Source organism: Watersipora subatra, chromosome 8 (genome assembly GCF_963576615.1).
Source record: "Watersipora subatra chromosome 8, tzWatSuba1.1, whole genome shotgun sequence".
In the NCBI taxonomy this organism is placed as follows: domain Eukaryota; kingdom Metazoa; phylum Bryozoa; class Gymnolaemata; order Cheilostomatida; family Watersiporidae; genus Watersipora; species Watersipora subatra.
This window is the reverse complement of record NC_088715.1, coordinates 53,942,788-54,003,259: the sequence shown is the minus strand read 5'-3', so window position 1 is coordinate 54,003,259 and position 60,472 is coordinate 53,942,788. Positions and strand designations below refer to the sequence as shown.

The following is a 60,472-nucleotide window of genomic DNA, read 5'->3' as shown; positions in this document are numbered from 1 at the left end:
TACAATTAATATACTACATTTCTTTTGAAATATAGATAAATTTTGAAAACTCTAGAAAGATTGTTGAATAAAAACAATAACAACCTAAAAAGCTAAAGAATTTTTTGCAAATTTTTAGACAGAAGGAATGTAACGAAATATTTAGAGAAACCAAACAGCTTAAGCTGTTTGGTTTTTCTAAACATTTCGTTACATTTCTTTTGTCTAAAAATTTGCAAAAAATTCTTTAGCTTTTTAGGTTGTTATTGTTTTTATTCAACAATCTTTCCAGAGTTTTCAAAATTTATCTATATTTCAAAAGAAATGTAGTATATTCAGCTTAAACCTTTATGTGGAAAAATTACTTTGAAGGCTAAATAATCAGACCATCCTACAACAACAAAGAAACTAGCTAACCTATTTCTACTTCCAAAATAAACTAAACAACCTGCAATTCTGTTGTCTACAAATAGAAGGTTATACAACCTATTTAAATTTGTGAGCACATTGCCTACAGAAACTAAGCTCTCCCTCAGTTTATGTATGGCTAGATTTCTATTTATTCCATAAAATATATAGAGTTTTGTTATACTATGTAATTTCCCAAATAATTAAATTAAACCTTTATAACCTTGGAGTATATTCTAAAAATAATATGTTGCACGACCTGATATTGCTGTAAATCAAAACAAAAAATTAACTTTACTGGGTACACAAGCTGTTAGAATAGGTGGTGGGCCAGCCAATTTCTCTGGCTGATAATGTGGGAGTGAAATAGGCTGTTCAACAGCTTTTTATAGAAAGGTGGTCAAACAGACGATCTACAGAACACAAAATAGACTGTCTTGCCACCTTATGTTATGAATAGGCTGTGTGATAGACCATTTTTCCATCAAATACTGATGTATAGTCGCAAGTTGAAACAGTTCTACTATGGTAACAGTTCTACAAGAGAACGTGATTTGAGATGATATCAGTTACTTAGCCACAACTAAACATTTCAATCACTCGTGACCCACTGATTATTACATGATATACTTTCTTAGGAGCTGGCAACTGATAAAATTGCTCACAAGTTTGCCTACTGTAAACTAAACTTGAAGTATGATACCGTATCAATTGTATCTTATGATTTGTGTAAGGATATACAAAGGCCTGGCATGATGTGTATATACGTACACTTTGATCAGGTTCACAAGAGAGATTGTTTACCAACTTGATGAGATGCAGACTTTAAAGTGTCAGTTTGCAGTTTTAAAAATAGAAAGGCCAGTTATAGAATTCTATGAAGTTGCGCGTCTAAATATTCGCTGTCAATTTGCCATCTACATGTATACTATTAGTACATTACAGCTTGAGAACTATGTCCGCGCTTGTCTGTGAGCATTTTTGTCTTTGCATTAGGAATAACTATTAGAACAAATATAGGCCTTACCTACTGGTTAAAAAATAAAAGGTTTTTGCTGACAAAATATACAGTGTGTTTCCATATTCAGCTGTGTTTAAATATGAAAATTATTCTGCTTTTCAAATATAAACTTCTTGAGCAAAGATTTTTATTTTGGGTTTATTCGCTCAAAGAAATATATTATACTAGGTTAATGTTCTATAAAAAATTTTTATTATGTTTGCGATTTGATATCACTCAAAATTTAATAATATATATTTATTATAATCTAATAATATACTTATTATTGAATTATTACATTTAATGTATAATTAACAATCAATTGCAATAAAAAAGGTTGAATATCCTACTAGTTACCATTCTCAACGCTCACATATGGAATTCACTGTTGTCAAAAACTAATAAAAAAAAATGCAGTAGTTTTATTATATAACAGACTATAAATCTCACAACTCAAGAAATTTAAAAAACTTTATGGCAAGTTAAGGGGATGTTGATTAGGAATTGACTACATTGAAATGAGAGGAAAGAGAGCAAGAGAAAGAAAGAGAGAAGAAGAGAGAGGAAGGTAGATAAACAGAGAGGAGGGAGAAAAAAGAGAAAAAGAGAAAGAAAGGGAAGAAAGAAAAAAAGAGAAAGAGAGAAAGAGAGATAAAGAGAGAGAGAGAGAGAGAGAGAGAGAGAGAGAGAGAGAGAGAGAGAGAGAGGAAAGAGAGAGGGAGAGAGAGGGAGAGGAGGAGGAGAAGGAGAGAGGGAGCAATTTAAAGTTGGATGCCCTCTCTGCCGTTTGAATTGGCATTTTTAATGAATCAGCCCCAATCTATTGTTCAAAGGTCAGATGCTGTCAACTATTAAGCCGCTGCTGCACCCACTGACAGCTCGCTGTTTATGCAATAGCAGGTGCTTGTTGAGAGCTTCTCTATGACTAAGCTGGGCGCCATGAGAAGCACTGTGAAGGAATAACACGGACGTTAGATGCCAAGGTTCTCGAGTGTTTTTGTTAAACTTTTCAGGCTCCTACATATATTAGCTTAAAGTGAAGTTTAGATCCAGTTTTGTAGCAAACAGAGAGGTTTGATGATTTTAGGAAAAGGGGTTTCTTTTGTGCATTCTCACAAAATGTTAAATGTTAATTGCAACAGGATACACAACTTTCACACGAAAGATTCTGAAATCTAGAATACTTTAGTTGCTGAAATTGGTAGTCTTGATTTATTTAATTATTCAGTTAATTTGTACGAGTCTTTACCATTTTTTCAGAGTGATATGATGTATATGAACTAAGAATTTGCTTTAACAGATGAAATGGTAAAATTATCTAATGAACAAACTATAGTCAGTTCATGAATTCCTCTATATGACAGCTTCATTAAGCCTAATTATACAAATGGTCCAACTGTAATTTGACGTTTTCTGTTCTCATCTATTTGCCCGCCATATGGTAGTTAAACTAAAGTGTTCAAAAAGTTCATAGTTTAATTTAAGCAACAATAATTTGCAATCCGTTTTTGCAAAAATACAATTTGAAAGAAAAGCTCAACTATAATCCTTGATCGACAAAAAATGAAGTAAAAACTGCATTCACCAATAAATTTTGTTTGAGTACCAAATAATATATTGTAATAATATTGTAAATATTTTCATTTTTTTTAAATACTTTTATTTAAATTTTGTTTTTATTTTTAAATTTTTTTATTTATTTTTAAATTGCTTTAATCTATATTAAATTAATAATAGAAATAGAAACTTTAGAAGCGATTTTGCTTTTTAAGGTGAACACGCTTTTTAACAAATCTGGTTGTATAATTGCTATTGGTGAAAACAGTTTCTACTTCATTTTTTGTCGATCAAGGAGTATAGTTATTGAGCTTTTCTTTCCAATTGTATTTTTGCAAAAACAGATTGCAAATTATTGTGCTTACATTATAATATGCACTTTTTGAACATTTTAGTTTGACTACCATGTATTCTGCTGGTTGCTTGGATCAAACCCGCAGTAGTATGGTTAACTCAGCAGCCGACCGGAAGTACATGTATTACTGGGAACAATCTAGTCTGCCGAGTTGGGGCTCGGCCTAGTCGAGGCATCAGTCGTCTCGTAGTCAGCTTCTCTCTCTCCAATCCGGCTCTGGTCTGCAAGTAATGGATCAAATAATGCAAGTGAGGATGTTCTTATGAGCCATTTTTTATCTTTAGTAACAAAATAATTATTATAAATGGCAAGCTTATCATTTTCTGTTGTGTTTTTTTAAATGAGAAAAGAAAATGTTTTTGAGTTTGCCAACAGGATGCTGCAAATAAAAAAACATTTGTTTCTAGCGTTACTATATTGTTTTAATTAGTGATGACATTGAAATCATACTTCGAACAGATTGCCGTTTACATTAGGGTCTGCAAAAACATGTACATGTATGACCATATCCTTATACCTGCATAAAAAGGATAAACTATGTAACATGTACTCTATAGCTACGAGTTTGGACTTAAAAACCGACTAAAGTGGCAGGCAGAAGACTCAAGTACCATCTGTTCCATGAGGTATGTATTACCATGCCAAAAATTTATTACCAGATTTTTAAGCTGGCGCTCCACTTTTTGCTAAAACATAGGTTTTCTTTGGTGCAGTAGCTTGTTCGACTCATCTTTCCACTCAATTTATAAGGAAGAGTCGATGGCGAATGTTATCATGAGTGCGCCTACTCGTCGAAGGGATCGTTTCCGAAGCGAAGGCTAATGCATATTCGTCGACCTATAAGAGTTAGTATAAGTCAGTTATTAACGAAACGCTTTACTATTCAAAACCCATTGATTTACAATTCAGTTTTTCAATTTGATCGTTACATTTTTCTGTTTCATATTCTAGCATACACATTTACATGTGTATGTTAAAATATGACGCAGTAACTGGTTTCACCAACATGGGTATTTTACATGTAGAATATGATACAGTAACTGGTTTCACTCCATTACTGCCTTACAATCCATTGTAATAAAATCAATGTTTTTCATTATTACTTTCACATACAAATGCAATAAAAGTTGGAAACTTATAGATACCCAAAACTACTGCATGTTTCTGTTTATTGAAACATTTTGCGATGGAACTAAAGGAAAAATCACAGACAAGCATGTTCAATGAAATTCAAAGAAAGTTAAGAATTCATGATGGGAGTTATCTTGAAACTATCCTGGTTCATGGAAAAAGCTGTATTTTACTGCAAAAACTATTTTCTTGAAGATTTAAAAAAAGGGTTATTTGAAGCAAATCTTTCCATCACATCAACTCATTTGATTGGGTAGACCACTATTTGTAGTATTTGGCATTGGTTTTAATACAATTATATCTCCTGAAAGGGTAATTAATCTCAGAAGGCAACTTAAAAATTCAACAAGAAAAAAGACCTATGGCCTTTCACAATTCGTCATATTTTAAACAAGTTTTCAAATCTTTTTCATGATTAAAAAACTGATTAAAAGCAGGTATTTAAATTTGAGCGATGACTTCTATTGACAGACACATGAAGATTCATTGTTTTGTTCTAAATTTTGCCATCATTAATGAAGCCCAAGCAATTTTCTTCATTTGATAGCGTCAGGTCAGCAAAAATTCTAACCTTCTAATTGGTGTTGTAATTTCCCAGACAAATTGCGTAACACATAAGAATGGCTTGTTGATCTTGCATCATGTTGCATCATTTTAGTATAGTTCTTTGTTTTGGGTTCAACTCCTTACATCACTGGGACTAAGTCTATAACGAACTGTCTATCCTAACATACCTCACGCTGACCTAAAGTAGTAACTGCAACAGCTATGCTGAGACGAGCTTTAATAATAAAGAACTTTTAAGTAAAACTTCATTTTGAATATTTTTGTAGATATTTCATTTTTGGAAAAAAAATTACTTGTCTGCTAAATCACTTTGTAAACTCAAAGCGTCTACTTGTAACCCGTAATCTATTTCTACTGGACTATCACAAAAAATTAATTAATGAATATATATAAACATAAACGATATAAGTAATTACCATATAAACAAAAGGAAAAATGATATAACGCAAAGCGCAGAAGAAATTGATCAGTTTCTTTATAGCTTTTTATAGATTTCATAGAAAAGGTAAGATCGGACTAATAAATCAAAGGATATTACATAACGGGCAATTAAGATATGCTTGGAAGCTAATAAATAAAACTAATTAATATGCTATCTTTGCAATAATAAGAGTTATGTTCACCTGTATGTTGGGTGCTAAAAGAAAATGTTGGTCTCACGAGACAAAACTCAGACGTTTGGCTTATTAGCTTGGCACACCACCATCTGGACCACTCAACCATCTTTCTGCATTTCAACATAATTGTGTAAATATTTATTTACACATGATGATCTGTCAAGATGCACCGGTCTTCCAGGATACTAGTATCATATAAAAGCAACTAAAAAAACTTACTGTTTGAAGCTTGAGCCTCTTGGCCTTCAAGTTCATTTCCATATGAGTCGACAGTCTTTATTGTAGTAGCTTACATCACTGGCCATCACTCTGGAGGCAGAAAAGGTGATTAGCTCGTTTATTATTGTAAAGCCTCAAAGCAGATATATTCATAATACCTGTAATTTTTGGCTAAATCAGCTAGCTTGGACAGATGTCAATGTATGAACATACACTGTTAAAACCTTTGGGCAATGTAAAATAAACTAGCGTGCAATTCCATGAGAGAAGTACTATTCACAGCGATAGTAAGAGTTATTATTCCAAGAGAAGATAATAACCGCGATCGACACTAATAATTATCGACTAAAAATGTCCCTGAACCTAGCGTAGAAACGTGCTTTATAAGCAAAAGTCCTATGAATGAGACGCGGTAGTCCTGGGAAGACTCGACTTCGTTATTGATATTGAGTCTAACAATAACGTGTAACCAGCAAGGGAAGTGCAAGTAATTTTGCAAATCCATCGGGAGCCCGCGCGCGTGTCTCTTCACCAGCACAGACGATGATTCTTCCATTCGTACTTTTTGCTGTTTTCATAGTTATTGCACTTTTGGTGTTTCTGTATTCATTATATCCGGTGAGTATTATCGTTATGATATTTTGTCGTCTGTTTTTTTGAGTCTGCATTTTACACTTTGCAGAATCTCAAGTTTGCCTTTTAATGGGTTATTAATCATGCGTATTAAAATAACATTTTTTGCAATTTTTTACATTCGAGATACTTCTAACAATAAGGATATCAGAGTTAATACATGCTGTTGGAACATGCATGTAAACGGCATGCTTATTGGAACATTTTGCAATAGAATTGATTGAGGAAACAAAAGAAAAGCTTTTTAGAAAAACTTTCAGGATTCTAAGAGGTCACGCAAGGCTTCTATTTATTGACATTTTTTATTGTTGCTAGTTTAGTGGAATGCATGAGTGCGCTATATCTTTGGAGTTTGTTAAACTCAACAGATAATAAACAGATTTGCATAACTGTGAATGTAGCAAGGTTGCCTTTTGGATTTATACATATCTACATACTTTTTACATACTCTACATACATACATATCTTCTGCTGTTGCACTGGCAGTAAAAACCTTGTAAACAAAGTTAAAGGAAAATGACATAAATAACAAAGATAAAATATAATGAACTAAAAATTACACCCTGGTACCCACGTCTTTGTTAATTAGGCCTATGCTTCAACAGATGTTATTGTAAAATGTGTTAGTGAGCTAGCTCATGTCGCTTGTCGTAAGGTGCACATTTCATTCCTCTGATTTCATGACGTGTAGATTGGTTTCAATAATAGAAAAGAATGTCCAGCTCTTTTGATCAGATTTATAGAGGTGGTGAGCTTGCCAGTTAGTGATGTTTTTAACTATCTGGGCTCGTATTCGTAATAGCTTATCTCTGGCCTTGATTATATTACCCTAATTCTTTGAATTTTGTTCACTTGCCCATTCATATTTGGAAAGAAGATTAGCTGTTTGCCCTTTTTGAAACTTTCCATACTGTCAGTTTTATATAAAACGGAGTTGCTAAGGATTGGTAAAGCTCTGAGCATGTATCCTATTCAATTCACTATTCCAACTCCTCAACGATACTGTTAAATTGTCAGCTTTCAAAACATGTTTGTTCAACTCACTTAACAATTCCCGATTTTTTTTGCTTGTTTCCATTTGGTACTTGACTCTTTCACTCCCGTAGACGCATTTATGCATTTTCTATGGTCGACTGCCGTAGACGCATTTTTGCGTTTTCTATGGTCGACTGCCATAGACGCATTTTTGCAACTTTTCCAGCAATTGCGTAGTAACTTAATTTTATTATTCGTTGACAAAATAACCAACGACCTTTAAGACTTTCATGGTATTGACAGTGTTGTCCGAAGATTTCTCTATAAAATTAGCCCACAATAGCGAATCAATTTAAAATTTTTGTTTGAGAAATTTCATTTTAAAAAGGAACATTTTTTATGTAAGTTTTGTTAGTACCTCTCGAGTTAAAAAACAAATAATTACTTGTGTTGATGACATTATAGCCGATTCTGATTTAGATTTTCGTGATTATACAGATATTTAAATAGCATCACTGACTCTGATGATGGTGAAAGTAATAGTTTTATAAGACTAAGGAGCATTGTAGAGGATCGTTTTAGCTTCGTAGCGATCAAAGCTTCAATTAGCTTTATCAATGCACAAAGCACAGGGCTGGCATAGTATTTCCCATGGCGGTTATTACCGCCGGTTTATACCGGTTTTTACCGCCCCGGGAAAAACTCATTTTTGTCTACAAGTGGGAAAAACTAAAAAACTTATTTTTTGACAAGTTGACTAATGCTTAAGCAAAAAATAACAATACACTTATACCATTAGCTGTTAGAGGTGGAACGAGACAGGTTTTTCGAGACGAGACTCGAGACACTGTCTTTTAAAAATTCGAGACTCGAGACACGAGACAGTAAAATAATGAGCATTTGGTGATGATTTCACTACACAAGTACTAGCGTACTTGATACATATAAAATTGATAAACCTCTTTTTAAATTGAATTTTCACCTGGTGTAAACGATTTAAATACAACATTTTAATAGTGATATGCATGTATTTTTTGTAAACAAAAGTGACACAAACAGTTCTAAAATAGCGAAGTTATATATTTCTAAGAATTTTTTAGCTTGATTGATAATAATTATTATAAACATATTGCTTTGTACATGTATATTTTTACCATCTATTGAATAGGTCTTACTTTTTAATGTAATGTGTCATGAAACCGATAGCCGTCACTCTACAAAGAAATACCGCAACTAAAAGAACACACGATAACACTTTCATTCTTATTGTTTCATTAATGTTAAGTTTTGTTTGTTTATTAACTGTAGTATGTGAATTATATTTAAATTGTACTCATGAAATTATATGAATTACTGTATACATGTACATGTATATTCTTATAATGAACTAACAATAATGTCATTGTTAATTGAACACCGACTATGGTCGACGCAGCCTTTCGTTTGTTTCTCCGTGTCCTGGCAAGTTTTACCCGCAATTGGTAGTATATAAAAGAGGCCCGAATTTTATGAAGGGCAGTCGGTGTTTGGACACGATACGATAAAATACAGACATTTTACCCGCAATAGTCTTATTTATTAAATCGGATTATTCGGAGGGTAATTGGATACGACGCGGTATCTGTTTAAAGGACACAGAACCGAACTACAATATATCTACAGGGTCGTTGTCCTGACTACATGATTAGACTCGGTGGCCAACATAATCAATAGCAGCAGGTAGTAACGGACCGGGTATAACTTTGAAGGCAGTTGCCCGCAATCCATTACAATCCAACAACTCCAATATATGGAGTCAGACCTGCCAACCTTGGAGTGGGGAAAGGAGTGAGAGTCTATTTTGGGGGCAATGATAACTCGGGGATTTGATGAGTGGGGTAAATTTTCATAGCGTATAAAAACACCACAGCGAAAGATAATATAACTCAATATGGTAACCACATGTGGTGGAGGTTATTGGTAGATGAGAATGCCACAAATATGTTTATACATAGTTGTTTACTAGTAGTAAGTATATGATTACTACTTGAAGATTGAGGCAAAAACAGGGTTGCTTGGGTAAAAGGGGCAATTGCATGACACGGGCGTGAGATGCGTGAGGCATGGGGCAATTGCGTGAGTCTCACGCCCAATGCGTGAGATTTGGCAGGTATGTATGGAGTTGTTGTTGTTACCGTGAGAAGCCATGTTTTAACAGCCGTGCGCAGCCGCTCTGGTACTATTTCCTGTCTCGAGTTTGGCAATAGTTAAGACGAGACCGATACGAGACAGGTCGATACTCGAGACGTCTCGTGTCTCGTTTCACCTCTATTAGCTGTCATAGAGCTTCTTTATGGCTCTTTAACAGTACACAGGCTAAGAAAGCGCATAACCTTTATAATTGGTTTATTTACTAAATATTGAATGCAAAGACCAGACTACAAGATAATATTTGTTTATTTACATATATTTAATATTAATATTGAATAAAAACCAAAATTTATATGTGTGAAACATGACAGTAAGCACAATACAACAATTAGAAAATAATTGAAAAAAACGAAAACACATGAAGATAATGCCAAATAGTCGAGACTGGTGAACTGAACAAATGGATTAGAGTATTGAGAATTGGTTGTCTAAGAAAAGTTAATCCTCGTATTCGGCCAAATCATACCTTAAAGAAATTGTTTTTAGGTTTTGGTATCAAGCTACCAGTTTGGACACTTTCTCCACTCCAAGCCTGTTGCGCAGCTTGATCTGCACTAAGGAAAAACTTTGAAACACTATTTTATTTCCATTGCTATTGATTGATATAAATATGGAGTCACGCAACTAATTGCTTAGTCCAATATTCCATTTTTATTAAATTTCAGTGTTTAGCAAAATATTTGGATAAAAAATTCTGGAGTTGTAATATTTCGCAGTTGTTCCCGGTTTTTACCAGTTTTTCCCGGGAAAAATGCCAACCCTGACAAAGCATAGATACATTGAATTTGTTGCGTATCAGTGTTTGTTAATATGTTGGCAAAATAAAATATATAACAAAAATGTTCTAGATAGTTTGAAATTGAAAAAATATTGTATACATGTCATGAAGTAATATCGATAATTTTCGGTAAAATGGCTGGCAGTAGGCCGATAGCTAAATTTGTACATGGACGGCAGTGAAAGGGTTAATGAAATGCATCATTTTGTTGATAATCAATAAAAATTAATACATGCATACATTACAGGTAGGCCTATCGGTCGCTTGGTTATTATCTCTTATCATATATTGTCTGTCATAACTAGCCGCAGTTCCTTACAGTTGGTGATAGTGCAGTTTCTCTCCATTTTTTATGTAATTGCTTGATATTTTTTTCAGAACGTTTTTTATTCTTCATTGCTAAATATTTTATAACATTAACAGGGCTCCCAAAGAGTGACCACAGTGCCAGGATTAGACCCCACTACTGAAGTGTAAGTCATCTATAAATGCATGGTAACTTATACCGATAATTCCATTGCAATATCAGTTCGTGAGACAGCTTCAGCCCAAACAAAGATGTTTGGTTTTCTGCCTAAATACAATCAGCTGCTTAAATAATGAAGTTTCCTGAATTATAACCTGTGCGTTTAGTACAAAAATATCACAACATTGCATTTCAACTAAAATTGTGTTTATCGATTTTCTTTAGAGATGGCAATGTGCCTGACATGCAAAAAGCCGGAAGTCTCCCCCAATTTCTCATCAACCTTCATGAAGAGTTTGGGCCCGTTGTGTCATTCTGGATCAACCGAGAGCTCATCATAAGCGTGGCTAGCCCAGAAACACACAAAGCTGTAGCGCATCTCTTTGACCGACCTTGTAAGCCTACATGCATCATTTTTTGTATTTGACATTTACGCATCCTCATTTTTTAATGACTACCATGGTTTGTAAATATGCTCATGTTGGACTTCGTCATGGTACCCACGACGTAGTGTATATACCGCGACTTTTTTAAATGCACCAGAGAGGATTTTTGTGCCTATCTCTTAATTTTTTTAAGAAGGAAAATAATGACTTCACTTGGACCGATCAACAGAACATACTCTATATTTCGACGTGTAAGACGACCCTGAAAACCGAAAAATCATTCCTAAAATTAAGGGCTATCTTATACAGCTTTTAAAAGTTAGACCTTGAATTCCATGTGTAGGGTCAAGTGGGGTAAGTACACCATCAAAAAAGGGTAATTCAATTTCGCAGTTTTACTGCTTTGCTTTAACTGAACATTTGAGTCTAATATTGGTCATTGTGAAACTCCAGAATGTTCTGAGCAAGAATATTAGCACTAGAAGACTGTTAATTAAATATCATTGCTTTATATGAAGCGCTAAAAAATGTATGTCTAGGTGGTGCAGTTACCCCATATACAGGGGTAAGTGCACCACCTAGCCTTCTTTGCCATTGTTATGCATTGGTTGATAAGCAGAGGCCAAATGCACCAAATTGCTGATATTGAAATTATATAAAATTCAATAGAAATGGAAAAAAAAGTTTTTTTGAGTTTGTACCGCACCACTGAAATATTGATCGTATTGAACATTAAAATTTTAAAAATTAGCAATTCTATACCATTGCAATTCAAGTGACCAGTTTCACTCAAGTGAACCACAAATTTGACATAGACTAATGCAAAAGTATAACAAGAAAGACTATAGAGATTGGGAGAACTTGAAATGAGATTGAACTGTCTCTTTTGATGGGGAACTACATGTGTGCTGGGTGGTGCACTTGCCCTGCCCCTGTTATATGTTAAGGTGCACATAGGTTAATGCTAATGTGCACTACATAGGTGCACTTGCCCCTGTCTCTAAAATTATCAGGGGCAAGTGCACCACCCCAGTTAAAATAATACAAAATTATTTGTGTGGATTAAAACAATAAAAAAAGTATTCTATGGATATACACCAGTTACACTCAATAGTTAGCCAAAACAAATATCCACTAAAATGAAAGTTATAAAATTATCAGTACACATCTCTGAATTTAAAGCCAACTACTTAAATAGTGCATTTACGTTTTTGTTGCTCACTTCACAAAAAATTTGAAATCAAGCATGCAGGGACTATAGCTTCCTGTGGTGGATCATGGGTAATAGTCCTGCAACTCAGAGACAGCTATGCAGTGATTGGCTGATAAAATATCAACAGCTGGTGCACTTGCCCCAATGGCGCACTTACCCCACTTGACTATATATTTTTCATTTTGCGTGAAAAAAATTTGTACCATTTCGGTTGTCAGTAAAAATGGTTGATTACGTAGGTGTCAATACAATGAAGAACCAGCAGAGAGTTGAGCTGTTGTATATTTTTTTCAAAAGGTGAACACAATTAACTTAGCAGTTGTCTGAAACAACCGATTTATGCCAAATTAATAAAATTTGCCCCAATTTTGTGCCTCATTCTATCTGACTGGGTCAACATATATGTCGAAATATATGGTGAAACTTAATCGATAACTTATGCACTTGACCTACATATTAGTATTCCTCAACGAGAACAACATATGAATGTAGCTCTTTATGAGGTTGATAGGTGCAAACATTGATAGGAAAGTTTGAAGATATCAAAATTTCATAGGGCTGCCATAACCGCCCACCCATTTAGACGTGGATGTGCAATTCACTTCACTAAAGCTAAGGTACACTAACCTGTAATCTGATATTAGCTTTCGACCAAGTTTGTAACTGCCAATTTGATTCACTAATGAGCGCATAGTCTGATTTACACTAAAGTAGTTGAAAAACACCATTAATTGGACCTGCAGCCTTTTGAGCAGGTCTTGAAACATCAATTAACAACCAAATTTTAGGTATAATCAATGATACTTTCACCCGAGATAATCTTACAGAGTTTACTGCAAATATTAGCTAGCCTACTGCTGTTCACCTCTACAACATTCTAAACTGTTTTACAAAAAGGCAGCGATTAATTTTTATTATCTGTAGATTTGTGCTATGTACTGTATGACATATATACATGTATGTGCTACTGCTTAATCCTAATTATACCTCAGGTGGTCTGTTTGCTTCAAAAACATTTATGTGCTGTTCCATGCAAATACATTTTTATCTTTTTCATCGATTATTAGTATGTGCTAGTTTTTTCTGTGAGAAAATGGATCCACATTTTTTTTGTCCTGATTGATATGTTGCAACCGAAGAACTGTTTGCCAAGTGAACCAGTTCAGCCGATTTTTCAAAGTGTTTTTAGTCGACCAATAACTATTTTGACATTTATCGACCGATCAATATTTTAGGAAATCCTGTCCGGTTATCATCTAGCACGCGCCGCCCGCTGAATAAGTTAACTCTTTCACTACCTGCTTGTAGATAGCTTATTTGAACCTTTTCTCCCTTTGCTTGGAGACCGGTCCATACAGCTGCGCAATGGACCAGAGGGCCAGCACGATCGTAAACTACATGATAGATCCTTCACCCAGGCTAAGATTGTCCAGAAGTTCTCCATGATTCAGCAGGTAAGAGGTTGTTTGTAAACTCAGCTTGGGCGATTAACTTCACACATTGAAACGGTGCTATAACAATATTAACTCACGGGAGGTCTGCATTATTGCATGGGAGGAAAGCTTTGCCATCACTTTTTGCATATTATGGTTTGAGAGGTGATTTGCTGTAATTCTATGCATTGTACTCTACAATAGTCTTATGTTTGTTTCAAAAACAGACTATTATATATACAGTCAAACATGGATAACTCGGCCACGGATAGCTCGAAAACATGGTTAATTCGAACGGTTTCTTTGGTCCGTTCCCACGTAATGATAAATTGCTATAGATAACTCGAACTCAACACTGTTAATTCGAACTGTTTTTTTGCCCAACGGCTACCGAAACGGTTGTTATCGCTTTAGAAAATCACTTTATTCAAAGCCATAGAGGTAAACCTCATCTTTTCGTAATTCATAAGCGTTGTTATTACCACCATCGGCAAAATAATTTTGTCAACGACTTTTCTAAAGGTTTGGTCAAATTTTATTTATACTGCTATACGATTAATAGCACGGGCTTGCCGGGTCACGCGCGCAAGGATTTTCGCCACGCACATACAAAACAAAAACAGCATGTTGTTTTGTATGTGCGTGGCGAAAATCCTTGAGTGCGTGACCCGGCTAGCCCGTGACGAATAGTTTTCCGACGTTGATTCCGTGTTGAATCAACGTCGGAATGTTGAATGTTTAAAACGTCTTAAAAATTGTTTTTATTAAACGTATACGTTGTCTTAGCTAAAAAAACTATTCATCGTTTGACCTAAACACAGAATACGTGTGTACATTCAATAAGTATCCATTTAAAAAGCGTGAGTGATATACAATGTACCGTTAAACCTCGTAAAACTTTTAATTGAACTGCCTCGGAGTGTTGCTCTTAACGAATCCCAGGTAAAGTAAGGGATTTTTCTTTGGTAACTTTTTCTTGAAGTTGCATAAACTTCAAGAAAAATTGGCAAAATTGATTGTGGGTAAAACGCTCAAAAGAAAAAGATGTCTTTTCTTTTGAGTATTTAAACAACGATCAAGTTTTTCCAATGTCAATCTAAAAAAACGTCCTGGCAATAACATCACCTCAAACAACAAACCGATCTCAAGTGATAGAAAAATCTCTATACTTTTTCATGAAAACGTTTTAAACTTTACATTAGAAGCATTTAATTTGAAACAAGCCATTTGTGCTTTTGATTTATGTTATAGTTTGTATATGTACATGTATCTACTAATAAATAAGTAAATATATGGACTTGTGACAGTGCTCTGATAACTTGAACGCTCTGATAATTCGAACACTTTTGCTCGGTCCCTTGAAGTTCGAGTTATCCATGTTTGACTGTATTTCTATATGCATTACATATATTTTACCTAGCTTTCTAAATGAAATATATTATATTTATAATTTTAGCTAACAATATTTACAATTTCATCTAATCTGAACAAATTAAATTCTTATTTTTTAAAATTTTTTTCTCTTCATTTTTAACTAAGCCTATTACTTTTCTCATGGGTCATCGGATTTACCACAAACTGCATGTATGTCCTAGCCTCACTACAAAGTCGTTCATCTCTACAAACAGTATTTTTGTACACGATATGTGTCATGATCACAGAAACCATGGTCAAGTTGGAATTATAAGATTCAGAGTTATCTAAACTAGCAGAAGGAGAAACTTCTCACAGTTATTTTGCAAAAAAAATTTGATTCTAGCTTAATTACATCAGATTTTATGGTCAAAAGACTGAATGCATGTTTACTATTAGTGCGAAAACATAGTTCTGAGAAAACTGGCGTTAAAGTTTGAGAAACGAAAACCAATGCACAATTTTGTTTACATTTCAAAATGTCATAGCAACCAATATCAAGAAGTTGTGATATTTATCTAGATTTCTGTATTTTTATCAAAAAATTATGCTGAATTTAAAAATCTTAACAGATTTTAGCTGGTTGTCATTGAAATAACTGTATATTTATTAGAAAATGTATTACTTAATTTTGCAGATTTTAAAAACGGCTTGGCAGTATCGCGATATTGGGCACAGCCAAATCATCAACAAAATCTTTAGAAAAATAACAACAGAAACATATTGCACACCATCGGTCACTATATGCTCTGATCTTGTAAATTCGAATAATTATTCTTATAGTTAAATCTGATAATATTCTTATAAAATCGAATAATTATTCTTACAATTAAATATTGTGATAATCTTGAAGAATCGTTAGAAAAATAGCATTGTAATTCCCTTCACTTTCACTGCTTTTGACATCAGTTGGAATACCAAAGTACTCATATAAGTGTCTAAAATGTCAAAGTTATCTTTAAAATCGGCAAAAAAGAAACGATTATATTTATCGAACGCCATTTTTCAATACTTCCTGTTTAGCCTAGCAACGGTTTTAAGGGAGTTTTTCCGAGTGTTAAAGACTTCTATTGACTAAACTGACTTCAGATTCAGAAAGATCACTCTTTGATTGGTCCAGATGCACGTGTTACAAAAATCGTTACCAATATTATAAATTCAGTTAGTGCAACTTTAAAGTCGGATAACTCAACTTCGTGATTTGCGACTTAACCATGGTTTCTGTGACCGCGACCCATATTGTCAAACACCAGCCTATTAGACAATACTATTCTCTCTACATTTCCTAATTTGCCTTTATACTTTACATCTATAATTATCATCCAGGTAACAGCCAATTTTGTTCAATGCTTTGTAGTTGTTCAAGTTTTATCATTTTGTAACCTTTTTAATGTTTTATTTTCGTTGAGTATTTTTTTCATTATTTTCTCATACATAGGCATCAAAACACACTATATTTTGTTTTACAGACCTAATTATCTGTACATCAAAACTGTATTTGTATTGAAAACCGATGAAGAAAAGTTGGAACGCTTTCAAAAATTACGCTTCAGGGTTATGCTACCTGATAGGGACAGTTACGGCCTTTTAAATGCCCTTAATGCTGAGGAGCTAAATGTCTTTTTAGATGTTTGCCGTTTAAAATACTCAAATTGTATCTCCAATCTGTCTGACCATCTATTAAATTTTTATTTCCCCCAAAAAGTCACAACACCTTATACCAGACAGCAACACCAGACAGCAACACCTTGTCAATTTACATTATAGAACAGCGCTATGCAAAAAGAGCTTTTTCTTTTAATACACATAATTTACTTTTTTTTTGTCACATGGTCTAATTTGCTCGCAGCCGAATTGAACGGTGTGAATAAGTTAATATCTCTATACCTACATGTATCGCAACATAAATCCAACCTAAATATCTGCACAGTGTGCCCTCGCCATCCGATTTTAATCCTTTCCATTACTGGCATAATAAAGGGGTATAGAAACCCATAATAATTATATAATGCAAACACCCCCTGGTAAAAATCGTCAAAAATTTATTTGTGTACTGTACATATTAAAAATTAGTGGCAAGATAGTTTATTAACTTTAGTAACTAAAGTTACCTACAGTAACTTTAGTGTATTTAGCGGTTATGATCTGCAATAAAACTTAACATTACAATGTAAGTGCAGTAGCAGCAGTAAGTACCGTAGGGAGTTCGTACCTCCGAGACAGATGTATAACATAAACATTGAATTCACCTTAAATGTATTCATCTTACTAAACCCACACTCTAAATGCTTAAGTTTTAGTATGTATTTCTAAGTATTTTGCTGAACATCAACTTTTTCGTCGCCAAAGTTTTATCATCGTTCGGTTTCCGGCTTTGTTTTCACTATAACTTTCAGCCAACCTCATTAAAGCTTTTTTCAACACAATTTTCTCAACACAAAAGCTCGCGCGATGCTGTTCTCGAAAATGTTCTGTTTAATACGTAATGAATTAGACTTTTGTTAGCAGATTAAAAAAAGTTGTCGATCTAGGACCCTCTGTTCGAAGAGATCGCAACTCTCAACTTTGTTATTAGTTTTTAAGGGAAAATATTACTGTTTTTAAGGGAAAATATTACTGTTTTTAAGGAATTTTTTATAGAATTTAAGTTTAGACTCGGAAGGTAATCGACAGATGAAAAGCTTAACATTATTTCAGTACTGTCTATTCCAGGTGATGTTTGGCAGCTTTGATGAGGAACAGATACTAAGGCATTTCATGTTTTCATTGTTGGCCTTCATTTAGACTTTATGGACTTCATTTGCATTACAAATTTTATCAAAAAGTATAATTCATTGTTTGCATATGTAGATAGCTAGGAACTAGTCTTAGTTGTTTGTATTCTTAGTGTTTGGATATTCCCTATTAAATTATTTTAATTCATTATGAAGTGAATCAAAAATCTGTTTTTTACAATTAGTAAACATATTGCCTTGCCAGAAAGAGGGCAAATATTTGCCCGTGGTATTTCATGTAGTTTATGATATTGTTTGCAGGTGCTGTTGCTAGCCTGCATTTTAAAGTTTACCCTAGGACACTTATATTTCGCTAGTATTTAGTTTCGTGAGTAGCATACAGAGTAAAATTTTGCTGCAACTTAATTTCGCAGCTCTGATGAGTGCGAAAATATAGTGCTGTGAAAATAAATGCAGTGGAACAAACATCATTAGATTCCTCAGGTCCAGTTCACTGGTACGAAATATTTTTCAATTTGGGACTACCGTACTTTTCGGACTATAAACCGCACCTCTATATAAGCTGCATCTGCTTTATTTTCCAAAAACGATAATAAAACAATACATAAGCTGCACCTTAGTATAGGCAGCAGAACTAAGAACTGTGCTTTTTAACTGGCAGCAACTTTGCCATTCAAAACGGAACAGTGCAGAACGGCACAGTTTCGTATTATCCGACGCTTTTTAACTTAGTGCCTAACGGGACAGTACCGTGAGGCATTGTTTCATATTTTCTTTCACCGCTAGAAGCGCACTAATTGGAGATTCCCGTTAGTGCGCGGTGAAAGAAAAAGCCACAGATTAGCCGCACCCTTATATAAGCCGCATGGCTCAAATCATCAGAAAAAAGTAGTGGCTAATAGTCCGAAAAGTACGGTAGTTTGTATGTGTGAACCGAAGGTAGAAATGTGTAGCCTAGATCAATAATGCAATTTGATCGCTTGCTGCCATTTTTTTCCTGGACTATCAATGACGTCAAGGTCCCTGCTGCAGTGACTGATGTGGTACCAATATTAGAATTCAAGTATTTATAGCACGCACCGCGGTGGCCATGGCTCCGGGTTGTTATTGCTTTTGGTTGGTAATAAAATTCATCACCACAATAATTATTATTCAATTTTATGACTTTCCCTACCAGACTGTCATCCTCATCAGTTACAAATTCAATGACTAAACTAATATCATCATCTTCCTCATTTGTCTAGGCTTTTCCCAAAAAACTGATTATCTTAATCTGTTTCGCCATGCTGCTCAGTCGGTGTATTAGCTATAATGAGTTTAGCAAAAATTTCCCAATGAGCCAACCACACACGAAAATTGCCTGCATTTCCAATATGACGATTTTATTGTGAATGTCAATGAACAAAGCCATTTAATTTCGCCTTTTCGCTCGTTCGTTATGATAGTTTAGTTTCGCTCATGAAATTTTCGCGAAAGCATGTTGCCGCGAAAATGCGAAAATTAGATGTCGCGAATACATAAGTGTCCTAGGGTACTTTAATACTAGTGATTTCACGAGCATTCAGTACTGAAATCAGCTCCAACATATTTGCTCATTATTTACTAGTAAGTTGTAGTATTTCTAGTGTACAGTCTTTGGAGAGTATGACACCTTCGGGCTTGCTAATGTTCAGTCAAAACAATTCCTTTATTCTAAATGCGAATGTTATGCAAGGCTCTATTATCTGTTTTGAGAAGTTAATGATGGTAGCCTACGACTAACAGTTTTTACTCAAAGTTAATAAGTTTTAAAACGTACAAAACACATTATCTTATCATTACGACTAATGGGGGTGCTTGCTTGTAAAATTGTTTGTGATGTAAGTGGTTGCCATATAAAATACGTACAAGGATATTAACATGCATATAACATAGTGCTAAACCGATTAGGCGGTAGTTCATGGAGTTCCCTTTCTCGGCTCAAAGAGCTGAACTTTATCTTAAAGTTACTTAAATATTTAGTATGGCCATAATGTATTAATAAATTAATTCTGGTGTCAAACAATTGCATTACTGTTCGTAAAACTATGTATTTTGGCTAATAGTATAAACATTATAATTTTAATTGTAGCTAACCAAAGCAATGTCAACAGTCGATTAGCTTTAGAGGATGTTGACAATCTTAATTGTTTATTGGGTATATTGTTTGTCTCCTATCGTATGCGATATTTAAAAAAAATCTTTACAGAAATAAAACTAAAACCGGAAGGCTTTGTGTTTGTGTAAAAACATCCAATATTGAGTTGTCTTTTAGATCAGAATTTGAGTGAGACAAAATATCACAAGTTTTTTTTATACATGTTGCTCATCACTTATTAGCATTACAGACCCTGTTATATGTTTCAGATATGTGAGGAGTTGTGTGACAAATGGGAATCAGTAGCTGGGACAGGGGAGCACATGCCTCTAAGTGTCAACTTTTCTAGTCTGGTCATGAAATCTCTGACTAGGTTCTGCTTTGGCGACTATTTCAAGGATGAAGAGGCAATGAACGCTTTTACTCGGGACTACAACCAGGTGAGGAGGACCTGTATAGACTTTCTGGTATATTTCTATAGTTACTACTATCTGGCAGTAGGGTGTCTTGGTAGAGACTGTCCCGTGTAACAGCTATACGTGCAAATGTTCGTTGTACACCCAGAGCAGCTGAGTGCTGCAGTTAAGACGTCGGTCTATCGAGGTGAAAGTTGTGAGTTCGAACCCTGTATGTTGCAATCTTTTTTCCCAAACTACAACCGTGGCTTCAGACGATCACGGCTCTTATTATAGTAAAGACTAGCACGCTGGCAGTCAGGTGTGCAGTGAGGGATCATCATGTGTAACACGTAACTGCACAATTATTCCAAAATTCATCAAAGCAGTTTATTGGTGAAGGTAGTAGATTGTCGGTCTACCAAGCCGAGAATCGCGAGTTCGATTCGCATCGAAAGCAATAGTTTTTTTTCAATTTGCCACTTCCAAACGTGGCTTCAGATAGACGTATAGGCATGGCTCTTATTATGTTAAAGATTGACGCTATGGTAATTAATATATTAGAGGGTAATATCTCAAGTTTTGTCAAGCATTAATGACTCTGCGCCTGCCGAATGATTACTTAGTGGAGCTAATTGCAAGGAGATGGTGCTATAACTTCGTTCTGTAGCCTATTCAATAAGCTAGATTATCACCATAAAAACACCTAAAATAAGTCTACTAATACTGCGGTTACATTAAGCCTGGTTCCCATATCGATTGTGAGACTCCGGTGGTAACATGCGCAGCAAAACGCTTGCTAGGCTCGGCGGGATCTGTTCACATAAAAGCCACATCGTTAATAATATCGTAAACATAGTTGCGTAATCAAATAAAATGTTCGCTGGCCATGCCGTTACTATAATGGTGACCTTTAACCGTACAGTGCATTTCGGGAAAATTTTACCCGCGGCCGTTTGCGAAATTTGAACAGCGTTAAACTATTGCGATGCCGCCGGCAACTACCGGCGGTCCTCGGCGGTACCCGGCGCATACGTTCCCATTTCATTGCTAATAGCCTGCGGTGCTGACGCCCGTGCTTTGCGACGTATATGGGAACCAGGCTTTACTTTATGCCGCGGAGTCCATCTGGCACCAGCAAAGACAATTGTACTACTAGTGGGCCTAATCGTCATATCAAGAAGGAAAAACGATGCATAACATTGTTTTTTAGCCTATGATAAAGTTCTACCAATTGCCACAATCCAGTTTTTTGTTCGCAGTCACCATTCAAAAAGACAGATTCTCAGTAGCCTAAAGAAATAGTAGGAACTAGCAGTAAGATATGGTAGAGATGCCCAGGATTTCTTTTAATTTTAATCAGGCAGCACGCAGGCGGGTATTTACAAGGCTGGCAGCAAACAGCTGGGTATTTAAAAGGCTGGCAGCAAACAGCTGGGTATTTAAAAGGCTGGTTTTCAGGAACCGACAGAGTTTTTAAACCAAATATTTTCAACACCCTCGCGGCGGGCACAGAGTATATAGGTGTGAAGTTCAGATGGCATCGGTTCAAAAATGTTGAAGCGCATATTATTTATGCGAACAAACAGACAGACACAACGCCAAAGTGGGATTTATTAATAGCAAAAATAATGATCAACTTCTGGGAAATTTCACTTGATGAACCTACACACAAATTTTTTGTGGATTTTATCAAAAAGTATCAGTATTTTTCTATCATTCTTCTCTGGTTTTCTTTTCATTCTGTTATTCATTTGTGTTTGAGGCGATCTGATTGCCAGGATGTTTCTTGATCAAAATTGACAAAACTTGATCGCGGTTAAAACTCTCAGTTCAATCAGAAGCTCGATTATAACGTCTATAATTACAAAAAGACTAACAGAATAGGGACTCGTAACGCTTCACCTTGGAAGGCAATAGCTGATATCGACTATAACAATGATAACAGCTAGTGATGTCATTTTGTACGCTTTTTCCTCTTGAGCATTTTAATCGCGATCAATTTTATCGATTTTAATCTTTATCGATTTCAATCAACATCGTGGCAATCAGATCACCTCAAAAACCACAAACAATCGCAAATAATAGAAAAATATCAAAAATTTCTGATAAAATCTACAAGAAGTTTGTATAAGTTCATGTTTGAGATAGAAAACAGCTTGTTCCCATTACAATGCTTGAATGTAACAATAATAAGAATTGTGGTGCGTCATTCATAGAAATTAATACAGGTTTAAGCTATAATATATATTCTTTATTAGTTTGATGATCAGGGATCTTCTACTTTGTGTGTCTTACAGAAATAATCTTGGACTTACTGGTTAAGACTTTTAAATTGGTTAGCTGTTCTGACCAATGGATAGCCATCTACAGTAATCTTTCGGTAGTTTGCAGTTTATTTTCCACGGCTTCAGTACTTCGGGGGCTAAAAATATTCATTAAAAACTCAAAAAATGCAGAACAGAAAACGAAAGATTGATTAATTATGGGCTCACTACTGTAGTTCTTAGCAGCGTTGACTTTTATAGGCAATAATTTCCACAAATGGATGTTTATATCCCAAACAAAAATGCATACAACATTCAACATTTTTTTAACAAATTTGTTACATTCCGGTGATGATAAGCTTTACACAATTAAAAAATTTACATAATAAAGGCAACAATACTTAACTTTCCATTCCAATGCTCGTTAAAATAATTAAAGCGTTTTCCAGTAGTTGAGTGGTTAGATAATATGGTGCGAATAGGTGCTAGTTGGTAGTTTTATGAGCTGAAAGTTCGGTGATGTTATATTGTAAAGGACTAACATACCACTCACTCATGAGGACTATCAGACGGGATGTGGTGATGCTAAGCATTTTATATTATATCTGATACAAGCATTAGAAGGAGATTTTTATATCATTTATAACAATAGGGACAGAATTCTTTGCGGGAGTCACTGCCGATGATTGTATCTCAGCTCTTTTTATACATGTATGTGATAAAAAATCTATTCAATTGGTTCAATCTTTCTCAAAAAAACAAAAACCTTCACATTTTTGTTAGTACTGATGGCACGCACACATACACAGCGTGTGCGTAATTATTTTGTCATCCTCATACGAGCAACCCATCCTGAACATGTAAATGTTAGCATTAAGGCAAAAACTCTAGCAAAAACAGCGGTGAGTAGCAGAAGAACGTTTTTGTAGCAGAGACCCACATGGTTGTTTGCTGAATTTTTTTTATCTCCACTGGGGAGAGCTTAGCTGAGTATTATTGATTCGACTCCATTAGTAGTGAGCATTTCTGTAATGTCAAATAGTACCCTTGCAGCGAATGCTCTTGCGTTTGGATTTTACGTTTTTATGATTTGAAGTGGAAGCAACTCCAAACCCATACAGACCATGAAAACTCACTGATTTACATTCATCAAAACTCCTTCTGGTGCTCTCTAATTGTTTATTGTGAAGAAAATTACATTGTGCCAGTAACCTAGGCATGGTCATGATATGGTTTCTATTCACTCGTAACACAAATAGATGTGTACTCTTTCATATATTTGAATAACTCAATCATTGGTGTGTTGCAGTGCTTCCACATTATGGAGCAAAGCATATTTGAAGGTCCCATGGTACCTGGCAGTGAAAAGGAGAAAAGATTTAATAAAGGTATTGGGTGTTTAACTCTTTATTAGGAAACTACACATCAACTGAAGGAGACTATGTTACAATTACTTTGGGACAACGAAATAGAACTGTCTACAGTTACGTCTAGCAAATCTTTAATGTGCAATGAAAATACAAAGATCATGTTCATTCATAGTTTGAAAAACTTTTGAAGAGAGCAAAACACCGTAGACAATGAGTTGCAGTTATTAGATAACTTCTGATTCACTCCTGGTCCAACATTTTGAGTGAATTTAACGGAGATCCATCATTGGTTGACCGCTTTCATCTATTGGTACCACAGACCACAGACAGGAATAATAAAGGTCTCATGGTTTTAAAAATGTATTTCATCAAATAAATAATTGTTTAGTAGTACTAAAAGCAACAATACAGATAATGGCTGGAGGATGACTAATGAATGGTCAGTCTTTGTGTTGAATAACTGGGAAATGCTATTTACTTTTTTGTGATTGGCTGACTATTGTATGACCCGCTTTCATATAGTGAGTGTGGTTGATCACTAGTAATTAGTGTGGCCAGCATGTAGGATTGTGAGCTCTCTGTCCAAACATTTTTTCCTCTCCCTTATTTGGCTTGACAGTCTTCAGAGAGTTCCGCTTGCTTATACACCCAGCTAGTTGGTATTTATAGAGCCACTATTGCTTATGGATCCAGCTAGTTGGTTTTTATAGGGTCACTATTGCTTTTACACTCAGCTAGTTAGTATTTATAGAGCCACTATTGCTTATGGACTCAACTATTCCAGTTTTTATAGGGTCACTATAGTTTATGGACATAGTTATTTGGTTTTTATAGGGTTGCTATTGTGAATGTGTGCTATAAAGGGTCATTTATTCCACTAGTATTTATTGCCAGCTATTAAAAACATGAGGGAAGTCGCGGGAGAGATAATCAGTGCGAGGAAGGAAGCAGAGATTGCTCCCGAAGACAAAATCTTTATCGGTGAGTCAGCTTTATTGACGTTGATATAGTGCAAAATATAGAAAACTAGCTGTGCTACCCTGGGAATAAAAAAGTCTTTGGACATAAAATTGATTTGTATTTAAAATATAACAACGTTTGCTATTCTAACTTTCAAACTACATATCATGAGAAAAGTGTTTTGTGTAATTGAAATAAATTAAGAGAGAAAATAAAACAACTGTAAAGGTTTTCAAACTTTGTCAAACAACCTTTAACCTTCATATCATGAGTCGTGCAAGTCACATAAAAAAAAAATAAAACACCTATAAAAAGGTTTAGATGTAAATGTGAAATAATTAGCAAGTAATAGCTAAATTAAGTCGGTTTTGCTACGATTACAATAAAAGATGACTTGGTAATGATACAATTAATACGAACTGAGAAAACAAAATAAAAATCCTGAATATGTAGAACTATTAATAACAATTCTTGCATAGAAGTGTGTGTGTATATAAAAGGTTACTGTTCCACCAAAAGCTATCCATCAAAACTTTGAATACGACAATACTGGTACCTTTCGACATGGGTACAAATGTAAAAATGAGATATCGGACTGTCTTTGTCTGATTGAACGGTGAGGGAATGTAGAGGCTCATTCCACGGAGACGATATAATTGTCTGCGTGAGAAGAATTGGCCTTGACCCCAGATATAGTGATTGAACCTTACGAAAAATATTTCTTAACAGGGGCATTGTGACGCTTGGCCGCATCGGTAAAATAATCAGCGTTCGCCATTGCTATAGCCGGAATGACAGACATACTTTGAGAAATATATATATAGACAGAGGTGGCGTCATGATATTTATTTCTTTGCCTTTGATATGCCAAAAAGCCTTTGACTCTACCATACCATAAAACTATCACAAATGGATGTTTGTTTTTATGTTTAGTAGTAATACAGATTTATTCTTTCATCAGAATCTAAAAGTTCTGATCCCGACATTTACAGTGACTTATTCTACTTTGTTAAGGTCTGCCGAAAGTTTCAGCTTTGATATGACTACAGTTGAAAAGACTTGAAGCCATACAGCTTTGGTCATAGTTATCTTTGTTTAAACGAGCTTGGCTAAAGCGCTAATTTGAGTAGACAAGGGAATCTTAGCTTCCGTTATTTCATTTTTCCACTTCCAGTTTATTCTCGTTGTTTTCACATGAAAGGTGTAACCACGGAGAAGTCAAATAAGAAATGACATGATAATTTACTTTTGCATGACATACCACAATAATGTCTTCAAATAGAACATTTAGTCATATTTTATACTGCTGTAGAGGCCACACATTTGATATTATCTCATACATGTAGGACCTTAGATAGTGCAATAAATATCATCTGGTAGAAGGCAGTCTATATCATGGCGCTATTGTTAACTTATTAGTTTGGATTTAATCTTTTCATGACATACCACAGTTGTGGCTTCCAATGCAAACTGTAGTTTATCTATATATCAGTGTTTGTCTTTTTGTTGAACCGTGTGTCCGGTTATAGTAATTAAAATCTAGCAATGAAAAATTCGCACAGCACTGGATTTGATCTCGGGACCTCCAGATTTAGAGGTGGCAAACTTAACCATTAAGCTGCGCGAAATAAAATAGATTTATTGGGTAAATAGTCATTACATTGGTTAAGATACTCATACTTAAAGCGCTTGCTTGGTGTTAATAACTAGCACTGTTGACCATGACGCAAAACGATTAAGCTGGCCCAAAAGGCAGGTATTGTTTTAGTAAAGATTTTAGTAAAGATCTAACTTTCCAGGTAAGTTACTCAAATTTTTTAGGTAAATATTCCATTACGTGTGCAATGCCGAGCTTTCGCCTAGTAATTTTATAAAGCTGTGGAGTCTTGGTATTTCATATCATCAAATACGAAGACTCATGTATGAACCTCGATGAAGTCCTTCTTAGGTACAACGGCTCAGCCTAGGGAATACCTGTTTAGTTTATGCTTTTGATGGAGAGTTTAACCGTGATTGTTTGATTTATGTAGATACATTGCTGGACACTTACACGGATGATGACATGGTGTTTGATGATATTGTCACTTACCTGATTGGGGGATCGCACACAACATCATATTGTAAGTGCAGTGTTGATATGACAACTTACTTTGCTTGGTTGGGTTCTGACAGATACGTATTCATAGGTTCATGTTGTTCACGTTAGGAAAAGTCATGAGAGGCTATGTATCGAATAACCAGTTTTCACGTACATTCAGCAAGCTCTTGCAATGAAAAGTTGTCTGCTCTTTCCTTAGAGTAATGTAAGAAAGAGAAGGCAATTCTCAAGTTCATAGTTTGTAACTAGTCACCTGTTACTATATGTGTACTTGTATGCTTTGGAATATATTCACAACCTGCTTTCTGATCTGCCACATGTAACTGGTACAAAGCTGTCAAGGAATTTTTCTAATCTTGTTTACAATTTAGATAGCATTATAGGCAGCATAGCATGCTCTTGAAATTGCACCAAAGTGTGTAACTAATTCAATATGTATAGTTTGGTAATATAATAATTCGTTCTATAGATTTGTCACTCTTAGCTAAAGGCCTAGTTTATGTATTGAATAATCTACAAGGAAACCTTATAACAAAGTTTTTTTTATCCGAAAGCAATGTTAGGTTTCATAAACTCGTTAGAGAAGAGAATAGATATGATTGGAGAGTTTGCTTTTTGGTTTTTCCCCGTGAGATTTAAGATAGCTAGATCTGTGATGTCGGTCAATTGTAAGCGTAAAAGTAATGACGATCTGGCTCATGCAGAATATAGCTTGTGTTATCACTGCCTGAATCAAAGAGTTGGACTTAATGACAAGAAGCATTTTGGTATAGATGGGCCCACAATGATGAAACTAATTTCTCGCTTAGTCCTAAGCTTTGCAGGACATTTATTCTCATTTGAATTGACATTAAGCTGTAAGAAAGTTATTCTGGTTTTTGTCCTTCATTAAAGTAATGATGGCAGGTTTAAAGGTGGTGGGAATCAAATTCTTTTGCCCTATTGAAAGGTTAGACCCATCGCTTATGCGAGGAATACAAATGTTAATATTTTATTTGCATCGTTAAATACTGCTCCACCTATCGCAAGATAAGTTTCTACAGGGAGTTGTCTTCTATTTGCCGAAAAGACAACTCTGTAGGACAGTTAATATAAAGATTCTTGAAATTTTTAAGGGTCTGCTTTTTGTCTCTATCTGATTTTTTGTCTATTGAGTGTCCAGCTGTGGTAGCTAGAGTGGGAAGGTGACGTGTTATTTCGTGTTAGAGACCTCATCTATTCAAAAATGCTGATGCTGTTGTATTGTACAGACTTGACGTGGGCATTTTGCCTATTGGCCAAGTATCAAGATGTGCAAGAGAAGGCTTGGAAAGAGGTCGACGAGTACTATGTTGAGGGGCCTGTTACAGTGGACATCATGAAAAACATGAAGTATGTTTTGTCTCATTCATAATATGAACATAGGTCAAAGTACATCAGAATATCATTACATGGCAGTTACGATTCACTTGTTTTTATCGCTCAAGTATGTATTCGGTTGTCATTTGGTTGCAATTGGCTTAAGGGTTGTCATCCATTATGCTTTACAATGCACTTTATATTAAAACAAAAATCAAATCATTCAATAACATTATATGACATCCTGAAGTAATAAGTTTCAAAAACAAAGTTATTAAAAACATCTATTAAAATGTGGAAATTTCATTACAAGATTGTAAAGCACAATGTATGCAAAGAGCTGAAAACTCTAAAAAATATTAGTGTGCATTTCAGCGCTAGTGTGCAAATATTCAAACTTGTAGGGTAAATAAGACTATTTGACCTTGAGAATTTTATCGTCAAAAACAGTTTCACTTTTTCAAACATTATTTCTGAAGGAAAATCTCAAGTTGGATGAGGTGAGGGTGTATTAAAGAGTGGTTGGACTACTCCATGTATTATACTGCACTGTCCGCACTTTTATCTATTAAGGATGTAATAGTGACTTCGGCGGGAAATATTCAAATGATTTATACAGTTGATATTAGTATGTTCTCACAAATTAGATCACGCCTTATAACACGCTTTGGACCTTTCAACTGTTGTCATCATTCATTGGTTATGCCTTGATTGTATTTTGACCAAGATTTTTGTCTAAAATGTTGTTGTGATAAACTACATCTGTTGCACAATTGAATCTATTTAACATAGCAATGCCTAATGGAGTCTTAGTCAATGGTCATTGGAAAGGCTGGTAACTGTGTATAACCCTTGGTAGTTGATTGACTGAAGATTATTACTTGCCAATCATCCCCCAGGCTGTTATTTTTGCTCCTCCAGTGGAGGATAGCGAAAAATCTGTATCAATCAGTCCTACGTTGTCATTGTTTATGTGTCTGTAAACTCTATTAATTTCCGCATTTTTTTGACGATTTCATCCAAGCTTCACCTAACAATTCCCTTGTTGTTCATTTAACAATTCACTCATTGCTGAGCTGTTGTGTGAATAGTAAGGTTTGTTACTGCTGCATCTCATGTGTCTGGTTAGGTTAAAGAGTGTCTCTTTTTTCCTCTCCTACCCCCTCCCTCAGTGCTATTGATGTATAAACTTTGTGACACGAGGTGAAAGGTGGCAAACTGTTGTTAGAGAGAAGCAAGTATTTTGGTCATCGATCAAGTGCTGAACATTATTCCTATTTTAATATATTCATAGAACGCATATTTATAGCATATTTCTTGACAGAATAAATGTTGATTCATATCTACTGTTAAGCAACATTATTTATTGATATGTTATTGTGTATATATTATTGCTTAGAAAGCATGGATGATATATAGCAATGCGACTTTTATTATTATGACATTTGGTATCTGGCATCAGAAGTTTGAAATTGTCATAATTATTGTGGTTGGTTGTTCACGTTTTTCAGCAACGCGCTCTTTGGGAGAAATGAGGGGTTACTTACGCAGTTTATCCGCCTTTTAAATTATGTTACCTATGAGATTTTTGATGTGATAGCGCCGACAGCGCTTCTAAAATGCATTTGCATTAGCAAGAGTTGTCTTTCCTCCGAGCTTTTTTCGCTCAGTGCGTTTTCCACCGACCTTCACCGCTGGTAGTTCTCGAATTTCGAATAACAATAAATAGGAAAACTGTTAAAAAGGTAAAGATTTAGGTCATTTTCATAGTTTTCTAAGAGTTAATGCTGTATTTTTACAGATACCTCCAAAATGTGATGAATGAGGTGATGAGATACTCCAAACTTGCCCCCTACTCTGCTCGCAAGTCTTCTAGTGATTGCATCATCAGTGGTCACAAGATACCAAAAGAGGTATGGCAGCTTTTGTTGTCTTTCTTTGTCACGATCAATTTCATGATGCCAATAATCGCTTGGCAGTGTAGAGGTTAACAACTCCTGGCCTTTGTTTATTTCATATCAACGTGTATCTTCCATTTTAAAGCACATAAATTACATAATTTTTTTATTATATATTTCAATACATCAGAGCCGTGGCTTTTGAATGAGCCTATATTCAATACACAAAGAATAATAGAACTATGAAAAATGGGGTGTCAAAAGTACATCCTGCAAAAAAAACACTTGGTTCAGGTACTCAAAATGTGGCGTCATAATTCTCATTTAGCCTTAGGTCGTCGATCCCTTTCGCTGTCATTGAGGCTGCGTTTTTCTGTGACAATCGGTGCTGTTAAACCCGGAGAGTGCTAATAATAAACTAAGATTGTAGATAATCAACAATGCCCGCTGTAACGGCAGCCCTAGCGTGATCAACACACTTGTGTTTTGAAGGGTTACATGGTGCTGCCATGATTCATGTATTTGAGTTGGCTGTCTATTTTCCTGTTTGCTGTTTATTTGACCTGGTGGATAATTAATTGGTAGGCTGCCTGAACTGGTCATCATTGCACAATGCACTAACTTTCGATGATGAAAATGTAGTGACACTGCTGTCACCTATAGTAAAAGCAACAAATGAATCAGCGAAACCCTATTGCTTAACAATTGCAAAAGTTATTTTAGTGATTTATAAGTTCTAATTTTATACTTAGCAGTAGTTGTTTACATGTTTACAAAATTGCCACTGTATAAAAGCGAGATATCGTTTCAAGACCGCAGTACAGCATGAACAGTGAAGAGGTGCGCTCAAAGGTACGAGTGACACTTTCGACTGTATCTCTCAAGCAGATTGTATTATTAGCTAGTTTCGTGACAGAGAGTACAAGGTATGCAATTTCTCATTTTATATAGCCACTATATATTTCTCAACTGCAATTTTATAGTTTAAGCAGAATGGCTGTAGTTTAACATTTCAATGATTTACATCTGTTTGTTGCTGCGACAATACTGAATTTATACCTCATTATACGCTACTTTTACCAATGCTATCTTTTAACAACTGCTTAAAGAGTGATGTAAAACTTTTATAGATCATAAAACTGGTGTAAATTTTGACTGAATGCGAAATCTTGTCTATTGATGCCTTTTATAATATGCATAATTCTATTGTAGTTTTTACGTTGTAAACTTTGGCCAATAAAGTTTGCATCAGTCACAAACCCCTCTCATATCTATCCGGAACATAGCTAAAGTAAAAACTTGTCTCCTAAAGAGGGATTCAAGCCAAGTGGAGAGATATCCTAAAGAAGGATACAAACAAAGAAGTAGAAGTGAAACTATTTACACATCTAAAGATCCAGATTATTCTCAAGATCAAGAAAGAAGGTTCGGTGAGTCACAACAAAGCAAACAAACCGTGAAAAATCTCGCTCCTTTTTGTGGCAATCTAATAGGACTAGGTTATTTAGCGACTTTCACTTTTGTAATTATAATTGGTAAGCCATTGGAATTTCGCAAATTTGTAGTAAGTAAATGGCAATAAGGTCGTGAACTAAGTAATTAAAATTGGGCAGTTAATTGCGGTTTTTATGAGAACCAGTCAAGCTCCTATATTTTGATTGTTCACTGGCTCACTTAGCAGCACATAGGTTGGTACTTTGGCGACCCCTTGTTGTTTTGTGGTATTTCCTTTGGAACCTTTTCAAACTCACAATAGTGTTATTACGCAGTGCTACCTAACACTCTATATCTAGATGCCATCAAATAGGTAATAGATATCACAATGGGCAAGACAAACCATAAACAAAGTGATAAGGCAATCAAGAATGCTATTGCAATTAGAAAACAGAACATTCAGCGCAATATTAGAAAGTTCAATAAACTCACTGGTGATCAGCTGATCACCTTAGACTTAGAGAAGCAGGAATTGTTGACCAACATTTACCTAAATACAAAAGCTGATTTAGAGATCTTGAGAGGCTTTGACCCAAAATACTCAGGCCTAACCCAACTTGATGAGCAAGTGAAACTCATGGAAAATTATGTAGAATCTAGCAAAGTTGAAAGTGAACATGCAAGCAGTGACCAAAAAATGTCTCAGAGTCGAGCAGTTTTGCATAGTGAAGCACCTTCTATCAGCATGCGTTCTAAAAGTTCAGTTAAACTGGCAGCTGCCAGAATACAGGCTGCTGAAGTAGACACAGAAATAAAAGCACTTCGTCGTCAATACAAAGACGAATGCATGCTCAAAGAGCTAGAAAGTAAACTACACGCTCAAAAGTTGCGCATGAAAGAAAATGAGCTTGTGACTAAAAAGGAACTAATAAATCAGAGAAGACAACTTCTCGAAGAACATGACTTAGATGAGAGAGAAGAGATTACCCATGCTCTTGAACACATTTCTATTAGTAATACTCTTGCCTCTTCTCACTCAGCCATTAGATATGACCATAATGCACCAAAAATGGAGCAAAAGCTTGCAAGCAACTCAGAATCAACAGTAAATACTAGATCAGAAAAAAGTAGTGTATCAGACATGCACATACTTGCTGAATCAATTGCTAAAGCTATGCGCAGTAGCAGGCTACCAGTGCCTGACCCACCTATATTTACAGGCAATCCGCTAGAATATGTAGACTGGGAAATTTCCTTTAGGACACTAGTTGAAAGCTCAGGCATTCCAGATGCTGACAAGATTCATTATCTTAAAAAGTACGTAGCAGGTCCAGCTAAAGAAGCGATCAGTGGTGCCTTTTTGTTAAAATCGGACATGGCTTACCTAACAGCTAAGCAAAAGCTAAAAGATCGTTTCGGATCTGATTTTGCTGTAGCAGAAGCATTTCGCTCTAAACTGCAACAATGGCCAAAACTCAGAGCCAATGATCACACTGGCATTCAAAAGTTTGCAGACTTTCTAGGTCAGTGCCAAACAGCCATGCAACAAATAGATGAATTGGCAGTCTTAAATGACTCCCAGCAAAACATCATGCTGATGAGCAAACTTCCAGACTGGTTAGCAAACAGGTGGAAGCGGCAAGTAGTGAAACACAAAAAAGTCAATGGTAAATTTCCAAAGTTTGAAGAATTTGTAAAATTTCTTGGTGACGAATCAGACATTGTAAATGACCCCACGCTCATGAGCTGTCCTGCAAGTGCAGATGACTTCAAACAAGCCAAAAGACCAGAAAAACCAAAATCAATGGCACGCTTGTCAAGTAGCAATAATGATGGTCAGCGATGTACATTTTGCAACATTCCTAACCACAGAGTTACAGAGTGTAAAAAGCTCGCAAATAAAACACAGGATGAAAAGAAGTGCTTTGTTCAAGAAAACAAGCTGTGTTGGGCTTGCTTAAAGCCAAGCCACAGGTCATCTCAATGTAGACACAAGGCTAAGTGCACAAGATGCAGTGGGCCACATCCCACAGCACTTCACTTTGACAAACAAAGGGCAACTCAATTAGTCGCACCCATTGACAAAACAAGCAGTAGAACAGAAGTGCAAACCACACAGAACATAAACACAACTCATAATGCAATGCAACCTAAACATGTTTCAAATTCTGTCTCACCGACTGTTGCAAAATATGCACCTACTTCCAAAACTGCTGACACAATTAAAGAAGGTAACAATGCACCAACAGAAAACAAGGAAAGTAGTCAAACAAGATCAAAAGCAACATGCAATAGGTTAAAAGCCGCAACAGGACTCAACTCAATGATAGTCCCAGTGTGGTTATCTAGTAGCAATCAGCCTGATCATGAAGTACTGATATATGCCCTGCTAGACACAATGTCGGATACCACATTTGTAACCAATCAAGCAGTAGCCCAGTTAGATACACTAGGTCAACAAACCACATTGAAACTAACAACAATGACATCTAAGAACAAAGACACGCCATGTATGATGCACAATGACCTAACCATTCGTGGTTACAAAACTACTGACAAAATAAAAGTTCCATGTGCATACACAAGAGACTCTATACCCCTAGATAGAGATCACATACCCACAGCAGAGGTAGCAAAATCTTGGGCCCATTTGAAAATGATAGCGTGCGAACTTCCCAAGTTAGACAATGTAGAGGTAGGCATGCTCATAGGCTATGACACATCTAGAGCACTTATACCTCTGAAATCTATAACAGGTGACAATGTTTCTGATCCATATGCTGTGCAAACACCATTAGGATGGAGCATAGTAGGCAAAACTAGAAAAGGTTTGGATAGATCAAGTGGTGTTAGTCATCTCGTAACAACATTTCAAAATCCAGGCCACGTTGAACATGAACCCATGTCTGTTAGCTTTGCATACAGAGTAAATAAAGATCCTTCATGCAAGGAAATCATAGATTTGCTGCAACAAGATTTCTCTGAAAACTCTATTGCTAAACAAACTTCCATGTCAAAGGAAGATCAGCAGTTTGTCAGCACACTTACTGAAAACACAGAGCAAACTAAAGAGGGCTTTTACTCAATGCCTTTGCCATTCAAAGTTCGGCCAGAGATGCCAAACAACCTATGCATGGCTAAAAAGCGTTTTGAGCTTCTACGAAAAAAGCTAGCTAACAACCCACAATATCAGAACGACTACATTTCATTCATGAATTCTATCATAGAGTCTGGAGACGCCGAATTGGTGCTCACAGACAGCAAGGCAAAACCAGGCAGGGTTTGGTACATTCCTCATTTTGGAGTGTACCATCCCAAGAAACCTGACAAGATTAGGGTCGTGTTTGACTGTAGTGCGAAGTTCCACAATGAGTCTCTTAATGACCACTTGTTACAAGGCCCAGACGTTTTGAACAGCCTCATAGGTGTACTGCATAGGTTTAGAAAAGGCCGAATAGCTGTCATGTGCGACATACAACGGATGTTTCACATGTTCAAAGTCCATGAATCTGATCGAGACTATCTCAGATTCCTCTGGTTCAAAGATGATAGCATGTCAGAATTAGCGGTGTATAGGATGGCTGTTCACCTTTTTGGAGCCACTTCCTCTCCAGGATGTGCAACATTTGGCCTGCGACAATTAGCTACTGACAAACACAATCCAAATGATCCATACAGTGTACAAGCCAAAGATTTTATGCTGCATGATTTTTATGTGGATGATGGACTCATTAGCTTGGACTCACAAGAACAAGCAGTAGCTGTAATAAATAGAGCTATTGACATATGCTCTAAAGGCAATATCAGACTGCACAAGTTCGTGAGCAATGACAAAAAGGTTCTTAGAACCATACCAAGTTCAGAAAAAGCTGAGAAACTTCAAGATCTTGATTTGCAAGCTGCAAATAGCACACTTCCAATAGAGCGCGCTTTAGGCATAGAGTGGTGTGTTGAAAATGATCAGTTTCAATTTAGAGTCATGCTCAAAAGCCAAGCAACTACTCGGCGTGGAATTCTATCCGCCATAGCCTCAGTGTTTGATCCACTAGGTTTCATTTCACCATTCATTTTGATGGGAAAACAAGTCCTGCAGCAGATGTGCAGAGACAATCTGGATTGGGATGACCCTTTACCAGAACACCTACAAGCAAAATGGCAGTCATGGACACATGATCTGTTAGCGCTAAACAGGGTGAAAGTTGACAGGTGTTTAAAACCACCAGACTTCAACCAAGTTATAGCCACAGAACTGCATCATTTCTCAGATGCAAGTGCATCAGGCTATGGTCAATGCTCTTATATACGTTATGTCAACTCAGACAAACGAGTACACTGTGCTCTACTCTGCGGCAAATCCAGAGTTGCCCGATTGAAGCAAGTAACAGTTCCAAGAGCAGAGCTACAAGCTGCTGTGCTGTCTGCAAAAATAGCACACAATATAAAGGCAGAACTAAAACTTGCAAACGTTACTAAAGAGGTCTTCTGGACTGACTCTAAGGTAGTACTAGGGTATATTCACAATGAGGCACGTAGGTTCCATGTGTATGTTGCTAACAGAGTTCAACAGATATGCAACATAACCACTGTTGACCAATGGCACCATATCAGTACAAACAGTAATTCTGCGGATATAGCTTCACGAGGAGCTACCGTCGCAAAGCTGGTAGACTCGTGCTGGTTTACCGGGCCAGAAATACTCTGGAACAGCTGCTTTGAGCCTATACCTCCGGCCAAAGAAGATGTTCTTCTGAAACTCGTTGACCCAGAAGTCAAAGCTAAATGCCACAGCATACTTAAGTCAAAGGGCCTGACAATGGCTGGAAGACTCAAAGTATACTCAAAACTCTCATCAGCAGTGAGAGCAGTGCGCAAGCTACAGAACTGGGCAAGATTGAAAAAGACACCAGCGAATCCTGACTTTGGCGTACAATCATACGAAAAGGCAAAACTGACTATCATGATGTGGGCCCAACAAGATGGACTCACAGAGTATGAGCAAGTAAAGCAAGGAACTCTGAACAAGTCTAGTACTCTGGCCAAACTTGACCCTTTTATTGATGTCTCAGGAGTTATGAGAGTCGGTGGTCGACTGAAATCAGCCAGATTGCCTTTCGCAGAAACACACCCAGTCATACTGCCCAAAAATTCACATGTCGCAAGACTAGTAATAGCAGAATGCCATGAGAAGGTTAAACACCAAGGAAAAGGCATGACAATGTGTGAGATCAGGTCAGCAGGATTCTGGGTAATAGGATTGAACTCTATGGTAGCCTCTTATATCCACAAGTGTGTGTCATGCAGAAAACAAAGACGTCCAACTGAGACGCAAAAGATGGCAGACTTGCCAAGTGAACGAGTAACATGCAACCCGCCTTTTACTTGCGTAGGGTGTGACTGTTTTGGCCCATTCGTAGTCAAAGAAAATCGAAAGGAATTCAAGCGTTATGGGGTTATCTTTACCTGTATGGCATCTAGAGCCATTCATATCGAAGTCATAGATGACATGAGCACAGATGCATTTATTAACGCTCTTAGATGTTTCATCGCAATCAGAGGTCCAATTCGTCAAATTCACACTGACAGGGGCACCAACTTCATAGGTGCTGCAAACGAACTACGTAAGGCTCTAGCAGAAAGCAGCAATTCCAAACTATCAATGTATGCCCAAGAGAACAATTTTGACTTTGTTACAAATACACCTCATTCAAGCCACATGGGAGGAGTGTGGGAACGCCACATTCGCACAATTAGAAGTATTCTAAATTCTATCCTCATGAATAGCTCCAATAGACTAGACACTAGCACACTTCGAACATTCCTTTATGAAACTATGGCTATTGTCAACTGCAGACCTTTGACTGCGCAGAATAGCGAAGATAAATTCACGACTGCGCTATCTCCTAATCAGTTACTCACAATGAAATCAAAAGTTGTCCTGCCTCCACCCGGCAAGTTTGACCAAACTGACGCTTACTCCAGAAAGCGTTGGAGGGTAGTACAAAGCTTGGCCAACACATTTTGGTCACGCTGGTGCAAAGAATATTTGCAAACACTTCAAGCCAGACAGAAATGGACAGAAGCTAGCCCAAACATTGAAATTGATGACATAGTCATCTTAAAAGATGAGACTAAACACAGAAACCACTGGTCGCTAGCCAGGGTTATAGCAACAATACCAAGCAAAGATGGGTTAGTTAGAAAAGTCAAACTACTAATGGCAGATAGTAACATGAACAGCAAAGGAAAACGTGTTTCACCACATTCTATCATAGAGAGACCTATACACAAATTAGTTTTTCTTTGCAAGCCTGTCAATTCGTAAATGCACTAATTTAATTTAGTAATAGTTTAGTATTAGCTGATACTCGCTCGCCCCGCCTTTGTATATATTAATCACATGCTATCTTATTAAGCTGCGAGTTGTTGAATTCGTCCCAATAAAATATGGCCGAATTAAAGGGGGGAGTGTAACGGCAGCCCTAGCGTGATCAACACACTTGTGTTTTGAAGGGTTACATGGTGCTGCCATGATTCATGTATTTGGGTTGGCTGTCTATTTTCCTGTTTGCTGTTTATTTGACCTGGTGGATAATTAATTGGTAGGCTGCCTGAACTGGTCATCATTGCACAATGCACTAACTTTCGATGATGAAAATGTAGTGACAACGCTGTCACCTATAGTAAAAGCAACAAATGAATCAGCGAAGCCCTATTGCTTACCAATTGCAAAAGTTATTTTAGTGATTTATAAGTTCTAATTTTATACTTAGCAGTAGTTGTTTACATGTTTACAAAATTGCCACTGTATAAAAGCGAGATATCGTTTCAAGACCGCAGTACAGCATGAACAGTGAAGAGGTGCGCTCAAAGGTACGAGTGACACTTTCGACTGTATCTCTCAAGCAGATTGTATTATTAGCTAGTTTCGTGACAGAGAGTACAAGGTATGCAATTTCTCATTTTATATAGCCACTATATATTTCTCAACTGCAATTTTATAGTTTAAGCAGAATGGCTGTAGTTTAACATTTCAATGATTTACATCTGTTTTTTGCTGCGACAATGCTGAATTTATACCTCATTATATGCTACTTTTACCAATGCTATCTTTTAACAACTGCTTAAAGAGTGATGTAAAACTTTTATAGATCATAAAACTGGTGTAAATTTTGACTGAATGCGAAATCTTGTCTATTGATGCCTTTTATAATATGCATAATTCTATTGTAGTTTTTACGTTGTAAACTTTGGCCAATAAAGTTTGCATCAGTCACAAACCCCTCTCATATCTATCCGGAACATAGCTATACCCGCGATGGCCCTAGGACTAAATGTCAATCGCACTTTCGCGAGATCACGCAATGCTTGAAATTAATTAGTCTCAGTCGTCACCCTTAACATCGCATTAGAAATGAGGAGCTAGTGCATAATATAATCGGGAAAATATAGTATGGTTCTTGGAGTCTGAGGTACTTATCATAGAAATAATATGTACATGGAGAACTAATGACACAGATTCCTTTGTCATCTTCATTCGTTCTCTGGAGTTGTCCTACCTTCGCCTACCACTAGCGTCATTATCGTAACTTTCGTAGTTGATAAATAAGCGGTAAGAGCACACAACAGCGAATATGAGAATTGTGACATCACAATTTTCGAGACTATGCCAGTAAACTTTTTCGCGGTAGAGCTCTGGAGAAATCCTATAAACACCAACCGATGTCTGTCTCACCATGGCAAACAATAGCTCATTCGAAAGCCAAGACTCTGATGTATTGAAATATATACAATAAAAAAATTATGTAATTTATGTGCTTTAAAATCTGTTTGACTTACCCACACCTTGTTCTAACATAGTTTCACCTTTCCTAAGCCTTAATTACACTTGACTTACTTTTTGGCTTGCTCAGTCTTTGGTTTTCATCTTAAGAATCTCTATATGTAAGTGTAAATCTTTGTCCGTACCCTCGTGAACAGTTGAGTAAGGAATAGATTGGGCAGCTAGAAGCTAATACCTCTACCATCTCATGTCAAACAAGGAGAAGACAAATTCTAACAAAAAGGCGGATTTTCCGATGTGACGATGAACATGAATTTTGTAGAGTCATATTTTTAATGAGTTATAATGTATCACCCGTATATACAAAATATTGATTTATAAACCATGATGCAAACAATACATGATATATTATGAAATAATAGTCATATATATATAGATTATATAAGTTAGTAGAGAATTAGAAAGTGTACTTGTCTTGGTCAGCTACTGTCAGTTTTTTGCTTACATAGTCATCAGGCTCTAGATCTCAACCTTGATCTACAGCCTGATGACTAACAGTAAAAACTGAAGAAACTGACCCAGATAATATATAAATATATATATATATACAGTGAAACATGGATAACTCGCCCTCGGATATAGCGAACACATGGTTAACTCGAATGGATTTGCTTTGTCCGTTCCCACGCAATGATAAATGGCTCTATATAACTCGACCTCGGCACCGTTAATTCGAACAGTTTTTTTGCCGAATTCACAAATGTGGTTTCCGTTCAATTTATTTCGAAGGAGTTTCCACTAGTCGCGGAGCTAAGACTACTCTGCTTTCTTAACGAAAGCGCTTTTTATACGCGTATAGTGTACATATAATTTTCCCCGTACCGTATAAATGAACGGAAAAAGAAATCGTATAAAAATGATTAATAGAGTCGCTAAGACGTTCGCTTAGTTGCGGCCAAGCTATAAACGTTAGAAGGTATTAGCGATAACAATTTAATAAAGATAGACACAGCATGCAAATTGTAACAGCGATTATATGCGGATACATAAAGATAAAATGTCACAAATAGGCTCGTGGCTTGGCGCCCACTACAACAGACATCCGCTTTATGATGGCATCACGCAAGCAAAGAAAAGCGTGGAAACCTTCTGACAAACTTAAAGTACTCGAGGAAATCGAAGCAGGACAAAAGCTATCAGCATTATCAAAAAGAGAAAGTCTTCCAAAAAGTACAGTGTCAACATGGATTAAACAAAAAGAAAGAATAAGATCGTTATGTGACCAAAATTCATCAAGGCTAAGAGATCGTTCAACATCGCACGATGATTTGGATGGTGTATTATTGACTTGGTTTAGACAAGTGCGTAGTGAAGGCGTACCTATCGATGGGCCAATTTTGTTAGAAAAGGCTAACAAGTTTTTGCAGGATTTAGGAAAGGATACTACTGTTTCTCGCGGTTGGATCGACAGGTGGAAGAAAAGGCATTCTATTGGCAGTCAGATAGTTGTTGGAGAGTCAGCTGCAGTTAATGTTGGAGAAGTGGAAAAGTGGAAAGAAGAGGTGCTTACTCCATTACTTCAAACGTACACTTATGATAACATATTCAATATGGACGAAACTGGGTTGTTTTACAAGCTCATGGTCGACAAAACGTTGCACTTTAAAGGGGAGAAGTGTAGTGGAGGGAAGTTGTCAAAAGAAAGACTGACTGGCACTTTGCGCTAATATGTCGGGCACCGAGAAGGAAGTTCCTATTGTAATAGGAAAGTTCAAAAATCCCCGCTGTTTTAAAAATGTTACTAACCTTCCATGTCAGTATTACCACAATAAGAAGGCTTGGATGGTGAGTGACATCTTTCAAACATGGGTAAGAGATTTTGATCGCCGGATGACCAGAAAAAACAGGAAAGTGCTTCTCATCATTGACAACTGTCCAGCACACCCAACTATGAATGGGCTTATGTCAATCAGGCTTCTATTTACACCAGCCAATACCACAAGCGTGCTGCAACCTATGGTCCAAGGAATCATTCGAACTTTTAAATCTTACTATCGTCAGCAAGTTTTGCAATTCACTGTTGATTACATTGACACTCATGGAAAGAAGCCAGATGCTTCTATCAATGTTTTGCAAGCAATACGCTGGGTGCACAGAGCATGGAGCCGTGTCACAAAAGAAACGATTGCCAACTGTTTTCACCATGGGTTTGGTCATACCAACCTTGATCAAACAGATGCGACTTTAACTGCTGATGATAATGAAGAAGGTGACACTGTGAGAAATCTAAATCTTCTACTACACACCATAGACTCTACATCAAATGTGACAGCATGTAAGTAATCTTGAAATAGCCAATGCTGTTACATTATTATGAACTCGACCCGATAAAGGGCTAAATTTATGACTGTCTAAGGTGCCTAACAAATGTTTTAAAAATAGTGTTACTTTAGCTTAAATTCAAGTTTGGTTTTGCAGATGAGCTTTTAGTGGTTGATACAGACATTACTGTTGCTGAGCATTTGAGTGATGCAGAGATTGTGCAGTCCGTGACATATTTTGGTACTCTCGATGAGTCCGATAGAGAGGATGAGGCTGAGATTGTTGAACCTGATCCACCTACTTTGGCTGATGCAAACAACGCTTTAGATGTCCTCAGACGTTTTATAGATACGAGAGAGTGCAAGGACTATAATAACTGTTTAAAATCTATTTCTACAATAAGTCACACTGTTGATCTTTGTCAAAAAAATACCTTGTCACAAAAAACACTCGATAAGGTTTTTAAATGAAACAACTGATCAGATGTAAAGCATGCTTTTTTGCATTGGTCATAAATGTTTACTTATGTCCAGTTTTAAAAATTATCAGAAAGAATAGATATTTTTCTATTGGCCTGAGATTTGTTTGCAGTTTTAGGTGATGTGACTGACAAGACAATTTAATATTAAAATTGGCAAAATTGATCTCGAGTAAAACACTCAGAAGAAAGAATGTCTTCTGAGCATTTTAACCGCGATTAGGTTTTGCCAATTTTAATCTGAAAAAGTTCTGGCAGTCACATCACCTAAAACAACACACAAATCTCAAGTGTATAAAAATATCTATACTTTCTGATAAATACTTTAAAACTCTACATCAGATGCCCTTTAACTTACAACAAACAACCTATACTTTAGTTTTATATATACATGTAGTTTGTATATGTATCTACTGATAAATACATTCACTTGTGACTGTGCTCTGATAACTTGAACGCTCTGGTAACTCAAACACTTTCGCTCGGTCCCGTGAAGTTTCAGTTATCCATGTTTCACTGTATATATATGTATATATATATATATATATATATATATATATATATATGTATATACATATATATATGTATATATATATTTCCTTGCTATATATAGCTAGGAATCCAACGTGTTTATATTGGACAGAGAAAAATCAACAAACTGGTCATATATATTTATGTTAGATATGTACTGTATAAAAGCAGTGGCGGCTGTTATTCTGTACTGGCACACTTGGCAGTCGTGTCACGTGGAATCACTATACTCATAATAGTTTCATTGTGCAGCAAGGTGACTGAGTGGTCTGGTGGTAGCGTGCTTCTTTTTGGATCTGAAGCCCTGGGTTTGATTCCCGCCTGGGGAAATCGTTTTCTAACGCTTTTAGCGTGGTTTCGGACAGACGAAGGGACATGGCTTTTATTATAGTAAAACTTATGGTTAAAGGCATTCGAGTAAGCGTTCAAGCTGTCTTTGATAATTACAGACTCCCATCATCATCTCTGCCGGAACTCTGATGCAAAACGGCGACCTCTGGGAAAACCCCGACGAGTAAGTAACTTTTCTTTTAGTTTGAGTATAATCTCAACCCTGTTGTATGGAGTAGTAGAAGCCAGCTACAGCAGTTAGGTGCTTGTGATCGATATTTGATTTGGTCTTTTAACCCTTTGGCAGAAATTTATTTTTGGTGTTTCAGTAATTTCTAGGTTTATTGGTAATCGTCTAACTTGTTACCAAGTTAACCTGTGAATACTGCAAGTAAAAATCTTTCGTATATGACATTGCTAAGCATTCTCTATGTCCGTAATTCGTAGCTATAAATTCTCATTTTACGTATCATTTCAAATTTTATGCTTTACAGCAGCGTAGTACCCTAGGACACTTATGTATTCGCGTCATCTAACGTTCGCGTTTTCGCGGAGTCATCCTGTCACGAAAATTTCATGAGCGAAACTAAACTATCATAACGAACGAGGGAAACGCGAAATTAAATAGCTTTGTTCATTGATATCCACAATAAAATCGTCATATATAGAGGGACCTAGACGTCATTGATAGTCCAAGAAACAAATGGCAGCAAGCGATCAAATTGAATTATCGATCTCCCACATTTTTACCTGCGGTTTACAAACACAAACTAGTCCTACATTGGAAATTTTTTCTTACTAGTGAGCTGGACCTGAGAAATCTAATCTGTTTGTTCCACTGCATTTATTTTCACATCACTATATTTTCGCATTCATCAGAGCCGCGAAATTAAGTTGCAGCGAAATTTTACTCTGTGTGCTACTCATGAAGGAAACTAAATACTAGCGAAATAAAAGTGTCTTACGGTAGTTAATAGCTCAGGGGCACTTGAAGAAAGTCATTTACCAATAGATTGAAAATAACTTAACAAAAACCAGTTCTGAAAATTAAAGCAACTTGGTACTATGTGATATTTGTAATGCTGTATCCTTGTTTTGTGAAAAGGCTACTGAAACGATCACAATGTGGATTTTTAACTCTTTCACTACGGTAAGCCGATGTATCGGCTTATCAATAGGGTTTCGCTTTTCTTTTCATTACGAAGCCCACACTTTAGCTAGACCAATCAATATTCGTCTCCAACAAAACAACCTTGTTGTCAATCATGTGCAACCAATAAAAAGTCTTTTGGTTCAACAATCCCTTTTCTAATTATTTTTCAAAAGAGGGAAAACCAGATCATTATCGTCATGGCAATGAGAAACACACTGCTCAACGCCAAAAAAGCATCAGAAAGTTTGCGAGAGTGGGAGTCACTAAACAATTTTATACTTGTAGAGAATTTTGTTCTGAATAAGATGCATTTTACAGAAAAACGATATCTGTTTTGATTATCGAGATATTGCTTAAATACTAGCGGTATATCAATTTTTCGAAAATCCATCTGAATTAATTTGGGCAGAATAATCGTTCGGTCAGAATTTAATGCGGTAACGAAAGAGTTAAGCAGTGTATGGATTTTAATAGTTAATGACACATTTTAATAATTCCATACTTCCCATAGAACAAGTCGTTGGCTGTCTACAGCCAATGCTAATCTTAAAGATTGAGTAAATATGTTACTGTATTGGTCATGATTTTTAGCTGTTTGGAGCACGTTTGCTATAGTCAGCGTCACCAAATCCATTGACAAAATTACTTTTGAAACACAAATAATAATATCTATGACTTTTGACAAGTTAATTTGTTCACCCGATGCAATCAAAACTAGCTATATATTTTTAAATTTTATTTATGCAGAAATAAAATCAAAATTTTCTATCACAATTTTTCAAAGGTTTCTCAGCAATTAAATAAACTTACTAGAATAAAATGATGCATGTACAACAGTGTTTTCATTTGAACAGTTGGTTGTTTTGTTAAGGCTCTTTTTTAGCTTAATCATTGAGACATGAAACTTTATGTGATCTATCTTGTTCCTCACGATAATTGAGAGAAGCTGTGGTATAGTGGTTTAAAACGCATGACCTGAAAACAACATCTTGAAAAGGCCACTGGCGGTGACCGAAATGACATCTAACTTAAAGTTTCTCTGGGAAATTTGGCATGTCTTCGGTCATTGAGGTTTTTTGCCGTTGTGCTCGGACATAACCAGCCAAAACCACAGAGTCAATGCTTGCGCAATAATGCTCTTAAAAACACTCACAACGTCTTCTTGCAGTGAGCTAAGCAGACTCATACTCACTCTTCAAGGGATTGCTGACACATTGTTGTCACAATACTGCAACATTCATATAAAATTGTTAAAATATTATTAACTGTTTTGGTTTCCAATTCGGCGGCCAGTACTTTAAATCCCAGAATTGCTCCTGCCATCAGCGTTGTACAAAATTCAATTGTGTGCCTTTTATTCTTTATCATGATGCATCGAAAATAGTTAGAAATTTTGGATACGTATCTAAAGCAAGGAGATTATTTGGCTGTGCCATGGATTTGCACATGTCTGCTCTTGGTGAAAAATGTCTCGGCATCTCATGTTCTCTTTAAACGTGTTGGATTGTGGCTGCAATTTTTAGGGTACAACTTTGTTTCACAGAAAAGATGGACATATTTCTTGTTCGTGATAAATACTATATGGCAGACCTTGTAAACGACAGCTTTAGAATGTTTTTTCTGATTTGCTCTCTACTGGAGGCATTCACTGTAACTATCATTGCCTTATGTAGGCATTTACTGTAACAATCATTGCCTACTGCAGGCATTCACTGTAACTATCATTGCCTACTGCAGGCGTTTACTGTAACTACATTGCCTACTGCAGGCATTTACTGTGATTATCATTGCCTACTGCAGGTATTTACTGTAACTATCGTTGGTTTGCTAAGAATATGGTTTTTTACCGGTTCAATTCTATTTTTACAGGTTCGATCCGGATAGGTTCAATAAGAAGATTCCGGCATATGGGTTTGAGCCATTTGGCTTCGCTGGAAAAAGGAAATGTCCTGGTTACAGACTGACCGAGCTGGAAAGTCAGATGTTCATTGTTCTCGCGCTCAAGAGGTTCAAGGTGGGTATCTGCAGTTCTCGTACTTTGGCATAGGGAAGCAAGTTAGGATTTGCTTTTTGCTCTGATCTTCCGCTGCCAATTTTTATGTTTCGCAATTTGTGAATAATTTGAGAAAGGCCGCATGAAAAGGTATTTCTTGTAACCATTATATTTATTATTGGATGAGTTCCAAAGAGCTTTGGTTCACCTACTTATGTTTTGAAACAAACAGAAAGAATATCTCGGAGTTATCTTTTCAAGTCAAGCGTACCGTTAGGTAAGTAGTTTATTGAGATCTGTAGAAAATCACAAAAGATCATATCAATTACTTCACTAACATGTTCGCTTGCAGTTGGCGAATCTTCGAATCCACACATGCAGCTTCACTGCTCAGTATTTTCATGGGGAAAACACTTAGTGCCCCCTTCTAAATGAATATTTCACAGTTGTTTCTGGTATTGTAAGCTGATATTCCAACCTAACAACCTCTAATGATGTAGCAGTCAAAAGTAGGCTTGAAAGAAATTTTGCAATGTTGGGCAGCGATACATCTGTTGTCAATTGATGGATAGCACCATGCTACACCCTAAAATCTTTTAGCAATACATACCCGAAGAGCTAGTTGGAATGCACCAATAACCACAAGGGCCAGCTCATAACTAGCTGAGATTTTATTATAACTATTGTATGGTTTATCTAATTGTTTAAATTTTTTCATGTTTCTCTCATTCGCAGTCATTGTTTACACACCAAAAGTTGAGAATTCATAGACTCAAGTTTGTGTTGTTTTCTAATTCAAAACGGTGGACAAACTATAGAAATACTTAGTCCTCGAACAAAGAGCTATGATACGATCTATCTTAGCTGAATGAGTTCAAGGCTTTAGTATACGATTGATCGAGAAAATAGTACAGAAAAACTGTTGTAATAGGTGTGCTAACAAATTCAAGGCAAAGGAAACAATTAATAAAAATACATTGTAAAAAGTTAAGGTCCCTAGGTTTGAGGTGGTTTTTTTATCAGGATACTGTGCCAGCATACACACTCGTGCATCACTGCTTTCACAATTGCTAAAAATGAAGGCTTGTGAGAGGTATTAGCGCACCTTTCTTACCGTTCACATCTCACATCGAATGGTTATCACATTTTTGGACCCATTAAAAGTCACATGAGAATAGATTTCCGTACTGAAGCATGTCATCAGAGCAATCGGCAAACACCTCCAGATCCGGTCACCAGAATTCTATGCTAAGGGAATTGAGAGCATTGATGAAGATTGACCAATGAAGAGTTCTAGTATTGAAAAAACAATTTTTTCCTTATTGCATTAAACTGTCATTACAAAATTCATACCGCTTATTGGCAGGCCCTGGTGTAATAGTATTTAATTTTGTTGACACTAGTTAAACACAAATAGTTGAACACTACTGAATGCCCGGCGTTGCCCAGGTGATAAGAAAAATCTGCACAAAAAATTTATTTTTTATTCGACATATATAACAACAGTTACCATTCTAGCCTTCAAACTTCAAATCATGAGAAAAGTGTTTTGTGCAGTTCAAATAAATTAGAGAGAAAAAATAAAGCAACTGTAAATGTAAGGTTCTGCTTGTCTCTGTTAAATTTCCTAAGTTGATAGTGCACTTCACAATCTAGACACCCTGTATGATTCACTGCTCCTGCCCAGAATGAATACCAGTGATCTGTTGATCTTGGGTGGTCTGTGAGTCTTGTGTGGTCTGTCTGACTTGCCATAGTGCCATACGTTTGATTAGGTGTGTTTGAAGTCATTTTTCTGTTTGCCTTTGAGCCAACAACATGTAGCTTGTTCAGCTCTGTTTTCAATGCTGATACTTTAGTTTATTTGTATATAATTTTCATCATTATGCCAATAACATATACGTAATCAACAATTAACCAGAAGGAGAATCACATACTATTTAGCAATCTCCCGGATGTGTTATTAAGGTAAATGTTATATCTTTCATTTTATGTGTTTTATTTTATTTGTTACCAACGGCTTCAGAGATGACCAACTGTATAATTAACATACTTTCAATAACCTTTTATCGACAATCAAGTTATTGTTTTATTGTAGTTTTACAGTGTTGACAAGCATAAATAATAAATTTGAATAAAATGTACATTATGCCTCATCACCCGTATGTGACAACATAACTATGAACCAGGGGATCCGCTAAAGTAAAGGTTTTCAAACTTTTTCAAACTACTGTAACTTTAAAATTTCATATTATGAAAAAAATGTTTCGTTGTAATAAATTATGGGACAAAATAAAACAACTGTAAAAGGGTTCTTTTAATGTAAATGTGAAATAGTAAGTAATGGCTAACTAAATTCTGTTTTGCTACGATTACAAAGAAAAGTTATTTGATATACAGTTAGTTATATGATTTTAACTCGTTTCAGTGTTGTAGCGAAAATATTTTAAAAAGTGGTATAAAAACCCACAGTAATTATCTAATACAAACACTCCTTGGTAAAAATCATCAAAATATATACGTACTATACAAGTTAAAATTGGTAACAGCACAATATGTTAACCTTAGTAACTATAGTTACCTGCAGTAACTTTAGTGCATTTAGTGGTTATGATCTACAACAAAATGTAACATTACAATGTACTGCATTGTACATTGGGGAATATATGTACCGTGGGGAATATCAACCTTTGAGACAGTTGTATAAAATAAAAGTTTAATTTACTCAGATAAAGTTAGCTTACTAAGCACATACTTAAAGGTAAGTTTTAGTAAGTATTGTACTAAACTGAACTTCAACTTTGTCGTACGTTAACATTTTATCACTTATCTGTTTTCGTATTCATTTTATTATACCTTATAATAAATAACTCTAAACTAAGACAGTGAGCAACATACATCTCTTTCAGACGTTGTGGGAGGAATTTCGGGGAATCGCATGTCAACTTTCTTGTTATTTCGCCATAATCAGTACACCAACTGACAAATTTTAATTTTTTGAGAACTATTGTTCTCGTATGGCGGAAAAAAGCCAGAAAAAAACTCGTGGGGAGGACAGAAAAAACATCGTGTTCCATATAGTAATGCGCAAAATCTTATAATAGTGCATTGTGATCCAAGGGCGAACTGTATTAATCAATAATTGAGCGTTTGCAATCGGAAAAGGGTGTACAGTATATGATTAGAGTGAATGGAATGGTAAAAATTGCTTAGTCTTGTTGTTAAGTGCGCGTAATAACAAACTTGCCATCTTCATGAGTTCAAATCCAATACAAAGCACATTGTTCATTCCTAGATTTTAGTTGCTATAGCTGGACCGATGAACGACAAACTTTGAAATCTACAGGTATATAGATTAGGCTATCTTCAACAAAGTCTTTTTAAAGCTGCTGGATTCACAATAATAGTAATAATACAGTAAGAATAATACATTGACCTGAGAATGAAATTTTTTCTTTAGTTGAGTAGGAAGTTAGCAACATTTCTGTCGTGACAAAACTTGGAGTTGCTATTGTTCATGCACACTGTTAACTAGTTCTGATAGAGTCACTATGGTTCGTGCACACTGTTAAATAATATTTATAGAGTCATTATTGTTCGTGCACACTGTTAGCTAGTATTTATGGAGTCACTATTGTTCATGCACACTGATAACTAGTTCTGATAGAGTCACTATGGTTCGTGCACACTGTTAAATAATATTTATAGAGTCATTATTGTTTGTGCACACCGTTAGCTAGTATTTATAGAGTCACTTGTTCATGTACATTGTTAACTAGTAGTTATAGAGTCACTATATCTCATGCACACTGCTAACTGTTATTGATAGAATCACTATTTATTATGCACACATATAGCTAGCATTTACAGGATTGCTGTTTTTCATATCTAACCCTAACTGGCATTCATGATGTCATTGTTGCTTATGCACACATCTAAAATTATATACATAGAATTATTATTGCACAGGCACATTGTTTGTTAGTGTTTATAAAGTCACTATTGTTCATACACAGAACTCACCGGTATTCATAGAGTCACTATTGTTAATACACATCCAGCTATTTTATACTCACTAATTTTATGGTCATGGCTGGGTGGCAATAATACATTGCTTCAAGGAAGTTGCTTTTGACTACAGTCAAAAGCAACTTGTGTACCCCATAATTATTATCACACAATGCTCAGACTAAAGGCTGGTTTACGCTATACCACCGCTATATCACCGTATTTCGGCGTTGATGCCACAATACTTCGACTATAATTGATGATAACAATGTTCACACTATCACAAACCCATCTGCGCTTGCATCAGCAAATATTCCATGTCGTTATGTTCTCATTTTTTAACAAAAGTTTTCGCGAAGAAACCTCTTTGTTTTCGTGTTCGAATTAAATACTAGTCCCGCAGCAACTATCATAAACAAAAAAATCATGCTATCATTGACCGCGAATTACTATCGTCGAAATGGTTCACATTGTACAGGTGGTCGTCGATGTTTGGCGAAATATCAGGAAAGTTGGACAGCTACAAACTTTTCCAACATATCCTCGTTGCTTCCACGATGCCATTGGTTTATGGTTCACATAATAAACGATTAATGCCGAAAGGAAAACACCAACATACGACGATATACGGTGTGAACCAGCCATAGGTGCTGTCACACCTTTAAGCTATGACGTTGGATGGAGTTTTACTCGAGTATTTTCCCGTTAAGTAATTGTTCAAGTATGTGCTAATAGCACCAGTGGATTCGTGTCTTTTTTAGGCCCTACTGTTCATTTTATAGGTAACATTGGTACCTGGCCAGGTGGTGGAGCCATCGTATGGTCTAGTAACCAAACCGTCGGAAGAAATCTGGATTCTGGTGGAAAAAAGGAAGTGAGACAAATGAACGCTTGGCAGGGTTTGTTATTTTTGATGAGGCTAAATCGTACTGTATAATAAGTCGGATTATAAAAGATCTTTCTTGTGCTCTCAGTTTAAATGGTACGCTCTGCTATTCTATTATTAAATATGTTGTACCATCTACTGACACTGTCATGTGACACTCGACGACATGTGCTCTTTCATCTATGATGAGTACATGTTTCTAGTCTTTTTACCAGTGCTCCGTATTTATGCTTTATATATAACTTTATTTCAACTTGTTTGACAGTCTCATATAATGCAATGAATATAATCAGTTGTGTAGCCACCTGCAACTTTAGTTTACTGGTTTTCAACTTTCAGTTTTATCTCTAGCAAGAATGCTCAGGTCTAGAAGCACCTGCTTGTGCATTTCAAGTGTTAATCAATAGCGCAAAATCTCTCAAGTTTTCGTTAGCTATTCATACTTGCCTTTGACAGCCATTTGATTTCTATGCTGCGTTGATGCGTGCTGACTAGTGTTGGGCCGGTAAGGAGTTATCCGCTTTTACCGACACCGAGTGATTATCGGTATCCGGAAAGCCAATCATTTTTGGTGACAGCTAGTTATCCGCGGCCGGTTTGATATGATCGGTATTCGTGGAAGCCTATCGGTAAGGGGTTATCCGGAAATATTTTTGTATTTGACAGGCTACAGCATTACCAGCGACGTGTGCGTGGGAGAATCTCCCGCACAATGAACTGCTTATGAAAGAGCTCATTTGACGTCTCACCCACAATCGCTATGTAACGGAATGAGAAAGAAATGAGAAAAATGAAAAAGAAAAATCGCGCGTCATTTGATGTTATTGTTAATAGCAAAAACGCATCTTTGAGGAACAGGCTAATCAAAAAGAGTCGCTCAGCGCACATTGGCAATCACAACTTTTTTCTCAGACATTCTGAAAGCACAACACATGCGAATTATATTATAACTCTTTCTTCAACGAACATTACCACGCTTACCTATAGGTATCTAGTATTATATTACGCTTTACATTGATAAAATGTAAAACATGATATACATTTTATGTTATCAAATATAAAACGTATATTACGTTTTATATTTGGGAACACCCCCGTTTGATATTTAATACGTTATTTATTTGATTTATCCCCCCACCTGCGTTATATAAAAATGGGCAGTAGGTAAGCTGAAGTTAAACACACTGAAAACCATATAACCGAACTACAATACCGACAATACCGAACTTTCTTAGTAGGCAAAGGACACCGAAGATGGTAAATACCAAGGATACCGACACCGGGAAATCCGATAAAAAAGTGCAAGGATATCCTATCCGGTACTAAATTATATACCGGCCCAACACTAGTGCTGACTAAGTTGGTAGGATTTGTATCCACTTATATATGCCAGGTTCATTGTTGGATGAGGTATAAATTCGCTTACCTCTCCTGATGCAAGAAGTGCTATTTGGCACCATTCCTGATGAGCCATTTACCACCATTAATAACACACCACACTAAAAGTTATTTTAAAATTAAGTATGTAATACTGGTGAAAAACGGAGTTCAACTGTTAACCTTGTCATAAAAAGCAGGTAATTGATCAATTTTAGAAATATTGGAAAACTGAGAGACTATAATGATTCGCCCAAACTTCGTAGAAAATACATCTCAAACTACTAACTCCTATTATAAGCAAGGATTTGCCTTTGTACACTGTGTGTAAATGAAGCACTGCCAATCAAGGCTTAATTCTTCGGCTTGTCATAGCTAGTCAAAGGTTCAAATCAAATATTTGTCCACCTAGACTACTAAAAGAAGCAAAGGCTGGAAGTACCTGAGATGCAGCATATATTAATCGTTAAAGAATGTATGTCAGTTTTGTTCTAGGCAATCAAGTGAGACAAAATTAGCAACCAATTCTTTTCATATGTTAAATGCAACCACACACACCTAATGCTTTCAACAGCTGTATAGTAATATTTATGTCACTCACTAGTACAGGGGAATGCTTCACTAAGCAATAATTATCGGTAAGTACAAACATGAATAGCTGCACTTGCAAGCACTCATATTATGATCTTACACTTGAGTTAGCTAAATTTTATTTTTCTGTGCGGATTAAAATTTCAGAGGTGGAGCTGACGACTTCCGGATATTGTTGAAAATAGTTTTCAAAAGCGATGTTTCGGAGAAGTTCGCAATGTATTTTTTTCCGCTACGTATTCATTATTCCATAGTCAATCAAAATAATTCATATCAATTACTGTCAGAATTGATCTTTTAATTAAAAGCGAGTGTTTCTAGTTGTTATGAACATTCTAAAACTGCTTATGTTCAAACTTTAGGCGTAATGTACTTCAGTAAATGTTTGGCGGCAACCTTCTTATTATTTCTAAAAATGTAGGCATAGGAATGTAAGTAAAGATGCTCTGTGTGAATAATTTATGTCTGATGAAGGAGGACTCTGTCGGAGGTTAATAGCTGCAGCCAATAGAAACTCTTAATCAATTATTGCTGCACTCTCCGCTGGAGTAGAAAATCCTTGCTTTTGTTACAAGAAAAACTCCAGCTTGCAAGTAACCCTTAGACAAACATTTTTGGATTTGCCGTCCTTCTGACTTATGCTAGACTTCGGTGTGAAGACGGAATGCGGCTAGCATCATTGAATGGACAGAAAACGCGCCGAGGCTTACAATCTTGCATTGCTGTTTCTAGTAAAAAATAGCTTTATGTTCATTTACTTGACTCACCTACTAGCAGAGAAAGCTTTGCGCCATGTAAAAGTCTGTTAGCGCTTTGTAGCCATTGCTACATCATGTAGCAATGGCTATACAATGATAATAAACTCAGCTCATGTCATGCAGCCTACATGATATGGGTTGAGACCAGAGTAGACTTGTGCAAGCCACTGAACCACCACTGAAGAGAAAAAAAAATTGTCAAGTTTTTTGCAACCGTTACAGTCATTCCCGCCTCTAGAGGAAAAGAAGACTATTAGTCGGCTGTCTCATGTTAAAAAAAGTGGCGTGCCACCCTGTTATCGTTTGTCAGGCGGTTTTGGAAATGACTGCAAGTGTATTTTGTTCACAATGACGATGAAAACTGAGTCTTTTGTCTGATGGTGGGACAAATAGCAAATACAGTGATGCCATGTTACTGCATTAAAGAAGGCAGCTAATTCATATTGTGTCTAGTGTCTACAATCAAATCAGAACATCTTCATGTTTTCTGTTTGCTTTGCTTCATGTTGATTTCACCAATACGTAGCATTGAGCCTGGTTATACTCTGAATTTTTGTCATTTTCAGCATTGCCAACTGGTGAGTGTTTAAGAGGCTGGTTCAGAACATTGACAAAGATCAATATGTTTGATCGTTCAAACCCACAATAAAAAGTGATCAGCAGAAGTGTCCACAAAATGGCACAATTAATGAATACAGCAATAACAATTAATTCTTTAGTTGTTGCTGTTGCGTTGCCATAGTTTTTAGTGACGGTGTAGCTACCTGAGAAGATCAGTCATCACAATTATCAGAACTACACACTGATTCGAAGTCCCTAAGGTCTGAATATGATCCGTTGTCTTCAGATTTGTACATAATGTGGTTTACAACTTGATGCCAAGGGTTAAAGTGTTATACCATACAATATAATGGCAGCCTCGATGTCCTCTTTCTAACTTAACGGTTTTTTCTTTGAAATTTCTAAAGCAACACCATCGAAATAATTAATAACTATATCCGTCTAATGGCTTACGTAAGGTAGTGCCTTGTTTAACTTGGTCTGATACTTCTACGTATATGAAAAAAAAAAAGTTTAGCAGAAATGTTGAGGCTGACCGCAATAATGCCATCCGCCCAAAGGAGAGTGCAAAATATGGACACCAGTAGCATCAGGGTTTAATTCATCTTCCCAAAACTCTGATGAGCTGGTCGAAAAATAAAGCTTCACCCTCTATTTGAACGTCACCTTTAATACTACGCCACTATAAGAGAAAGGTTAAAAAATGCAGCGCCATGGCATTCAAATAGAGAATTTACAGTAGGTTAAAATGTTCACTATTGCGATAAAGTAGTATCACCATTATTTCCCATCTTTTTTCTAACCTCGATTTTAGCCATGATTGAAAGTAAAATCTGCGTGCGAGTTTCTACAAAACTATTTCTAATTGAAAAGGAAAACACCAGCTTGAACACTCCAGTACATACCATGATAGTACAGTGGACCCTTGCCGTACAATTTTATTTCATTTCAGTGTTGGCATCGTAAGGCGAAAATGTCGTACAGAGGGGTATAGAAGCCTAGATTAATTATCCAATGTGAATACCACTTAGGAAAAATCATCAAAATTTTATATACGTACTGTACATATTAAAAATTAGTAACAAAATACATGTAATATGTTTACCTTAGTAACTATAGCTACCTATAGCAATTTTAGTGTATTTTAGTGGTTATGATCTGCAATGAAATGTAATATTACAATGTACTATGTGCAGTATGTACCGTAGGGAGTTCTTATTTCGATGTTTTCGCACGCACGCCAAATACCAAATTTGGATTTCGAGAGAAGTTTTTTGTTGATCTCGTATGGCGAAAAGATTGTCGAATGGCGAGGATGAAAAAAACATCGCGTTCCACGTCGTAAGGCGCAAAAATCATGTAAAAGGGACATCGTAACCCGGGGAGTGCACTCTACTAGAAATCTTGGATCTGCTTTGATCTCACAGTATGGCCTGTTTCCACGCATTCATTTCAGTGAACGTACAACCACTGTTCTTGTATACCCAAAGTTCAAAGTGTTGACGATTGACTGAGGAAACACAATTATAAGATAAGATATGAGATCAAATATGCCGAGATAAACAGTAATAAGCTATCGTTTGTATGACAAAGCGCTCTGTGCTGCCTCTCTCTTGCACAGACATCCGATTTGTGATGAAAGAATTCACTGTTTATAATGTCTATCATGTTCATTGTCAATGGCTGCTATGGAATCTGCAAACTGATGGCATAATTATTGACAGTTCATATTTCTTCAATCATGTTATTGATTTCTCCTCAAGTGTTGACAGCAAGTACATTGTTACAAGAGGAGGGCTAACAGCATGACAGTTATTGTTCCTGGCCTGTATTGACTTGTTGAAAGCTTGGTTGATTAGGCAAACAAACATCATGTGAACCTCTATTAGTCTGCTAATCTCTCTCTCATAGTAAGCATCTCTCTCAAAGGTAAGAGGCTTCATTCTACGTTTTAATTTCATTAGAAGTTTTCGTCTATTTTTAAAAATGTTGATCATTTCCCCTACATGCATTAACATTTTTGTTAATCATATTTAATAATAACACATTTCACTCACAAATTCTTAATATATTGCATATTGCTTCTGGTTAACATAAATTAACTTTTAAATTAATATTTGATAAATTAATATTTTTATCTATAAAATGAAACTTGGCTTTTTTGGGTCGATTTGTTTCATAATCAGCATTCCTAGGTGAGCATACAGATGTTGGTTTAGCATTTCTTCCACTAGTATGTTTCTAATTATAATCCGTGTCATTGGTTCCTGCAGAAAGTCACCAAGACATAAGTATGAAAATAATGTTTAAAGTAATAAAAATCACTATTTTAAATTTTAGGCTTTAAAGATGAAGTTTTATTAGAAAGTATCGGTATATCTCTATAATTTGTGATTGTTTTTGATTTTTGAGGTGATCTGACTGCCAGGGTGTTGCAAGATTAAATTTGACAAAACTTGATCGTCGTTAAAACTTTCATATGTAACAAAAGTGCGATTATGACGTCTAAAGTTGCGGAGTGATCGACAGAATAGCAAAGTGTAATGTTGCATTTCGAATGTAATAACCGATATCAACTATAACAATAATATCAACTAGTGACGCCTTTTGCATGAATATTTCTACTGAGCGTTTTAACCGCGATCAAGTTTTGTTGATTGTGATCCTGGCAGCCAGGTCACCTCAAACATTGAAAACAATTACTAATGTTAGAAAAATATCGATACTTTCTGATAAAATACAATAAAATTTGTGTACGTTCATCTTTAAAAGACGATATTATATCATAAGGTTTATTATATAGTCTAAAATACTCATAGTTCAAGTCGTAGTTCAGTAGATCAATAGACACAAGGTTTCCTTTCAGTACGCGTGATACTGTTCAGTTGTGACTACTACCTTCATTTTATTGATTATTTAGGAGTGTGACAAACACCTGATTGTCGAAGGAGCCACTGAATTTATTAACTCCCACATAAAGGGCTCAAAGTGAACGCTAGTTGCCAGAGATAGTTAACGCTAGTAGTACTGACTCCTGCAGGTAGTGAGTGCGGTACTCTTTAGAATGATTTCAATGCGCTAATAAATCAGGCAGGGTTGCAATTTCCGCTGTTCATTACACATTTCGCAACCATGGACTCTCTCCTACCCATTAAACATTTTAAATATTTCATGCAGAGCCTGTCAATGAGCTTCTGATTGTGGCGCTGCTCAGGCAGCACCAAAAAGGGATTCATATTTTATCGTTATTTGAGTTGGTTTTCTGGTGATTCATTTAATTCCTAGTCAGATTGAGTTTTCTCCCAAATTGGTTACTCGACATTGTCAGTTACCTGAAGCCTGTGGCATCTTTATACGATTAAAATGGCTCATTGAAAAGTTGAGATATTCAGTGGTTTGATGGCAGAGAAAAGCTGCTTTATAAACTAAAGAGAGGCAGTGCACCTCCTTTCTCACACTCAAGCTGTGGCAGTTACAAACATGATAAAGACATTACAAAGTTATGTGTTTATTGATAGAATTATGGCATGAAAATACATGTATATGAAATTTTCATTCAGATCTTTATTTCTTTCACAAAAATTCCCAAAAAGCAGCAGCAGTCTTTACTATAATAAGAGTTGTGTCCTTCTGCTGAAAGCCACGGTTGGAGGTTTGAAAAATAATTGCATCATAGAGGATTTGAACCCTCAACATTCAGCTTGGTAGACCGACGCTCTAAAACCTGCGCCCATATTTGGAGTAATTGTGCGCATATGGATTTTCCAAGCTTTATGAACACACTTGTTGATTACGTTAAACGTTTTATTAGATGTTTAAAAATTAAGCTGACATATTTACTGTTGATTTGACGGCGTTTTGACTCAAAGATAAAGACTCTTAGATCAGTTAAACATCCCTCCAGTCCTCGCAAGTAGATTTGTTACTGTAATTTCTTGCAAAGCTGTCAGTGTGTGATACTAGTCTGTCCAATACATTAGTATGTTTTTTCTTATTTTCATTCAATGTTTATCTTATTATTATTATCATTGTGCACTTGTATTTGAAGGGTTGTTGTAGGATGGTCTCGATGGTTTATTAAAGAACACGCTGTCATTTAACGAGCGGGCAACATTGATCCAACTTCCTGAAAATGGCGAACGGAGATGTGATATCTTGGCATGATTTTACGCAAGAGACATCGATGCACGGAATAAGATATGTCAAGATGCAAAAGATATCTTTAGTGAGAAGGTGAGATGTTTTCAGCTCAGGCTCACTAAAGAATGATGCATCGAGGTTGAGTTTAAAGATGCACTTGCACAACATTTAGTAGATTTTATCAGAAAGTTTTGGTATTTTTGTATCGTTTGAGATTGTTTTTGATATTAGAAGTGATGGGACTGCCAGCATGTTTCAAGATTAAAATTGACAAAACTTGATCACAGTTAAAACGATCAGATCAAGCGAAAGGGAGATTATGGCGTCTATAGTTGCAAAGAGACCAACAACATAGAGACGCATAATGCTGCAACTTGAAGGCAATAGCCGATATCAATAACAATAGATGCAGGCAGCTGTACAACTTGGAACATAGTTTTAGCACGTATTTGTCTTCTGAGCGTTTTAATCTAAGAACATCTTGGTAGTCAGATCACCGCACACATCAAAAACGATCGTAAAAGATAGAAAATACTGACACTTTTTGGTAAAACCTAATAAAATTTTGTACAAGTTCATATTCAACTTCCTTTGCACCATACAGCCATGGTATGGAGGAAAGGAAGGGTGGAGGTATGGAGGAAAGAAGGGGCGAGACTAAAACCTTAGATACTATTGGCCAGTAATAGCTATTCCATTTTCTCTTCTACTGTACGTGGATAATCAATTGGGATTTACCGCCCCTGGGTTATTTAGTTGAAAGATAAAATGCTTGAATGCTGCTGAATAGGCACTTTTGTGTCATATAATGTTTATAACCAAAATCAAATTTATTGTATTTTTCCATTGTTTTTTTTTTAAGGTGATTATTGCGTTTAGCTCCCCTTGGTCTACTTTTTGCATTATATAATGCTTAAATACTGCTGCCTTAGCATTTCTGCTCTCATATAACCGTTTACATCAAAAGTAGTAAAACGTGGTGTTTTTTTTGCTTTAGCCAATAAGATATTCATCCACTTTTGTTTTGCAGTATTTAAGCGCAACTTATAAAGATCAAATTACCAATTTATTATCGATAAGTTCTGCAGACTTTTAAACGATTGATTGTAATGATATCGAACCAAATAAAACAGACCTGAGTTTTTTGTAACGTGTTGCTCAGGATACTAGATTTATTAAACCACACCAACAATAGTATCAATGGTTGGCTTTCTTTCATATTCCATTATATGATGAAAATCAGTCGGGATTTGCTTTCCACACTTTATATTTTGCAAGATGAATCCTCAACTATAGTAATATGGCAATATAGTAGGCATGGCAAAATAACATCAATAGTAAAGATGGGAACCAGATGGAGTCGACTTACATTGAAATTAAGTTTTAGTAGAATGCTTGCTGCCAGAGCACTTGGAGGTCATTGCGTCGTTATACTGATCATACACTTTTTCGAGTGAGCTTACACCCAGTGTAGGCTGGGCAGCATAATAGAACTGTTCGCTGGTCAAGGTCAAATGAGTTTAAGGGGAAATTAAACAGTACACACTCAGTCCACGGTTTTGCCAGAAGAAATACAATTGGTTTCTAATGAGATGTTATTGAATGCAGTAAGATTTGTTCATTGATCATCATA

The 60,472-nt window shown here is 36.1% G+C and overlaps 2 protein-coding genes across 2 annotated transcripts in view; both read left to right on the top strand.

Annotated features, from left to right (window-relative positions):
• Positions 1-6,308: 6,308 nt before the first annotated feature.
• On the top strand, positions 6,309-51,723 carry LOC137401628 (cytochrome P450 20A1-like). Its single transcript, XM_068088069.1, has 13 exons — positions 6,309-6,451; positions 10,833-10,882; positions 11,101-11,270; positions 13,783-13,928; positions 20,441-20,611; positions 24,143-24,221; positions 25,098-25,184; positions 27,194-27,283; positions 28,512-28,632; positions 30,401-30,512; positions 43,492-43,556; positions 46,395-46,539; positions 51,309-51,723. The coding sequence occupies exons 1-13, from the start codon at positions 6,377-6,379 to the stop codon at positions 51,402-51,404; spliced, it is 1,407 nt and encodes a 468-aa protein (XP_067944170.1). The 5' UTR covers positions 6,309-6,376; the 3' UTR covers positions 51,405-51,723.
• Positions 51,724-58,831: 7,108 nt separating this feature from the next.
• Positions 58,832-60,472, top strand: part of LOC137402737 (acid-sensing ion channel 2-like) — a 26,011-nt gene continuing 24,370 nt past the window's right edge. The window contains exon 1 of the mRNA XM_068089241.1: positions 58,832-58,932. Within this exon, the coding sequence (XP_067945342.1) occupies positions 58,832-58,932 (101 nt within the window). The remainder of the gene's footprint in view (positions 58,933-60,472) is intronic.

What these genes read in the sequence shown, in the direction of transcription:
- LOC137401628 (XM_068088069.1), top strand. Translation starts at nt 6,377, where the DNA reads ATGATTCTTCCATTCGTACTTTTTGCTGTTTTCATAGTTATTGCACTT. An exon ending in AGTTCTCCATGATTCAGCAG is followed by an intron (nt 13,929 to 20,440) that starts GTAAGAGGTTGT and finishes TATATGTTTCAG; the next exon opens with ATATGTGAGGAGTTGTGTGA. An exon ending in ATCGCACACAACATCATATT is followed by an intron (nt 27,284 to 28,511) that starts GTAAGTGCAGTG and finishes TGTATTGTACAG; the next exon opens with ACTTGACGTGGGCATTTTGC.